Source organism: Delphinapterus leucas, chromosome 4 (genome assembly GCF_059928025.1).
Source record: "Delphinapterus leucas isolate spDelLeu-1000000601 "Yukka" chromosome 4, BTC_Dleu_Yukka2, whole genome shotgun sequence".
In the NCBI taxonomy this organism is placed as follows: domain Eukaryota; kingdom Metazoa; phylum Chordata; class Mammalia; order Artiodactyla; family Monodontidae; genus Delphinapterus; species Delphinapterus leucas.
In genome coordinates this window covers 1,834,050-1,894,997 of record NC_143132.1, presented here as the reverse complement: position 1 = coordinate 1,894,997, position 60,948 = coordinate 1,834,050, and the positions used below count along the sequence as shown (strand labels likewise).

At 55.8% G+C, this 60,948-nt stretch overlaps 2 protein-coding genes and 1 non-coding gene across 4 annotated transcripts in view; all 3 read left to right on the top strand.

The window, feature by feature from the left end:
* The first annotated feature begins 5,688 nt into the window (after nucleotides 1-5,688).
* Nucleotides 5,689-48,802, top strand: TRPM2 (transient receptor potential cation channel subfamily M member 2). Of its 2 annotated transcripts, XM_089910114.1 has the most exons (32): nucleotides 5,690-5,905; nucleotides 6,677-6,765; nucleotides 10,310-10,478; nucleotides 11,697-11,877; nucleotides 12,424-12,590; nucleotides 14,162-14,342; nucleotides 15,376-15,437; nucleotides 16,504-16,704; nucleotides 20,710-20,812; nucleotides 23,166-23,287; nucleotides 23,512-23,850; nucleotides 25,921-26,058; nucleotides 27,514-27,640; nucleotides 27,829-27,974; nucleotides 28,562-28,674; nucleotides 29,092-29,305; nucleotides 30,739-30,857; nucleotides 31,597-31,729; nucleotides 32,168-32,339; nucleotides 36,392-36,575; nucleotides 37,653-37,834; nucleotides 38,069-38,201; nucleotides 38,851-38,938; nucleotides 40,541-40,628; nucleotides 41,275-41,432; nucleotides 42,022-42,098; nucleotides 42,273-42,374; nucleotides 43,610-43,696; nucleotides 44,182-44,287; nucleotides 45,798-45,899; nucleotides 47,084-47,200; nucleotides 47,845-48,802. In XM_089910114.1, exons 1-32 carry the CDS (start codon nucleotides 5,732-5,734, stop codon nucleotides 47,968-47,970), a joined length of 4,500 nt encoding a protein of 1,499 aa, XP_089766240.1. In that variant the 5' UTR covers nucleotides 5,690-5,731; the 3' UTR covers nucleotides 47,971-48,802. The 2 variants fall into 2 exon arrangements, with proteins under 2 accessions (XP_089766239.1, XP_089766240.1); XM_089910113.1 differs by lacking the exon at nucleotides 42,273-42,374 and having other exon boundaries at nucleotides 5,689-5,905.
* Nucleotides 45,765-45,841, top strand: LOC115802369 (Z6 small nucleolar RNA). The gene has a single exon (XR_004022839.1). It is a non-coding gene; the product is annotated as a Z6 small nucleolar RNA (small nucleolar RNA).
* Nucleotides 48,803-59,026: 10,224 nt separating the features above from the next.
* Nucleotides 59,027-60,948, top strand: part of LRRC3 (leucine rich repeat containing 3) — a 7,485-nt gene continuing 5,563 nt past the window's right edge. The window contains exons 1-2 of the mRNA XM_022597073.2: nucleotides 59,027-59,361; nucleotides 60,168-60,948. The exon at nucleotides 60,168-60,948 is cut by the window's right edge and continues 5,563 nt beyond it. Coding sequence (XP_022452781.1) covers nucleotides 60,319-60,948 — 630 coding nt within the window. The 5' untranslated portion in view covers nucleotides 59,027-59,361; nucleotides 60,168-60,318. The remainder of the gene's footprint in view (nucleotides 59,362-60,167) is intronic.

Sequence of the window (60,948 nt, the reverse complement as noted above, 5' to 3'; positions counted from 1 at the left end):
GGGAGGAGGGAGGAGAGGGTCAGGCCAGCATCCCCCCTGCAGCTGGGCATGGGGATGGTTACACACGGCCGGCTCTGTCCTGTGAAGTCTGATGGGGTGGTGGGTGGGAGGAGCGGCGTTTGACACGTTTCCCAGGGACCTGTTGGCAGCTGGGATTGGAGAAAATCCGCACAAGCCCCTGTGGGTGAGCTGAGATGGGCAGCTGTCTGAGAAATGTGAATCTGAGCACACGCACTTGAGTTTCTTAAGACCAAGTCCTTTACTGCTCATCCTTTAGCTCCTTGTCCTGTACAGGGCCGAACCTTGGAGGGGGGTGGGAGCCGCCTCTAGTCCAGGACTGAGCCTTGGAGGGGGGGCGGGAGCCGCCTCTAGTCCAGGACCAAGCCTTGGAGGGGGGGCGGGAGCCGCCTCTAGTCCAGGACCGAGCCTTGGAGGGGGGGCGGGAGCCACCTCTAGTCCAGATCCCCTTACAGACTAGCTGCCCGGCTGTACGCTTTTCAGAGCCTCGTTTTCCTCTTTGGTCACCTGGAACATGTCCTGCTCATCTGCCTCCCTGAGAAGCTGGTCGTGAGGCCAGGTGAGCCGCCATATAGGACTGCAGATGGCCCTGTAAGGGCCACACAGGTATAAGGCCCCTCCGCCATGAGTGCTGTGCCAGGAAACCCTGGAGGGGCTGCAGAGCCAGCGCTGCTTACTGCCGTGTCTCAGTCCATCCAGGCCACTATAACAAAATTCCACGTTCGGTGGTTTATAAACAGCAGGCATTTATTCCTCACAGCTCTGCAGGCTGGAAGTGCAAGATCAAGGTGCCCGCAGGGTTGGTGAGGGCCCCCTTTGGGTTGCAGGGAGCTCTTGGGGGTTTCTTTTATAAGTACCCTGATCCCATTCACGAGGGCTCCACCCTCCTGACCTAACCACCACTCAAATGCCCCATCTCCAAATGCCATCGCATTTCGGGGGCCGGTTTCAACGTAGGAATTTTAGGGGAACACAGTCAGACCATAGCATTCTGACCCCCAAAATTTATGTCCTTCCCACATGCAAAATACATTCACTGCATCCCAACAGCCCCCAAATCTTAACTCATTCCGGCGTCCACTCCAAAGTCTGAGTCCAAAGTCTCCTCTAAATACTACCTAAGTCAGGTGTGGGGGGACTCGAGGTAGATTCATCCCGAGGCAGAGTCCTCTCCGGCTGTGAACCTGGGAAACCAGACAGTGTTACCCAGTGCAAGTTCGTGTGCCCGACGGACGCACAGTGAGGCCAAAACAAACTGAAACGTCAGAGTCTGGAGCAGAGAAAGGTTTATTGCAGGGCTGAGCAAGGAGATGGGTGGCTTGTGCCTCCCAAAACCCCAAACTCCCCAATGGCCTTCAGCAAAGCATTGTTAAAGGCCAAGTGATGGGGGGAGTCACAGGGTCTGTGATCAGCTTGTGCACAGCTCTCTGATTGGCTGATGATAAGGTAACGGGCGGGGTCACAGGGGCTCACATTATCAATGCTCAGGCTCCAGTGGGTCTGGGGGCTACATGCTCAGTCATCAAGTAGTTAGCATCTTCCACTTGGTGGGGGAGGGGGCCGGGTGGTTTCACAGATGTGAAGCGATGCAGGAAATGTACAGCAGAGGATGCGGGGAAGGGGCCTGCCCCCGGAAGGCGCCATAGGGTCCTGCATGCTTACAACAAGCTGTGTGCTTCCAGAACACAGCGGACGGACAGGCGTAGGGAGGACATTCCCATTCCAAAAGGGAGAGGTTGAAAAAAAAGGCAGGGTGACAGGCCCTGAGCAGGTCTAAAGCCTTGAGGCCCACTGGGGGGTGGTCCTGCCCCTCTGCTTTGCTGGGCACCGTCCGCTGTGCACATTCCTGGCCCGGAATCACAGGCCAGGGGCTCCACCAGTCTGGGGCTGCCCTGCCCCACACACTGCCCTCGAGGCAGCCCTCTGCCGGGGCGCGTGCCCTGGGCTCTGGGCGCCTCCATCCTTCAAATCCGGGGGCAGGTAGCCACACCAACCCTGGCCCCCCAGGGCTGTGCGCACTTCCCATCGGCAGAGACAGCATCTTGCAGGCGCTGCCACCCCAGACTGGCTGGGGCCACGCTCCCACTGAGGAGTCCAGGACGGGAGGGGTGCAGGGCAGCTGGCCCCCCTTTGAGATCATTCTGCCCCTCACGCCCTCCCACTCTGGGCCTGTGCTGGGAGGGCAGCCCCGTGAGCTCCAAAATGCCTCGGGGGTCAATCTTCCATTGTCGTGGACATGGGTCCCGGCTTCTGATGAGATGGCTGACCAGTCTCCCCAGCTGGATGAAGACAAACAGGCCACCTACATCCTTATCAGACCTGGCCACACCCTCCATCTTCTGTCCTGAACAAGCTTTCTCATTCCTTTCCTTGTCTATAAGCTGAGAATCTCCCAACTCTCTAAACTCTGAATCCTTTTTGATTAGAAGTCCATCTTTAGGTCATTTCTCTCTCCTCACAATTTGCTATAAGCATTCAAGAGAAGCCTTAGGGCTTCACTGGTGGCGCAGTGGTTGAGAGTCCGCCTGCCAATGCAGGGGACACGGGTTCGTGCCCCAGTCCGGGAAGATCCCACATGCCGCGGAGTGGCTGGGACCATGAGCCGTGGCCGCTGAGCCTGCGCGTCCGGAGCCTGTGCTCCGCAACGGGAGAGGCCACAACAGTGAGAGGCCCGCGTACCGCAGGAAAAAAAAAAAAAAAGAGAGAAGCCTTAGCTGTACTTTCAACACTTTGCCTCGATGCTTCCTCAGCCAGATTTCCAGTTTCATCACTTACAAGTTCTGTCTTCCACAAAACACCAGGAGAGAAGCAGTTCAGCCAAGCTCTTTGCCTCTTTATAACATGATCCCCTCTCCTCCAGTTTCCAATAACATGGTCCTCGTTTCCGTCTGAGACCTCGTCGGAATGGCCTTTACCATCCACGTTTCTACCAGCACCTGCCCATGAGCACTCAGGCTTCTCTAAGGAGGCTGAGGCCCTCTCTCCAGCTGTCCTCTCCTCTGAGCTCCCCTCGCCAAACATGCTCTGTCTGTCCGCAGCGATGGAGGCTTTTTCTAGCGCCCCTCCGAACTCTTCCGTTCTGTGCATTGCTCGGTTCCAGAGCTGCTTTTCCATTTGCAGGTGTTTGTACCAGCAGCCCCTACTCCTGGTACCAATGTTCTGTGTTATCCCGGTGCTTTCACGTGAGGGAGGTTTGACTCCTTCTTCTGAGAAGGTGTGGGCGCCTCTGGGAGTGACCCTGGCCCAGGAGCAAGGGGGACGGGAGCCACCCAGAGGAGGGAATGAGAATGCAGAGGTGAGGGTGGCCTGAGCCCTGCGCGCCAGCGACTGGGTGGCTGAACCCCAAGTGCCCAGTGTTGAGCGGAGCGGCCCCGAAGAGGGTGGGCCGGATGAGGGCTGGATGGGTGCCTCACTCCCTGAAAATCCCCGCCCCTCCCCAGATCACAGTGACCGCATGCTGACGCTGGATGAAGGGTGTCAGGGAGGGGAAACTCCCTCCGCCGCCCCTCTAGGGTTCTTGTGGCTGGACTAACAGTAAAATTTACACAAGAAAGATTAGCAGGAGAGAAAGAAGTTAATTTTAATTCATAGAAATGGCACCTAAGAAGTGACCAAAGCAGGCAGCTTTTATACTTTTTAGTATAAATTTGTAAAGAATTGACAGGACAAAGAAACTCAGGTTTTGGGTGCCCAACGAGTGAAGGATCTGAGCAGAGTTTGGGCGTTAGTCAATGAGAGAAGTCATGAGGTTGGTTTATACAGGCTTCTCGGCCCCGAATTCCCCATCTTTGATGATAAGGGTGTCCTTCGACCTCCAGGTGCAGAGGTGCACCTTTCACATGAGAGACTTATTTCCTGCTCTCAGGGAGACAGAAAGGAGGGTCAGAGTGTCTCTCTTGCATTGGTCGTTTCTTAAGAAACTCTAATTCAAAATAATCAATATGCCTTTGAGGCATATTTGGGGCCACCTACACTGGGCCCCAACAATGGGCAGAGAAAGGCCTGTCCATCAGTGACCGTGACGTGTGGGGGATGGTGATGTGGCCAGAAAGGGCTTCAGGGCAGGAGACGGAGGGAGACCTTGTGACCTGCTCTCTGCCCCAGATGGCCCCCGTTCACACCCTTGGAGCAGCTGGGTGGGGGCTGCCTCCCTGGATGACACCCTGGGGCGATAGGGGGTGACATGATGGGATATCATCATGGGCATCGTGGCTCCAGGGAAGGCCTGTGGGGTTCACACACATTTGTTTTTCCTGTTTGTAAACTGAGGAAAATGATCGGGCTGCTTACGGAGGTCTCAGTGACGGAGACCAGGTCAGAGCTGGAGCAAAGGATTTGAGGAAATGAGATCTGTTCTATTTGGAGGACCTGTGTGATGGAGTGCAGAGCCGTGCCACTCCCTGAAACCAGCTCTGTGGGCAGTGGGGGCTTTTTTCCTTTTTGGAAAACAAAAGAAGTGGATCCTGGGACTTCCCTGGTGGTGCAGTGGTTAAGACTCTGCACTCCCAATGCAGGGGACCCAGGTTCGATCCCTGGTCAGGGAACTAGATCCCACATGCATGCTGAAACTAACGAGCCAGCGAGCCACAACTAAGACCTTGCACAACCAAAACAAACAAAAAAAAAGTGACCCATGTCTGGAAACAGGAGGATGGGACCCCAGCGTGAGCACCACGTGTGATGACTGGGGGGTTTCCTGGGCACCACCGGGCACACAAGGAGTGGTGGCGGGGGGATGGCGCTCTTTCTCTGGCCCTTCCCAGTGACCTGAGGTTATGAGTGGGTGGCTGGGCCCCAGGGATGCGCATGTGCCTCCAGACTGCCCAGGGCCCGATGGGGCTAGAGCTTGGGCAGCCAGGAAAACGTACAGACCGGCGAGCAGATGGGGCCCTGCATGAGGACACATCTGACTCGTTTCCCCCGGTCCACTGCAGCAGCCCCCATGGCCTGCTTCTGACCTCGGGTGGCCGTGGGGTGTGGCAGCTTGAAGCGGGATCTCAGTTCCTTGACTGGGAATTGAACCTGGGCCAAGGTGGTGAGTGTGCCGAGCCCTAACTGCCAGACCACCGGGGGCTAGTGGCTAGTGTCAGAACCCTGGTTCCTGTCTGCTTTGAAGAAGGAACTCAGCAGACAGAAAGTACTGAGAGAAGTAAAGGGCTTATGAAGAACAGAAGATAGACACACGCGTGGGCCCAGAGAGTCACGTGCAATGGGGTGGCTTAGATCCCTTATATGGGGGCCGTTTTCCAGGTCTTTGTTTTCCTCTGGCCAATCAACTTGCTTTGTTCCCATATCTGGTCTGACTCGGGGCCCTTCCCTGTGTGCGCACGCATCTTCTAGCCAAGATGGCTTCCAGTGCGAGGGTCTCTGGGAGGTTGACAGGACATATTAGGGGCTAATGCCCTCTCCCTTTCTGACCCCTGAGGAACTTTTCTGTGCATGTGCGGTTGGGGAGGTCTCCTTGATCTCAAGAACGAAAACCATGGTCGTCTTATCTTTTTACTGCATCAGCGCTTAGCTCCCCTCTGCTTCTGCTGTTAAGTTTTCCTTGAAATGTCTAATGGCTCAGACTGATAAGCTCCAGCTGCTCAGCCTGGGTCCCGTCTACCTCCTACCTCACTTCCAGGCCCCTCAGCCTTGCAGGCTAGAGAAAAGCCCATTCTGAGGGAGCAGGACAGAGCCTGCTCTGCGGAGCCAAGGTGGGGCTGTCAGGATGGAGCCGGCGATGCTGAGGCGTCGGGATGGAGCCGGCTCCAGGCAGGAGGACGGCTTCGGGGTGCAGCCCAGGAGGGTGGCTGACCTGGGCATGGTCCCCAACCTCCGGCAAAGCAACAGCAGCCTCTGCAGGAGCAGGAGGTCGCAGTACCCCTTCGGCAACTGTGAAAAGGTAGGTCTGGGGGTCGCCGGGTCTGCCAGGGCCCTGGTGGGGTACAGTGAACACCCAGGGAGGGCAGAGGCCCAGCTGAGCTGGGGGCTCCAGCCCAGAAAGGCCCTTTAGCGGAGGGGACTTGGAGAGAGCGCTGGGTGGCTGGGTCTGTGCCCGGGGACTGTTCCTGTCCTTGGTCTCCTTGGGAAAGTGTTGGGTAGGCACTAGGGTCCCGGGCCGCCCTCACAGAAAGCCCTCCACCCACATCACTGTGCAGTGACTGCATGTCCTCTCCCAACAGGGAAGGTCCCGGGCTGGCTTCACGGAAAGCCCCGGCAGGCCTGTGTTGGAGACACTTGAATGTCACAGCCCCTGGTCGGGTGGGAGGAGGGTGTCTCACGTCTCAGCCCGCAGTCCCACGACACATAGGCAGGTATCCTGACACTCACTGGCCACCTTTGCACCACATCACGCTGTTCCTGAGGAAGGGCACAACCCGGAAGCACAGTGCTTCCCAGTTTATAGGCAACATTGACCTGTAAACTGTAAAGGGCTGTGAACATTCCCTGGGGCCCAGGAGGAAGCGATTCCTCAGGCTCACTCTTCCCTCCCTGATCTGCTCCTGAGGGCCTCCAGCAGGTGATGGGGAGAACTCGGTCTCCCATCTCTGAAGAAAGACCCCTGAAGTGTGCCAGGGCGCACAGGCGGGTCTGAGTGAGGTGTGGGATGGGGTCTTTGGAAGAGTGTTGATTTGACTGTCTCAGGATCTCAAAGTGCCCTTTTCACCCTCAGCAAGGAAACCTTAGTTCATGGATTCCTGAGAATATCAAGAAGAAAGAATGCATGTACTTTGTGGAAAGCTCCAGACTGTCCGATGCTGGGTGAGTGGCTTGTTCTGTGTTTACGGCCCCTTCCCTGTTGCCACGTGGAATGGCTGATCAGAGCAGGGCCGACCGGGGGGCCTCAGTGGGGGACAGTCCCTGTGTCTGTACCGGCCTGGGATGCTCGGAGTGTTTCCACGTACCCCACAAGCAGGGTTGATTCGTGCTTGCATTTCCCCTCCGGACACACCCTCGTCTGCGCTATGCCACAAATGGGCCTCGCTCTTTCTTACTTCCACTCCTTTGTCACCTGGTGACGCTGCCTCTGCCACGGAGCCCTCCCTGACCACACCCTGGGATGTAACCTCTCTCCCCCACTACACTCCATGTTTCTCTTTTATGCCAGTTGCCGATGGCACTGCAATCGTGTGGCTTTGTGGTCCTCTCTGAGCTCTGACCGTGTCTGAGTTACTTTATTACTTCCCTGCTGGACAGATGGCCAGCATCCAGCTCAGACTGTGAATAGTACAGGGAGGAAGGGTGTCCTCTGCGGGGATGATAGAAGAGGACGATGATCTGGAACCAGACGTGCATGATCACCGACGGTGATGCTGTTCCTGGGGTCCTGGGATGTGCCCAGGGTGTGATCACAAAAAGTGCCCCGTTTGGGAGTTCACTCCGCAGCTTGGCTCCGTTTCAGACGAGAGCCCTCCTTTCTCCCCGGGGGGTGGTAGGGGCGGACCCTCGCGTCAGAGAAAGTGGCCACCGTGCTCCAGATGATGGCCTCAAGGCTGGCAACCTCTAACGTACTTGGTGGTAATCAGAGTTCAAGTTCACACCGATTATCCCGACAGTATGTAGAGAGTGCTTTGCACTGAGGTCTCCAGTTTTAGTTTTTAAAAATAGGTTTCGGGCTTCCCTGGTGGCGCAGTGGTTGAGAGTCTGCCTGCCGATGCAGGGGACACGGGTTCGTGCCCCGGTCCGGGAAGATCCCACATGCCGCGGAGCAGCTGGGCCCGTGAGCCATGGCCGCTGAGCCTGCGCGTCTGGAGCCTGTGCTCCGCAACGGGAGAGGCCACAGCAGTGAGAGGCCTGCATACCGCAAAAAAAAAAAAAAAGAGAGAGGAGGGAAAGGGTCTGTTCTAGGCTAACTGTTAGAACCTATGAGAAAGTTTTGGGTAGCCTTGCGCCAAGCTGGAGCGTGAACTCCCACATGGGGCACTTTTTGTGATCACACCCTGGGCACATCCCAGGACCCCAGGAACAGCGTCACCGTCGGTGATCATGCACGTCTGGTTCCAGATCATCATAAAAGTGGTCCTCGCCCTGACCCTCTTTCCCACCTCGGACCCAGCTCTCTCCTCCGTAAATGGAGGAGCTTACACGAGGTGCTCAGAGAGAGCCCTGTGAGTCTGCGAGTGACTTGAGTCCCTAGGGGTCGTAGAGGAAGGTGTACGGGGCGTGCTGGGAGTTCCTTATGGCTGGCCCTGTGCTCCCAGCCCTGGGGGCCCCGGCCTAAGCAGTGGGACCAGGGGTAGCCAGGGACGTGCCTTGTGGATGGAGAAAGGGCACCCAAGTGAGCCCAGGAGACTGAGGTACAGGGTGGGCCATGGCTGTCTTAACCCGTCCTTGGTTCTCTGCATGGTTAGTTAACCTACACGAATTTTATAAATTATTTCCCATCTAGAACCTCATTTGGCCCTCACAAGTTTTGCAAGCTTGAGGTCAGACAGTGTATTATTTTTCCCATTTAATGATTGAGAAGTTGAGAGTCAGAAGCCCCTACGGACAAGCACTCCATAAGCAGCAGGGAAACTTGTTTTCTCTCTCTGAGTCCAGTTGTGTTTCCCCCATGTCATCGGCTCAGGTTTCACCTGCTTTGGGACTTTTTTGGTTTGCTCTCATCTATATCTAGTCTTCCAGGTCACTTGTTACTAGCAAAAGCAGGACTCTAAAAAAATGTGTAGGTTTCCGATTAAACAAGCTATAAAGAACACGGTTGCTGTCTTCTTTCTCTCCTGCAACCCCAAAGAATAGCCGTAAAGGAATAAAACGATTTCAACCCATGAAGACAAGGCAAGAGAGGAGGTGACAGTTGAAAAGGGGTAGCCGGGCGTTCTCTTTGGGGGACCACGTGTATCGTGCTAGCCCTGTGTCCAGAAGTTTCTGCTTGGAGCCTGCACTGTGTGCTTTTTAAACGTTTTTATTTTGAAATAACTATATATTTATAGGAAGTTGCAAAGATACTACAGGTAGATCCCATGGTTCCACCAGTGGTTACACGGTCACCTCCTCTTCCCCACCATCTGTAACCCCTGGCAACCACTCATCTGCTCTCATCCCTATAACTGCTTCCTTTCCAGAATGTCATATAAATGGAGCCATACACAGTGTGATCTGTTGAGATTGGCTTTTTTCACTCAGCGGGATGCCTTTGACATCCATTCGAGTGGTGTGTGTTGATAGTTGCCTTCTGTCTGCTGCCGAGGAGCAAAGTGGCCACCATCACAATATTTGTAGTGAGGTTTTTGTGGACGGCAAATGTTGGGTCTTATTATTTTTTTTACCTGCTCTGCCAGTCTCTGTTTTTTTTTTGATCAGTGTATTTAGAATGTTACATTTAATGTGACTGTTGATATATTAGGACTTAAATCTGCCACTGTATTTTCTTGTTTACATTTCTCTCTGTTTTTCTTTTCCTGCCTTTCTGTGAGTTACTTGAATCATTCTTAGAGTTCCATTTTGATTTATCTATGCTGTTTTTGACCGTATCTCTTTGCATAGCTGTTTTTTTTTTAGTGGTTGTTCCAGGTATTACGTTATATATCCACAACTCATCGCGTGTTACTGACATCTACTTACCTACTGATGTATCCAAAACTCATCAGAGTGTCCTGGTGTTGACATTTACCAAGTTGAATGAAGTGTAGAAACAGTCCCACCTTGTACAACACGTTGCCCTTCCCCGTTTATAATATAATTATTTACAAAATTTCGTCCGCAGGCACTGAGAATTATGTTAGATCATGGCGCAATTTTTCTCCAACCATCACACGTACTTCAGAAAATTCAAGAGGAGGAAAATGTGCTAGATTCACCCATACTTTTATTCTTTCCATTGCTCTTTCTTCCTTTTTAATATTCCAAAATTCCTTCTTTTAACGTTTTGTTTCTGTTTAGAGACCCTTCTCTAGCCAGCCTTTTTGGGGTAGTTCCCTGGTTTCCTTTCATCTGAGAATGTCCTGACGCCCCTTTCGTATGTGAAGGATAGTTGTGCTGGGTGTAGAATTCTGGGTTGGTAGCTTTTGTCTTTTGAAAAATGTCGTGTCACTTCTTTCTGGCACTTGTTTCTGGCTCTGATTCAAAGTCGGTTGTTGGAATTATTTTCCCCTAATAGGTAAGGTGTCATTTCCAACTTGCAAGATTTTTGTCTTTGTCTTTAGTTTTTAGAAGTTTGACGATTGTGTGTCTCCACCGGCTCTCGGCTGGGGCGCCTTGTTCGCCCTGCTGGGCCGCCAGTCCTGACCCCTCTGGGCCTCCTCTGACACCCGCAGTGGGGCGGGGGCAGGCGCCGGTCACCCCTGGTGACCGAGTGGCTTTGCAGGAAGGTGGTGTGTGAGTGCGGCTACACGCGTGAACAGCACTTGGAGGAGGCCACCAGGCCCCACGCCTTCCAGGGCAAGGAGTGGGACCCGAAAAAGCACGTCCAGGAGATGCCAACAGACGCCTTTGGTGACATCGTCTTCACGGGCTTGGGCCAGAAGGTGGGAAAGGTTGGTTTCCATGGTGACTCCGTTGCTCTTACTGTGGACCAGAGCCCACTGTGGGTGACCGAGGTGGCTGGGACTCCCTGGGGTAGGAGTGGGAGGCTGGCAGAAACCTGGGGCAGAGCCCACCTGCCCAGCACTGAGGGCCGAGTGGGTGGGGCTCGCATGGCGAACGGGAGACACGCGGTGCCCTCAGGGAGCAGGCAGGGCCACTGCTGGTGCTCTGCAGGGTGTGGGCAGGGTGGCCCGGATGGCTTTTGTCACTGCCAGGAGGGAGTGGGCGGGGGGGGGAGGGAGGGCAGTGGGGAGGACCTCGAGGACGGGGTGAGACCCAGGAGCAGAGGCGAGAGTGCTGCTAGCGGGGGGCGGGGTCCCAGGCCCGCCCGGGAGCACGAGGGCAGGGAGGGCGGCAGCAGCCGGAGGCCCAGACCCCGCTGAGCTCCCAGCTGCTGCAGACTCAGAGGGATCGCTGGACCAGCAGTACCTCCAAGCAGAGTTTTGGACCCCACCCCAGACCTGCTGAATCGGAGGCCCAGCCACCCTGGTCTTAAGCAGCCTTCCGGAGGATTCCGTGGCAGCTCTTGGGCCGCACTGTCCTGGAGGGTCTGGTGTAACCACTTATTTCTGTGCTGGGGTTCTGGGACCTTGAACTTCTTGTTAGCCGGGTGTGACCTTTTCCCTCGACGACTCTGAGTCGCTGACGCTGCCCACTTGGCCCAAGAGGCTGAACAAGGAGGGTCGGGCTGGGGTGGGCACCAGCCCCAAGCCCTGCCCCTCGTGAGCCAGTGTCGGTGCAATGCCAGCCCCCCAGGCGCAGCTGGCTTAATCTGAGAGGGGCGTCCTCTGTGGAGCATTGGTGGGAGTGGGGAGGGGGAGGCGGTCTTCTGCAGCATGGGGGTGGGGCAGGTGGGCAGCAGCCGGTCAGACCCTGTGGAGGTGATGGCGGGCGTGGCCTTCCAGGGAGACTGGACTCGGGCATGGGGCTCAGGCCGGGGGTGCTCCCAAAACAGGGGCCAGGGGCTGGTCTCCTCTGGGCAGCCTCCCCCTTCCCTCAATCAGTGTCCTGCTTGGGTGCGGCCACTTTTACTCGCTGGGTCTGGACCCGGGTGTGAGCATCCACCCGCCCAGCTGGGACTCTCCAGACACTGCTGGTGCAGGACGGCTGGGCTCTGGGGCGGGGGTGGACGCTCACTGACCCTCTGGGGTCTTCTGACCTCCCCACAGTACGTCCGCCTGTCCCAGGACACGCCCTCCAGCCTGATTTACCACCTCATGACCCAGCACTGGGGCCTGGACGTCCCCAACCTTCTCATCTCCGTGACGGGCGGGGCCAAGGACTTCAACATGAAGCCCAGGCTGAAGAGCGTCTTCCGAAGAGGCCTGGTCAAGGTGGCCCAGACCACAGGTAGCACCGGGGCTGGAGGGCCCAGGGCCCAGACCACAGGAGGGGCTCAGGCCTGGGAGTGATGGGCGGGAGGGAGCGTCCCTGGGAGGCCACTTCGGGGCCTCGGGGGTCACCGAGGCCAGGCCCGGGCCGGGGGGTGTGTCCAGTCAGACTCACCCCGCCCTGTCCGCTGCTGTGCTTGGCTTGCGTGGCGGCCGATGCAGCTCTGGTTGGCTCTCCACTAGTGATGCTTTGAAATAGACACATTCAGAGGCAGTTCTGAGATGCCGTGCTGCCGAGAGCAGGACAGAGGGACGCAGCAGGGAGGTAGGGAGAGAGGGAAAGGCCTGCATTCAGCGACGGGGGTCCTGTCCTGTCCCCGCGCCCGCCTGAGCAACGCGGGGAACCGCGGCTCCCAGCTGCCGCAGGAGGACGTGATCGTGGCGGGGCTCCCCTGAGGCCCTGGTTTGGGGTAGAGGGTCTGCAGATGTGGGGCAGTAAGCACCGGAGATGCACAGGGCGTAGGCGTCGGACGTGTGCGTGGCAGGGCCCTCTGCTCCTTCCCAGGGGCCTGGATTATCACCGGGGGGTCCCACACGGGCGTGATGAAGCAGGTGGGAGAGGCGGTGCGGGTCTTCAGCCTGAGCAGCAGCTACAACGAAGGGGAAGTGGTCACCATCGGAATCGCCACGTGGGGCACCTTGCACAAGCGGGAGAGCCTTATCCACCCCGCGGTGAGCTGGTGGCTGCTCCCGGGGCGGGCGGGGGCGGGGCGCAGCAGGGAGGCTGAGGGGCGTGTAGGACCCTAGCGGGTGCTCAGCAAACAGGCCACCACCTGGGCAGCAGGGTGAACGCAGTGTGGAGGGGAGTGGCTGGACAGGGACACAGGAGACCCAGGCTCAAGCCCCCACGCCATGGACCCTGGTGACCCCAGGCGAGTAGCTACCTTGGTTGGATTCTGGTTTCCTCCCTTGAGATCATGGGATGGGTCCACACAAGAGTCTCTGGAGCCGCCACTGGTCGGGGGCTCCTCCTGACGCCTCCCTGATGAGAAATGGACTTTGCAGAAGGCGGTAGCTTGGCCGGGAGCACACAGCCAGTGAGCATCTGGGTTGTCAGATCCCAGGGCCTGGCCTTCTAGCCCAAGGATCGACAACACTCTGGTTCCCCTGCTGAAGACAGAGCCTTCCTGCGTCCGTTCACCTGGGTGCAGCCCTGAGAAGCGATTGCTTAAATGTGGGGATGTGAGTGGAAAAGATCATTCAATTCATTCAGTAAGATTTTGGAGGATGGTAGATGTGACATAATGAGCACATGTCCACCTAATTCATGGAGTCAGGAAAGTTTGGGGGAAACACTGGCCCCAAAGACAAGTCTCCTTGACTTGCTGAGGAGACGTTGTTATAACAGCCCGGTGAGGGGTGATTTATGAACAAGCCCTTGCCCTTCCCGGCCGGTGGCAGCATGCCTTCACTTCCTGGGGAAAGCATCCTCTGGAAGGTGATTCCTTGTGTCTGTCACAGACGCTTGTCATCAGGCCAGTCTGCCCCTCGGCCCTTGTCCTTTTGTGTCAGCGTCACAGATGTGCTTAGTGGAAGGGACCGGTTCTGTCTTGAATGCTTGTCATACGGAGTGGAAATCTGAGGCCACGGGAGACGGGCTGACTTCCAAGGTCACTCTGCACTTGTCTCCCCATTTCGAGTTCAGAAGACTTCTTGCGATACCACCTGCCATCCTCTGTGGACACCAGGGGCCGTGTGCGCGGGTCCGGCAGCCACCCCTCCTGGATCTGGGTCCTGGGGCTGCTGGGACAAATGACCACAGAGCTGGTGGCTTAAAGCAACAGAAATGTACTCTCTGACATTTCTGGACACCAGAACTCCAAGACCAGTACCACCCGGCCAAAATCGGGATGTCGGCAGGGCCAGGCTCCCCCAGAGACTGTGGGGGAGGAGCTATTCCCTGCCTCTTCCAGCTGCTGGTTTGTGGCCGCATCACTCCAGTCTCTGCCTCTTGGTCACACGGCCCCCTCCTCCTCCTCTGCACCCTCTTCTAAGGACACCTGTCATGGCATTTAGGACCCACCTGGATGATCCAGGTTAATCTTCCCAGGCTAAGACCCTTAGCCTCATCACATCCGCAAAGACCCTTTCTCCAAATGAGGGAACATTCACAGGTTCCAGGCATTAGAGCCTGATATCTTGCGGGGGTGGGGGGGTCACTTGTCCAGCCTGATGGAGCTCCTGTTCTTGGTGGGAAGGATGTAGAGCTTTCCGTCTGTCCGTGCCCACCTCTCCATCCCCAGGGCGGCTTCCCAGCTGAGTACATCATGGATGAGGACGGCCAAGGGCACTTGACCTGTCTGGACAGCAACCATTCCCACTTCATCCTTGTGGACGACGGGACCCATGGCCGCTACGGTGTCGAGATTCCCCTGAGGACGAAGCTAGAGAAGTTCATATCGGAGCAGACCAAGGAAAGGGGAGGTGAGCGAGGCACGCTTTCGAGGGTGCTCGGGGGGAGAGGGGAGCAGGCTGGTCTAGGTGTCTGGGGCTCTGCTGGCCGTGACCAGGACATTTGGCAGGTGGGGTGCTGGGGGGGCGTGGTCAGAACACACCTGGATGTCTGTACACTTGTTCAGGGGTTCATCTTCTTGCGTCCCTTTTAACCAGCAGAAGGAAAGTTCGGGCAGGCATTGAGGTCATAGCATCCTACCGTCACTTTACATCACAAACACGTCTCAGTTCAGAAATCAGAGCGTGCAGTAGTCAAAGCTTGGACCTTGACATCTCTTCCGTTGTGGGTGGGATGGGATGGATTCTGGGGTGTTGGGAGGTCAAATACACAGGATTTTGCACACGATTTGCAGGTTGGTTGGACACCTTTGAGCCGAGGTTTTCAAGCTTCTTTGCACATCAGGGGTCCCCAGGGTGTGGGTTCACCCCCAGGGTCTCTGATTCACAGGTCTGGGTAGTGAGGACTTTCATCTCCCAGTCCCCGGGGACACGGATGCTGCTGGCCTGGGGACCACACCTGGAGAACTTGTTTTGGCCAAGAGAAGCTGGGTGGGGAGTGTTGGGGGTGTGTGAGTGTGTGGGGACGGCGAGACCATGTGGGCTCTTGGAAAGAATGTTTGCTTCCCAGGGAAAGATGTTTCTAGAATCTTCACAAGCCCTCCTGGTTGCCAGGCTGGATGAAAGGCTGAGGGTGGGGCTGGCTGGCCAGAGGACGGAGTTGTGACGCCGTACTCCCGCGCCATGCGTGGTGCCCGCTGGCTTGACGTGTCCCCAGCCCTGCCCAGATTCGAGGCGCCACGGAAGGGCTGCAGGGAAAAACAGGCTGGTTGCGGTGGCCAGCCGGGCAGAGCGGACCAGCTGGGGGAGCCTTGGGTGCTGAGGCTGGTCTACAGCCCTCGCCTTCCCTCCACCCCAGAAAGGGACAGGAGTGCACTCGGTTAGGCTGCAGCTGGCAGGGGTGGGGGGCCCACGATCCTGAACTGGGCTCTGTGCTTCGTCCTAGGTGTGGCCATCAAAATCCCCATCGTCTGCGTGGTGCTGGAGGGGGGACCCGGCACACTGCACGTGAGTCCTGGCCTGGGGGGGCGGGGGTGTGCTCTTGGGGGTCAAGTCCTGCTGCGGGTGGGACGACTGCCCCAAGTGCTGTCACCAGCCCCGCAGGGGGGTCATCAGCAAGAGGGTACAGGGATCCTGTCCGCTGGGTGGGGGGGTCGGAGCCCCTTGAGTGGCCCTGCCGCAGGAGGGGTGCTCTGGCTTTGGCCCTGGGGCTTGACCTGCACAGAAGAAAGAGGGGATCCAGAGGGGCCTCGGGCAAGGGTGGGGCCCATGCCCCCCCCAGGACCCCCAGGCAGCCCATGGGGGGTTTCTGCAGCTCTGCACCCAGACTGCCGGGCGGGGTTCTCAAAGTACAGCCCTTGGCTGCCCCTCAGCCCTGTGGGACCAGCAGCTAGATGTAAAGCAGGATCCTCAGTGGCTTTGACATGCTGCCGTGGATCTTTGTTCAGAACCCACTCTCTGGCGTGGGATGGGCCTCCCTTGTGGAACGCGGGCCAATTTGACCTCTGCTGTAGTAACACACGACATTACAGCCTGCAGATTTGGGGCAAGAGCATGACGTTCTGTTCATGGGATCATCGAAAGTGTCTGTTGATCCTGGGGTCCCTGGGAGGATGGGATGCATCTGGTCCCCACTCCCACCATGGCTCTCCTGCAGCATCGCCCAGACAGGGCGTCCTTCTTGCTGGGGTAGATCCCCTTCCTCAGGTTGCTCACCCTGGGTCTCTGGGGGTCTCCCTCGATGTCCTGGTTAACGAGGGGGCGGAACTCTGGCAGTGCCCCTCCTTCTGGAGATGGTGCTTCCGTCCACACGTCAAAGGGTGGAAACGTCCAAACCTTCCGTGACAGTGGTGTTGAGTGATAGGCCTGAAGGAGGTGGTGTATCGGGTGTGTATCCCACGTACGTCAGGATTAGCCACTTTCCCCTCCGAGCAGTGGGATGCTACCAAGCAAATGCCTTCTGTAAACTTCGCAGTAGCCAGACATCAACTCTGTTTGAGCATCTCTGTATAAGAAGGTGTCCGTGCGGGTGTGGAGTCAGGTCCCGGGCTCACGGTCAGCCCCTGTGTTGCAGACCATCTACAATGCCATCACCAACGGCACCCCATGCGTGATCGTGGAGGGTTCGGGACGAGTGGCTGACGTCATTGCCCAGGTGGCCAGCCTGCCCATCTCCGAGATCACCATCTCCCTGATTCAGCAGAAGCTGGGCCTGTTCTTCCAGGAGATGTTCGAGACCTTCACCGAAAGCAGGATTGTAGAGTGGACCAAAAAGGTGAGGCACACGGGCGCATCAGTCACCAGGCGTGGACCTGCAGCCAGTAGGTTAGACGCTGTCAGCCTGGTAAGCGGGACCAGGGCACGCCAAAACCAGACACGGAGACCCCAGCGGGCCTGGGGCGGGCACGGGAGTGATCTGCAGAAGGTGGGGGGCTGTGAGCCCGGAAGGCAGTGGGCCCAGGGCAGGTGGGAAGCCCTCGGCTGAGGCAGCAGACTGTCCTCAAGGGAGGACATGCTCAGCCTCTAGCCTGCAGAACTCCGGGCCTGGGCTGGTACCGCAGGGCATGAGGACCCTGCTGCACTGGGCGGGCAGGAGGCTGGTGCTGAGGCCCCGGGGGAGGCAGAGGGGTGGGGAGCCCAGATTCCGGCAGAGGGGCGCTGCCAGGTGACAGCAGTGGGTGGCAGGGTCCGGCCCGGCCTCCAGGCCTGGTGACCTCAACGCCACTGGGGAGATTAATGGAGACCTTCTGGGGTCGGCAAGGTGGGCAGACGTGCCAGATGCGGGCCCATGCGTGGTTCCAGGAACCGTGTGGTGATCTGGGGGCTGCTTCACGTGCACCCTTAGATAGAGGCATCGGTGGCCGGACCCATCCTGGGACCAGTGTTCTGGGGGACCCCCCCCATCTCCAGGGGGTTTGGAGACTTGAGACGTGGGAGGGAGCTAGTTACGCCCAAAACGGGCATCCTTTCTGCCCTGTGGGCAGGAGGTACTGAGTGGAAGCACAGGGAGTTGGGGACATGACCCTGTGGTGACAAGTCCAGAGAGAGACCATCGGAAGGGCGGCCTCAGCTTTACTTCACGTGCCGGCCTGTCCTCTCTCTGTCTTTGTTTTGTAATACTTTTAGATTTGTGGAAAAGCAGCACAGGTAGTGGAGGGTTTCTGTCCGCCCTTCACCCAGCTCTACCGCTGTCAACATTCGATATAAGCCCGGTGCGTTTATCAGAACCTAGAAGTGAACTCTGGTTCATCCCTGTTGACCAAACTCAGGCAGTTCGGATGTCATGTTGATCTACTAGTGGCCTTTTGCTGTGCCGGAATCCGAACCATTAGCTTGGTCTCTTCATTGTCTTTTTTCTTTCTTTCTTTCTTTTGTTTTTTTTTTAAGTGTGACATTTTCTAACTAGCCCACCGGATTCCAAAGATTTTCTGGAACATCACCATATGAACTGGATGAAAGTGGGCTGCTCTGGTTGTGGGCTGGGCTGGGGGCTCTGGGGCCTCGCTTTCTGCCCATCCCGTCAGCTCCTGAGCCGTGAGCCTCGTGGGTGCTACCACCCCCAAGAGCTCTGGTTTGGTCCTTTCTCCTGACCCAGGGAGACCATGGCTGTTACGGCCCAGGACCATAATTGCCCTGCATTTCAGTATTTCTGCTTTAAAGAGCATTGGTATTTGCTCTTTCATAGCATCAGTGGGAGATAACACTGGTTACAGATGGGTGTAGACTTGGCTAGCATCCCTTATAGACGGGGTCCTCGGTGGACCGGGGGGAGAAATAGTGCAGGAACGTGCATACGGAAGTCTCTCCAGGTCCTGAAAAGAAGGAATTTCTCTCTCACATACTCCGAGGCTGTTTGGCTCAGTTGGGTGATCTGGGGCACTTGGAATGGACCTCAGAATTGGCCATCTCCCCAGTCCGGATTTCAGGGGCCCTGGTGAGCTCTGCAGAGGGACCCTAACCCATGGCCATGGCCCCAGCCTCCAAGGGGGGTAGGTGTGAAGGAGAGCGCTGGCTGAGCCCTGATCACCCACGAAGCCCTTGGCCGGCGGAGAACCCCCGCACCTGAGGCCCCTGTGGTCCTGCCAACCCTGCTGTCTGGCCGCACTCTGGGACCCAGGGGCAGGGGCTCACCCGTCCCGAGGTCACCTGACCTCTGTTTCCTGGCAGGATCCTTTGTGGGATGGGGGCAGTCAGTGCCTCTCTGACCCTCAGTTTCCCCAACAAGTTGGGGCTGACAAAGCAGTCAGGGTTTGTGACTTTCATCCAGCTCCGTGGATGCTAAAGCCAGGCTGTAAAAACTCATGGAAATTCAGTTTTAAGTGCCTGACACGTGCTTTTCAGGGCACGTCTGTGGAGCAGCTTAGCTCCCACCGCGTCCAGTTTCAGGCCATGTGGACGGTCTGTGCCCAGCAGCCAAAGACCATGGGGAGGGCTGGGACCCTGGATGGGGGCTGGGGAGGGGGAGGGCAGCGGGCCTGCTCCGAGGGGAACCAGGCGGTTTTTGTAGGCGGCACAGTGACCCTGCTCTTGTCTGTCTTATTGTGGCCTCAGAGGACCTCTTTAGAAGCCAATGTTCTGGGAGATTGTTTTTGCTGTTGGCGTCAGTTCGGCTGCCAACGGACATGGTGGGGATTGGCTGGCCGGCTCTGTGGCCTTTCCTCAGTTAGTCTGTAAATTATTCAGGCAATTCTCAGAAGTGGATCTAACCTGCCAAGGTTTAAAGGGGCCTGTGTTTTCAATCCCTTGCCAAGTAGAGGCCTTAAAGTGGTGTTTCATACACACCAGTCTCAAGCCAGGGGGTTGCCCTCAGTGGTTGTTCTCGTTCAGTGGGGAGAGGACCCCCAGAGCCGTGATTGCTGATTCACTCCACAAACCTCAGGGCTGGTCTGCTCCATGGCAGGTACTTGGGTGTGGCCCTTGGCGGATGTGGACATCTGCCATGGGGGTCTCATTGCCAGCCCGTGGCCAGCACCACATAGCTGGGGTCGGAGGAGTTGCTGGCCCTCTCTCAGCAATCCCATTTTCTTATCTGCAAAATAGGGGTAATTGGTACTTAAACTCAGAGGATGGAACAAGGTCACCTGGGAGAGTGCTAAGTGGTTGGTCGGCACATACACACTGACAGTAGCTACTTCATCCTGTGAATCAAAGCAAGGGTTAAATCCCGGAGCGATTTCAGCTGGAAGATGGAATTGGGGTTGGGGAGAGAGGCCAGGGGTATTTTGGAGTTGACATGAAAGCTGCACCCCGAGGGGTTAGGGAGGTTGGGGTCTTAGAGGTGGAGGTGGGGTGTGCAAGGGGCCCTCTAGGTGGGAGCGGTCTGTACAGAGGCGGGAGCTGCACGGCCAGGCTGCAAAAGGAGGTGGGAAGGCAGGCGGGGCGGCCGGGAGCTGGGGTAAGAGCCTGAAGCTTTGGGGGTGTGGGGAACTAGTGGATGGCTCCCCCCGGTCTCAGGGTGAAGGGTTCAAGGCAGGGCAGCTACTGGTGGCAGACACGGCAGCTGAGAGATGATAGATATGATAGGTGATAGCTAGATAGACAGGTGATAGGCAATAGATGGTAGGTAGATAGATAAAATAGATAATAGAAAGATAGATAATAGATACATAATGGATAGATAGATAGATAGATAGATAGATAGATAGATAGATAGATAGATTGGAAGGGTGGGTAGGTAGCTAGGTGTATAGATAAGTAGGTAGATAGATACATAGGTAGGTGGGGTGACTAGCTAAATAGATACACAGGGTGGGTAGGTAGATATATAGAAGGGTAGGTAGGTAGGTAGGGTAGGTAAGTAGGTAGACAAGTGGGTAGGGTGAACAGATAGGTACATAGATACATACACACACATACCTACCTACATACATGCATACACACACAGACTGATGGATAGCTAGCTAGGTAGGTAGATGATTGGATGGACGAGTGGATGGACGGAAGGACGGACAGGTAGGTGGGTAGGTCCTCCCCGAGGCAGGAGGACCCGGGGAGAAGTCTTCAGTTAAGTGATGCTGAGTGTTGATCAGTGACCGATCAGTGAGGTGAAGATTCTTTACACTTGGGCTGTGTTTTCCACCCCACAGGCCACTCGCAAACACTGTGTTTGGTCCTCATGCATCTTTCATCTTCACCGTCTGGGGTGGGGGCGGCGGGGGGCCCTGGCTACACAAGCAGTTAGGACTCCTGCCTGGGGCTCTGGCTCCGTGCCCAGGGCCTTGGTTCTGAGGGTGCCTTTGGGGAGGCAGGAGGCACCTCACGTGAGGACCGTCTTTTGCAGATCCAAGACATCGTCCGGAGACGGCAGCTGCTCACCGTGTTCCGGGAAGGCAAGGATGGCCAGCAGGACGTGGATGTGGCCATCCTGCAGGCCTTGTTGAAGGGTGAGGGGCAGACAAAGTGGGGACAAGGGGGAGGAGCCGGCTGAGGGTTCAGGACCCTGAGTCCTGGCCTAGAGGAGCCAGAAATGCCACCCGTGGGCAGATGCGCTGGTCAGAGGGCAGCTGGTGGTGGACCTCGTCAGGCCTACCTCATGCTCCCCCGGGCAGGTGGGTGCCCACCACCAGTGTTGGGGAACAGGCTCCTTTCTCAGCTTACCTTCTCCCCTGAAATCTGAGTGCAGCCTGCACTGATTTACCCCTTAGTGGTCATCAGTTTCTCATAAAATTCTAGCATAGAAAGAAAGAACCTTGGAAGTCTGCTCCTGTCTCCCCACCATCTGCCTCATGGTTAACGCCTCTGCCCCCAGCGCAGGGCAGAGTCCAAACGCAGGGGTCCTCAGGACCAATAGAGCTCTCGACCGACTTCTGCTCCGTGGTCTGACCTCTGCCCTCCAGCCTGTCCTCCCCGGGCCCACACTTCACTCTTCCCTCTTCTCCCACTTCTTGTGGGGGAGGGAAGCCAGTGCTACCCTGCCCTTCCCGCCAGTGTTGACATGGCTGAGACATCCCTGGTGCCCAGAAGCCTTTGCTCTGCGCTGAGCAACCCCTCACCCTGGAGGGACACCAGCCCCAGGCCAGCCCTGACGGCAGAGCAGGGGGCTGTCGTAGCAGAGGATCGGCTTTCACTTTTCTGTGCATCCGTCCACATGCCATGGATGCGGGGCTGGGCTCTTCTGCATCCTTGCCAACACTTGGTACTGTCAGTCTTTGAAGCTATAGCCCTCCTGGTGGCCATGAAGGGAGATCTCGGTGTGGTTTGGATTTGCGTCTCCCTGGGCTTCTTGGCCATTTGTATTTCATCTTGGGGAAATGTCAGATCTTTTGTCTGTGTTTATTTGGTTATTTGTCTTCTTATTTTTGAGGTGTATGAGTTCTTGATATATTCTCATACAAATCCTGTGTCAGATATATGTGTTGGGTATATTTTCTCTTGGTTCATGGTCTGTTTTTTTTTTTGTTTTTTGTTTTTTTTTTGCGGTACGCGGGCCTCTCACTGTTGTGGCCTCTCCCGTTGCGGAGCACAGGCTCCGGACGCGCAGGCTCAGAGGCCATGGCTCACGGGCCCAGCCGCTCTGCGGCATGTGGGATCTTCCCATACCGGGGCATGAACCCGTGTCCCCTGCATCGGCAGGCGGACTCTCAACCACTGTGCCACCAGGGAAGCCCTGCTTTTTTTTCAATAAATTTATTTATTTTATTATTTTTGGCTGCGTTGGATCTTTGTTGCCGCGTGCGGGCTTTCTCTAGTTGCGGCGAGCGGAGGCGAGCGGAGACTACTCTTTCTTGCGGTGCACGGGCTTCTCATTGTGGTGGCTTCTCTTGTGGTGGAGCATGGGCTCTAGGTACGTGGGCTTCAGTAGTTGCGGCATGTGGGCTCGGTAGTTGTGGCTCTCGGGCTCTAGAGCACAGGCTCAGTAGTTGTGGCATACGGGCTTAGTTGCACTGCGACATGTGGGATCTTCCCGGACCAGGGCTCGAATCCATGTCCCCTGCATTGGCAGGCGGATTCTTAACCACTGCGCCACCAGGGAAGCCCCTCATGGTCTGCTTTTATAGGTCCTTTGAGGTGTCTTTGCAGAGCAGAAGGCTTATATTTTAACACATTTTAGTTTACTAATTTTTTTCTTTATGATTCATGTTCTTTGCATCCCAAGAAATCTTTTCCTTTCCCCCAGTTGCACATATTTTCATCTGTTTCATTGTGGAAGCTCTATAGCCACAGCTTTTATATTTAGGTTTATGATCTGCCTCAGGTTACTTTTTCTGTGTGGTGTGAGGCAAGGGTCAAAGTTCTTTTTTCTTTTTCCCCAAATAACAACCCATGTTTTAAAATGTTAACCCAGCAAGGGCAGAAACTGGTTGGGCAAAATACTTGCGCTGAGAACCTGGGTGAGGTGGTGGTTTTGCAAACAGGGCAAAGGAAGGAAATGTGATGGTCTTTGTGGTCCAACTTTTGAGTGTGGATCTGAAATGCCTGCCTTTCAGAGACCCGTGTCTAGTTTAAACTTAGGGTGGGGGCTTGACCAGGAGCTGGGGACAGAGTGGAGGGCTGGGGTGAGTGGAAGTGGTGACAGAAACCCAGAGATTCTCTGATTCTACCACTGAAAGGAAAAGGGATTTTATAAGGGTGCGTGCAGGGGAAGGGTGGGGGATGGCAGTGATTTGTGACCTTATCTATTCAATTAAAATGATGGAGACGGGTTGGTGACACACCCCTCCCTCTCTGACTTTGTTAGGTGGGGAGTGGCTTGGAGGCCCAGAGCAAAGCCCCTGATGCGTGTGCTTTTACCTGCAGCCTCTCGGAGCCACGACCACTTTGGACACGAGAACTGGGACCACCAGCTGAAGTTAGCAGTGGCGTGGAACCGCGTGGACATCGCCCGGAGCGAGATCTTCACAGATGAGCGTCAGTGGAAGGTGAGGCTGCAGGGGGTGCCCTGGGGAAGGGCTTGCTGGGCCTCGGAGCAAGGGCAGGCCCTGAGGTGGCCTCGTCCAGACCCCAGCTCTGCCCTCAGTGAGGGCGGCTGGCACGTCTCCTCCTCCCGAATCGGGAGACGCCGGCATCCCCGTCTCGGGGGCACTGAGATAAGGGTTATGCGGGGCGATGACCACATGCACGGCCCCCCACGGCCCGCTCTCAGCCCTCAGAACTGTACCCCATGATGACGGCTGCCCTCATCGCCAACAAGCCCGAGTTCGTGAAGCTCTTCCTGGAGAACGGGGTGCGGCTGAAGGAGTTCGTCACGTGGGACACGCTGCTCTACCTGTACGAGAACCTGGAGCCCACCTGCCTGTTCCACTACAAGCTGCAAAAGGTGCTGGCCGAGGAGCCTGAGCGCCCGGCGCCCCGTGTGCAGCTGCACCACGTGGCCCAGGTGCTGCGGGAGCTCCTGGGGGACTCCACGCAGCCGCTGTACCCCCGGCCCCGCTCCAGCGACCGCCCGCGCCTCCTGCTCGCGGTGCCCAACATCAAGGTCAGTGTGAGTGCTGGCCGTGTGCCGCGCGCACCGCTGTGTCCTCGGACCTTTGAAACACGGGCTTTATTTTCACTGGGAAAGTCAGCTTTGGCTGCCGTAACACAGACGGGGTGGCTTACACAGCAGGCGTCTTTTTCTCCTTGCCCTGGAGCCTGGAGTCAAGGTCAATGTGTCGGCAGTGGGCTTCTGGTGAGGTCTCTCCTCCTGGCCTGCAGGGGACCAACCATCTTCTTACCCTGTCCTCACACGGCCTGTCCTCAGTGTGTCTGGTATCGTTGCCTCTTCTCCAAGGAACACCGGTCCTGTTGGATGAGCACTCCACTCTCATGACCTCATTTAACCTTGATCACATGCTTGAAAGCCCATCTCCAAATACAGTCACATTAGGGGATGGGGCTTCAACATATGAAATTTGGGGGACACAGTTCAGTCCATAACTCTCCCTTTCTGAAGACCTCCAACGGTACCAAAAGTTATGTGGGGAAAATCCTCTCCCCTGTGCCCTGTACCCCGAGCCCTGCTCACAGGTGTAATCGGTGTCTGTGTAGCCAGGTCAGCATGTCCCACGCGTATCTGTGTGAGATGCATGTGTGTTGCAACAATAGGACGGGGGCTTTTCTAGTCTGCATCCTTATTTGATGGGAATCCCGCAGCCTCTCAACATGAAGTACAACGCTGGCGTTTGTGTGTGTATTTATGTGAGGGAGCCTCTTCTTCCAACTTATTAAGTTTTTACAAATGAAGCCTCAGTGCCGATCTTTGTCAGATGCCTTTTGAGGAGTTGAACTGCTCTTCTTTGACCTATGAATTTGGTGAATTATAGGTCGTTATTATTTTTTGATTCCTGTTTTGAACCTCAACTCGACTGCAGGGTAACATGTATTCAATATGGTGTTGGATTCCCAGTATTTTCAGGGTTTTGCATCAGAATGTTTAAGTCTTTAATTGTAGTTTTATTTCGGGGGGGTTATATTTGTCAGGTTCTGGTATCAATTTTATGTTAGCTTTGTAAAAACATTGGGAAGCCTTTCTTCTTTCTCTGTCCTGGAACAGTTTATGTGGCCGGAGTTCACTGCTTCTTACAAGCTTGGCAGACTCCCCTAGGAGTCCATCAGGGCCTGGTGCCTTTTTGGGTAGTAACTGATAACTTTCTCATTTTCTTTCCTGATGGTCCCGATGTTTAGGTTTTCTTTCTGTTCTAAGATCATATTTGATTTTGTTTTTTTCTTGCTAGAAAATTATCCACTTCCTTCAGGTTTGCAAATCTGTCCATTGTCCTGTGTGAGCTATTCCTGACCCCTGAGAATGATGTGACTGTGGCTTGGTTTTATATATTTACAGTTCTGCTTTTCTTGATTCCACTGTGTTTAAGATGTCCAGTTGGAATGTGCTCAAGTGGAAGCTCACACAGACCCATGTCTGTAATTTAAGAAGATGAACTGATTTTTCTTTTTTTTTAAAGATGAGTCTTCAGGCGATTTCTAAAATCACTTAAGGAAAGTGCAGTTTTGTGTGTGATGTGGGAAGTGTGTTGTTTGCTTCTGGGAATTGTTTCCAGACTGTCTGAGGATGTGTTTATTTACTGATGGGCCAGGAAGCCTGGGTTCTCATTATCACTTGGGGTCAGGGCCTTTCCACTCACACATGGCTTTGTCTGTCTGGTGTTTTTTGCTGACCTTCTCTGCAGGAGACATGGTATAGGTTCCCTTGAGGAACTCACAGCATGAATCTATTAACAGACTCTGTGTTAGAATTTAACTTCATAGAAAAAGGCTTTGATGCCAGCAGATAAGAGTAGGAAACATTGGGGTGCCTGGCTAGCAACAAGGGTCTACAAATATTGGTGTGGGAGGTAACTGGGTATTGCACTTTTTGGGTGTGTCTTCACGTCTCCAGAATGATGCTTTAAGAACCCCAGTGTGCATGAGAAAGATTTGGGTGTTGTTGGAAATGCAGTTTGAAGGGCTCATGCTCCAGGGACGGTGAGGCTGAGCTCAGGACCCTCAATAGGCCCCGGGGTTCTGATGCTCGTGGGGCCCTAGGTGAGGGCTCTAACTGTCCGCTGCTCACCAGGTGCAGGGAGTGAGTCTCCGGTCCCTGTACAAGCGTTCATCAGGCCACGTTGCCTTCACCGTGGACCCTGTCCGTGATCTTCTCATTTGGGCCATCATCCAGAACCGCCGGGAGCTGGCAGAAATCATCTGGGCTCAGGTACCCAGACCCGCTTCCTGGCATGCACGGCTATGGGTGGACCAGTGACAGGACTCTAGCTGGGGCTCCTGGCCAGAGAGCCAACCGCAAGGGGTTGGTCAGTAGCACAGGGCCATGCAGGGAGGGCAGTGGGTGTCCACAACACCAGAAGGAACTCAGGGTGTCCAGGGTTGGAGGGCAGAGAGCTTGGCCCTAGGCCCTAGGCAAGAAGAGAATTTTTAGAAAGGAGTGCCACACAGTCTCCCCCTGTGGTCTGTCTGGACCAAGGCCCACCTGGCACACACACCAAGCAGGCCGCCCTCTGTGACCCACACGTTCTGGTGGTCAGCGCACATGCTGTGCCCCCCACCCTGCCCCCCCCGGTCTGTAGACTCTGCAGGCAAATTCCATCCCCGGAGGGGCAGCCTCTCTTTCCATTGATGGTTGGGGGTCTTAGACACAATCTGTTACTGAGAGGAGCGCTTCCCAGGTGCTGCTGCCCTGAGCTGTTGGCGGGCCGCCTGGGAACGCCTGCCGGCTGGCCTGCCAAGTCCTAGTCCCTGGGCCTGTGTGCGGCCTCGTCACCCGCTGCGGGGGACTTGCCGGGGAGCTCCCTGAGAAACAGGGCACCGCAGGCCCAAGTCTTCCTGTGTGGCTTTCCTTTAGTTCGAGCTGACTCTCCTCGTAACGGGAAAGTAAAGTTCTGTCATTTTTTCTCAGAGAGGCCCCGCTTCTAGGTGCTGGCATTTCCAGGCTGCTCTCAAGAGCCTGCTCCCCCCAGGGTCCCAGCAGAGGCTCTGGTGGCTCCCCGCTTGTCCGTAGTTCTGGGAGGTTTGCCCTCGCGCAAGGTGCTTGGGGGAGCGGTCGGCGACAGAGCCGGGCCTGACTGTGGCCTCACGTGTGCCCCTTGGGGCTCAGGGGGCAGAAAAGCCAAACCCGGGTTTCCAGGCTCTGACACCAACCCCTCACCTGGGCTGACACTGCCCTCAGACCCAGTGCCTCCGGGCTGAGCTTTGAGACCCTCCATGAGATCTTCCTGGCCCCCACTCCGGTGCCTGGGACTGGCAGTGCCACCGAGGCAGGGCACCCTGGCTTTGGACAGGGACGTGCGAGGGCCTGGTCCCCGCCTCTACCCTTCAGGGTGCTCCATGCATGAGGTTAGCCAGACCCCCGGGGAGCTGTGGGTCTCGTGCTGGCAGGGCTGTGCTAGCACCAGTGTCCAGTCCACGTTCTGGGGAGGCAACTGGGCTGCCTGGTAAGCGGACCACTCCCACCAGCCCGTGCAGGAAACTGGCCACCAGCAGGGCTTACCTGTGATCTGCGTGAGCCCAGTGGTTTATATGGAAGGAGCCACAAGTACTTGCCCCACAGCCTGTGCTGTCTCGGGGCCTCTGCCCTCATCACCCTGGGTGGTGTGTTGGGGGCTCCCGGGGCTGGGCCATCCAGGTCCTCACGGTGGCTTCCCCTGGTGCCCAGAGCCAGGACTGCATCGCTGCGGCCTTGGCCTGCAGCAAGATCCTGAAGGAGCTGTCCAAGGAGGAGGACACGGACAGCTTGGAGGAGATGCTGCTGCTTGCTGACGAGTTTGAGCAGAGAGCCATCGGTGAGTTCCTGGGGCCACGGCCTTGGGCCTGGGCTCAGCTCCTCATGGGTCCCCCTGGGGTCCTCGCCCCGAGGCTCAGCACCATCCGTGTTCAGGCTGTGTCACCTGGAGAGGCCCTGCTCTGACACTGTCCTCGGCTGTCACTGCTGGGGACCCGGCTGCTGTGATGCGGGCTTCCTCCCATCCAGGGGTCTTCACCGAGTGCTACCGCAAAGATGAAGAGAGAGCTCAGAAGCTGCTGGTCCGCGTGTCGGAGGCCTGGGGCAAGACCACCTGCCTGCAGCTGGCCCTGGAGGCCAAGGACATGAAGTTCGTGTCTCACGGGGGCATCCAGGTGACCTTCCAGAAACACCTGCCGCGCTGCTGCAGGGGCAGACGCGGCCTCCCACTCACACAGACGGCACAGGAGGGCCCTATGTGGGAGCCCCCAGCAGGCCCCCAGGAGGTCCCAGGGACAGGACTCAGACGCCCACCCCCTCTACCTGGGGCCTCGCGAGGGGTACGTGGGGGGCGGGGCATCCTCCTGGAGCACCGAGTGCAGGGTGCTCTGGTGTTTCCTTGGTGACATGGCGCGCGTGGCACACAGTGGGTGTCCCTCGGAACCCTGGCGCTTCCTTGGAGCACAGCCTCCTGCTGTCACCACGTCCACAGCACTGTCGTGTGCCAGCCGTGCTGGATCCCAGGGACGTGGCGGGGAGGGGGTCCTGTCCACACCCCCCGACCCCCAGAGAGAGCTCAGAGGGGCCAGCTGGTGGGAGACGGGGGGACGGAAGTCCTGGGCTTGAGCCCTGCTCTCCGCCCCTTCTGTCTGGGAGAGCTGGCCCCGCCCTGCCCACAGGGAGCCTCTTCCTCGGCCTCAGGGAGCACGGGGTCGGGGGTGGGGGCCGCCCGTCGCGCTGACACCGGCACCCATGTCCGCAGGCCTTCCTGACCAAGGTGTGGTGGGGTCAGCTCTGCGTGGACAACGGGCTCTGGCAGCTGGCCCTGTGTATGCTGGCCTTCCCGCTGCTCTACACGGGCCTCATCTCCTTCAGGTGCCGGCCTGGCTGCGGTGGGGGCCGGGGGCTGGGGGCCCGGGGGTCCGGACCTTCCATCCCAAGCACCCTCTCTCGGGGGTCCTCACCACTGCCACTGATTCCAGGACGGAGGGGAATCACGCTTGGGGGAGGGCCCCCCAGGGCTGAGACCTGCTGTCCCCCAGTACCCACGGGGGGCCGAGCGCCGCCCTGTCCGCACTATCCACCGTGGCCTGAGTATTTTGTTACAGCCCGGAAGGAACCCGAGGGCCATTTGGGGACCCCTCCGTGGGGCCGTCTGGCTGAGCCCCCGCTGAAGCCATGCGTGCAGGGGCAGCAGCCGCATGCGGGTCCTGGGCCTCCCTTCTCTGCGCTGTGGCCTGTGTCGCCGTCAGGTGCCTCACGGCCGCGGCCCCACCCCGTGTCTGCCCCCAGGGACAGGCGGCTGCAGGCCGAGGGGGGCCTGGCCCGCATCCGCGCCTTCTTCAGCGCGCCCGTGGTCGTCTTCCACCTGAACATCCTGTCCTACTTCGCCTTCCTCTGCCTCTTCGCCTACGTGCTCATGGTGGACTTCCAGCCCAGGCCCTCGGGCTGCGAGTGCCTCATCTACCTCTGGCTCTGCTCCCTGGTGTGCGAGGAGCTGCGGCAGGTAGGGCCCTGCCCAGCCCCAGCCCCACCCACTGACCCTCCCGCCCCCGGGCAGCTCCCTGGGCTCGGGCACTTTCTCCCGGTGGCCCTTGGCCCAGTGCCATCCCCGGCGAGACTCATGGGGCCTCTGAGAGCGGGCAGTGCCCCTTGGAAAGGGCGGCCTGCGGTCCAGCAGCCACACCGGCCCTTGCCCCTCCTCCACCTGGCCACCCCTCCCCAAGCGCTGCTTTTTGCTTGAAACCCTCCCTGATCACCCCGAACGGGGTGCCCTCACCACGTGGCCTCCTGGACTTGGGGGGCGTGTGTGACCCCGGCCGCGCTGTGAAGGGCACTGCAAACTGTGGGGTCCCGAGACTACTCTTGGGTTTGGGAATTCTCCAGAAGCGCCCCCAGCGCCCTGAGCCGGCACACGAAGCCACAGCTTAACATCGGCCGAGGGTCGAGGTGCACGGCAGCGTCCGTCCAAGGATTCTAGACACAGAGCTCCTGTTGCCCCCTCCCCTCGGTGGGCAGGGTGTTTCCCGGGGGTCGGTCAGGTGCTGAGGGGTGGCCCACCACAGTGTCCAGCCCCCCTGGAGGCCAAGCTGGCCCTGCGTGGTCCAGGCCCCATCCTGAGTCCCGCTGTGAGACGACCTGGTGAACAAAGACCCCTTCCGGGCTTGGAGGCCTCCTCGGGGGCCCGGGGCAGAGGGAAAGGCTGATCCTCACGGCTTGTCTGCCCCCCCAACCCCATTCCCACACTGTCCCCACCTGCCAGTACCTGGAGGCAGCCAGCGAACATGACCCTCAGCTGGTGTGGGGAGGGGCCGGCCCGCTGAGAGACGCCCGCTCAGACTCGCCCCTGCTCTCTGAACTTGGCAGCCACGAGCCCCAAGATAAAGCCAGCTTAGCTCACATGCGTCAACACCACCGCCTGCGGGGGACCCTAAGGCACCATCAGGGTCCCCAGGAAGGAGGTGCAGGGTGGGCAGCCAGGCCTGGGGCCGCGCTGGCTCTGCGGGCCTCGCCTCGTCCCGCACGGCCTCCTGCAGCAGAAGCCCCTGGTCCCTGGGCCCCGGCCTCACCGCGGGCAGCCCCAGGACAGAGGGCAGGCCCTTCTCCCGGTGTCTGCCCAGCGGTGCCGGGGAGGGGACCCGGTTGCTTCTATGGGGCCGCCTGCCCCGCGTACCCAGCTGCTGGGGTCTGGGGTGGGGACTCCCGCGGGGCAGGCCAAGCAGGGCCGCGGTCCCTCTGCCGTCTCTCCCTCCTCTGGGGGCCGCTGCAGGGGGGGGGAGCACGCCCCGTGGGAGGGGAGCTGGCCCCTGACACCTTCGCTTGAGGCTGGGGCGAGCGGAGGCCACGTGTCCTGCCCGCGGCCCCTCCCCAGGAAGCCGTGGTTTGCTGGTTGCCGCCATGAGCGGGATAAGGCACCGGTCCCGCTGTGTCCCCTCCCAGCTCTTCTACGACCCGGACGAGTGTGGGCTGATGAAGATGGCGCTCCTGTACTTCAGCGATTTCTGGAACAAGCTGGACATCTGTGCTATCCTGCTCTTCATGGCAGGGCTGACCTGCCGGTGAGCAGCCTCCCTGTGTGGCGCCCGGTCCGTCCGTCCCGTCTGAGGCAGCCGCCCCACAGGGCCGGCTCCGGATGAGGCCACAGGCCAGGGCCCCCCCGCGGGGCTCAGCTCCTCTCTGGACACATCTGTCCCGAGGGTGCCCTGCCCCCGCCTGGGGATGGTGAGGGAACCAGGGCAGAGACTCGGGGCTCTGTCACTGCGGGTGGCTGCCGCGTGTGTGCGCCTGCATCCCAGCCTGGGGCTCTGACCTCTCCACTGCCCGTCAAGGCTGTGCGTGTCTGCCCTGCCATGACCCGCTTTCTCCACCAGGCGAGACTGCCTGGCCCAGCCTCTGGTTCTCGGGATGCCCATGCGGCCTGTGGCTTCCCTGCCCGTGGCTGGGCTTCTAGACCCTCCTGGAGGCGCTGCCCCTGAGCTCACACCCAGCTTTAGTGCTTTGGGGTCCCGGGGTTGCCCCTGGACTGGGGCAGGTGAGCAGGAGGCCGGGGCCAGGCCCTTGGGGCGGCCAGCTGAGGCCCCTGCTTCTGCCCAGCCAGGCTCATCCCCTCGCTGCTGTACCCCGGGCGCATCGTCCTCTCCCTGGACTGGGCCAGGCCCTGGGGGCGGCCGGCTGAGGCCCTGCTTCTGCCCGGCCAGGCTCATCCCCTCGCTGCTGTACCCCGGGCGCATCGTCCTCTCCCTGGACTGGGCCAGGCCCTGGGGGCGGCCGGCTGAGGCCCTGCTTCTACCCGGCCAGGCTCATCCCCTCGCTGCTGTACCCCGGGCGCATCGTCCTCTCCCTGGACTTCATCATGTTCTGCCTGCGTCTGATGCACATCTTCACCATCAGCAAGACGCTGGGGCCCAAGATCATCATCGTGAAGCGGATGGTAAGGGGACGAGGGGCCCCTGACGCCAGTTCCAAGTGAGGCGCCCCAGGGCTTCGGCACACCCCGTAAGATCCCCAGTCCCAGCCTTGCCCCTTGGGCTCCCACCCCCGGGCACGCCCGTCTCGGGTCTTTGCCTGTATGTTGCCTCCTCCAGGCAACCTTGCCTGATCTCCACAGCTCATTCCTGATCCCGGTTACAGCTCCTATCACTCCCCTCCTGGGTCATGGTCACGTTGGACCCTTCCTGCACTTCAGGGGGTGCCCAGCGCACCTTTGAGGTGTTGGGGAAGCCCCAGGGCTGTTCCCCCGGAGCTCCTGGCTCTAGACATCCATGCCGTGGGCGTCGATGGAATCCCCCTCCACTGCAGGGCACACAGGAGCCCACCTGTGGGCAGTGAGGGTGTGGGGCTGCAGCCTGGTGTCTCCCTGTCCCCGCAGATGAAGGATGTCTTCTTTTTCCTCTTCCTGTTGGCCGTGTGGGTCGTGTCCTTCGGGGTGGCCAAGCAGGCCATCCTCATCCACAATGAGAGGCGGGTGGAGTGGATCTTCCGGGGGGTCGTCTACCACTCGTATCTCACCATCTTCGGGCAGATCCCGGCCTACATCGACGGTACGATGGGCCCTGACAGCCTTGGGAAAGGAGGGGCCAGCCCAGCGGGGGTCCTGCAAGCTCACGGAAGTGGGGCAGGGAGGGCCCGGGGGCCGTGGCTCCTGCAGTGCCTGTGGCCAAAAGAGACAGGTGCACGCTGGGTCCAGCTGAGCAGGGAGGGTGCCAGCTGGCGGAGCCTGAGCCGTACCTCGCAGCTTCGGGGAGATGGGGCCCTGGGGCATCGGCTGACCCCCACCCCCCAGCATTAGATGCTGTCCTATTCCTTCTGTTCCTCCCACTGCAGGCAGAGATAAGTCCTCCTTCTCTGGACGCAGAGAACTCGCTCTGCGTACTGAGCTTGTTCTCCTGAAGAGCCTCATTGAGATTTAATTCACATTACCGTAAAGCTCAGTGGCATAAAGTGTCCGCTGCACTTCTGTATATTTACAGAATCTAATTTTAGAACATTTGCATCACCCCAAAGAGACACCCAGTGCCCATTAGTAGTCACTCCCCTTCCCCCTTCCCCTCAACCATAGGTGACCTCTAATCGACGTTCTGTCTCTATAGAACTTGCCTTTTCTGGACATTTCATATAAAGTGGATCATGTAATACATAGTCTTTTGTGTCTTGGTTTTTTTACTTAGCATAATGTTTTCAAGAGTCGTCCGTATAGTAGTCTGTATCAGCATTTAATTCCTTTTTGTTGCCAAATAATAGTCCATTGGTTGGATTTGCCATGTTCTGTTTATCCATCCATAGGTTGGTGAACATTTGAGTGGTTTCTACTTTTTGGCTCTTATGACTAATGTGACTACGTTTTCTATAAATTTTTGTGTGGACACGTTGTCATTTCTTTTGGACGTATACCTGGGAGTGGAATGGCTGGGTCACATGGTAATTCTGTGTTTAACTTTTTGAGAAGCTGCCAGACTGTTTCCCACAGCAACTGCACCAGCAATGTATGAGGTTCCAATCTCTCCACATTCTCGCCAACGCTTGTTATTATCTGTCTTTTTTGATTCTAGCCACCCTACTGGGCGGGAAGTGTATCTCACTGTGGTTTGATTTGCACTTCCCTGATGGCCAATGATGTCGAGCATCTCCTCATGCGATTACTGAGCCATCTTCTTTGGAAAAATATCTGTTTCTATCCTTTGCCCATTTTTCAAGTGGGTATTGGTCTTTTCATCGAGTTGTAAGAGTTCCTTACATATGGTTACCAGTCCCTTATCATATATATGATGTGCAAGTTATTCGCCATTCTGTGGGTTGTCTTTTCACTTTCTTTATGTTGTCCTTTGAAACACAAAAGTTTTCAGTTTTGTTGAAGCTCACCTTGTCAATCTCTTTGATCATTTGTGCTTTTGGTGTCATATCTAAGAACACACTGCCCAAGCCAAGGTCAGGAAGACTTATGCCTATGGTGTTATTCTAAAAGTTTTATAGCTTTAGCACCTACTCTTGGCCTTTGATCTGTTTAGATTAATTTTGTATACAATGTAAGAGGCATTCTTTTACAGGAAGTATTCAGTTGTTCCAGCACCCTTTGTTGAAAAGACTATTCATTGAATTGTCTGGGCACCCTTGTCAAAAATCAATTGACCATGAATGAAAGCGTTTATCTGTAGGCTTTAAGTTCTATTCCGTTGATCTATGTGTCTACCCTTGTACCAATACCACAGTCCTGGCTAGTATAGCTTTGTAGTAAGTTTTAAAATCAGGAAGCATGAGTCTTTCAACTTTGTTCTTTTTTTCAAGATTGTCTTGGCCTCTGGGTCCTTGGGTCCACATGAACTTTTGGGTCATCTTATCAATTTTTCCAAAAAGAGCATCTAGGATTTTGATTGTAAACATGTGATGTCTTCCACTTATTTAAATCTTTCATTTTTTTCCATAATATTTTTTTATTTTTCAGTGTGTAAGTTGCACTTCTTCTGTTAAATTTATTCCTAAGCGTTTTATTCTTTTTCATGCTGCTGTAAGTAGAATTGTTTTATTAATTGGATTGTTTACTGCTTGTGTATAGAAATACACTATATTTTGTATATTGAACTTGTATCCTGAAACCTTGCTGAACTTCTTTATTAGTTCTAATAGCTTTTAAGTGCATTTTTTGGAGATTTGTTGTGATCATGTCATCTGCAAATAGAGATACTTTTACTTGTTCCTTTCCAGTCTGGATGTCTTTTATTTCTTTTTCCTGCCTAATTGTCCTGGTTAGAACCTCTGGTACAGTGTTGAAACGTATCAAGAACCAATGTCTTTATCCTGTCCGTGATCGTAGGGGAAAGCTTTCAGTCCTTCACTACTAAGTGCAATGTGAGCTATGGGTTTTTGTAAATATCCTTCATCAGGTTGACGAAGTTCCCCTCTATTCCTAGTTTCTTGAGTGTGTGTATTGTGAAAGGGTGTTAGGTTTGTCAGATGCTTTTCCTGCATCAATTGAAATGTTCATATGGTTTATTTTCTTTATATTATTAATATGGTGTATTATATTAATTGATCTTCAGGTGTTAAACGGACTTTGCATTCCTGGGATATATTTCACTTAGTCACGGTGTGTAAATCTTTTTATATGTTGCAGGATTCAGTTTGCTAGCATTTTGTTGAGGATTTTTGCATCTATATTCTTAAAGGGTGTTGGTCTGTAGTTTTCTTTTCTTGTAATGTTTTTGTCTGGTTCTGGTATGAGAGTAATACTGGCCTCATAGAATCACTTAGAAAGTAGTCCCTCCTCTTTTATATTTTGGAAAAGCTTATGAAGGATTGGTCTTCATTATTCTTTAAATATTTGGTAGAATTCACCAGAGAAGCCATCTAGGCCTGGACTTTTCTTTGTGTGAAGTCTTAAAATTACACATTCAATATCTTTACTTGTTATAGGTCTATTTATATTTTCTACTTCTTTTTCAGTCACTTTTGGTAGTTTGTGTCTTTCTAGGAATTTTTCCATTTTTTATAAGTTATCTAATTTGTTAGCATACAATTTTTTGGTAATATTTCCTTATAGTTTTTTCTGTTTTTGTAAGGTTGGTTGCAATGTCCTCTCTTTCAGCTATGATTTAGTCTTTTGAGTCTTTTTTTTTTTCTGCATCAGTCTAGCTAAAAGGTTGTAATTCTGTTAACCTTTTCCAAGAACCAGATTTTGGTTGTGTTGATTTTCTTTATTGTTTTTGTCTCTATTTCATTTATTTGCATTCTGCTCTTTATTATTCCCTTCCTTCTGCTTGCTCTGGGTTTACTTTACTAAAATGGAAGGTTATTTTCTTGATTTGATCTCTTTTTTAAAAAATTATAGGTATTTCTAGCTATTATAATGAGTTTCTATCTTAGAAAATTAGTAGCACTGTCAAAAATATATTTGATTACAGAACAGTGCATACTCATTGCTAAAAAAATTTTAAATTCAAGTTAAGTATAAAGAAGAATGTTCATAATCCCACCTCCCAGAGCTAACCATTATTAACTGAGTATATTTTCTCAGATATTTTTAAATGCACAAACAGAATATATATTTATGTTTTGTAATATTATATTACAAATATTATAATAAAGGATAAATATTATCCTTTACTTGTCTGCAATTGTGTGGCTATATTTTGTTTTGTAATCGCTCGTTCCACATATAGGAATGCTGCCTCTGCAGCGTTTTTCCTTTCTTGTGTCTCCCTTCTCTTTTTGATGGTTGTTAATTTCCTCTTTGAATTCTTTCCCACCGCAATTTGCTCCCCAGGGTTGGGACCTGTGTCTTATGATGACACAGCCCCTCCTGGTGCTGCCCCCCCTGGGGCCCAGAAAGTGCCCTGGTGGGATGGCTGGATCCGGACAGGGGCACGTGCCCACCTGAAGTACAGGTCTGGCTCCTGGGCTTCCCTTGGCAGCCTCACTTCCTGCCCGCGAGGATGCTTGGGTGTAGATGGATGCCCCTCTTTGGGCTGCCCTCACGCCTGAGCTGACAGCTGAGGTCACCCAGATGTGGGGGTGTCCAGGTCTGCGGGGTCATCGCCCGAGGACCCTTGTGCTTCCACTCGGCTTTCCTGGTTCACCTGCCCCCTCACTCCCGACGCAGGCGTGAACTTCAACTTGGACCAGTGCAGCCCCAATGGCACCGACCCCTACAAGCCCAAATGCCCCGAGATCGACGCAGCCCAGCGGGAGCCCGCCTTCCCCGAGTGGCTGACGGTCACCCTGCTGTGCCTCTATCTTCTCTTCACCAACATCTTGCTGCTTAACCTCCTCATCGCCATGTTCAAGTAAGCGCCCTGTGCCAGCCTGGCCGGGTGCACGCCCCTTGCCCTCCCCCCATCCCCCTGGGGCGCGGGCGGGGTGGAGCCCGGGACCCGGGACCTGGCTCATCCCAGGTGGACCGTGTGCGGCCACGCTCTCTGGTCACCGCCGAGTCCGTCAAGGCACTGCTGCTGCGGGACCAGTGCACGGGCCACGTGCCCGGAGGCCGCGGGCTGGGGCACGTGGACGTCTCGCTCCTCCCACCCTGGAGGGAGGGGGTGCAGGGCAGTGACCTGGCTGAGCCCGACTCTAGATGTGGAGGTGCGTGTCACACTTATTGAAAATCAGACGATGCAGGATGACCTGTATTTGCTTTCCATGGCTCAGGGCATCGCCAGCCCCTCAGCGCCCCTCCCGGCCTCTGCAGAAGGGCCCCTGGGACCCGTGGTGACCCTGGTGAAAATCCCTTAATTCCTGGTTTGGGCACCGTTTCTCTTCCCTTTCATCAGCTAGCGTGATGAGGTCGCCACTTTCTGATTTACCACGTGTTTTGAACAGTGAGAGACCCTGACCTGTGCTGGGCTGTGACAGAGACAGAGAGGTCAGAAGGCCGGCGGGCAGGGGCTGCATCGCGGCCCTGCCTGGCCTCCCTCCCTCCCTCCGAGGGCCTCTCTCTGGCAAGGATTTGGGTCAGTTGACGTCCATCCACAAGACACACATGTTGCAGAGAATAAATGTGTCAGCCTGTTGAAGACACCGTCCCTTCTGTTTGTCAGATCCAAGGGACGAGCCCCTCTTAGAGTCCAGTGCAGGACACTGTCCCTCTCCCAACACATGCAGCTCTGTTTTACTCTCTAACGAGGTTTGTAGAACCTAAACTCTAGGTCTTCTTTCTTCCTTCTCCCCTTGGCTCCCAGGAAGCTCAGAATTCTGGGGCTGGCCGTTCAGCTGCCTTTCCCTGCATCTGGAGTTGCGCCCCTTGGTGATGTGTGTGCTCTTCATGGGCCGTCACGGCAGACACGCCGGGCAGGGACACGGGTGTTTTCGTAACCGTGTTTGGGTGGCCCGTGCTCCCCTGTAACCAGTGCTTCCTGCCCCTGCAGCTACACGTTCCAGCAGGTCCAGGAGCGCACGGACCAGATCTGGAAGTTCCAGCGCCACGACCTGATCGAGGAGTACCAGGGCAGGCCCCCTGCGCCGCCCCCCTTCATCCTTCTCAACCACCTGCATCTCTTCATCAAGAGGGTCATCCTGAAGATCCCCGCCAAGCGACACAAGCAGCTCAGTAAGCTCCCATCTCCCTCATCCCAGAGCTGCGTCTGCGGCGGAGCCGGGGTGGGGTGGGGGCAGCAGCTCCTTGGAGAGTTCTGGAAGCTCGGTGGGCGTGCAGACCGCTCAGGCCACTGACTTCCCACCCTGCCCACTGGGGGCAGGTGCGGACTGGCTCCTCCGGCCCCTCAGGGTCCCGGCCCCTCCCTGCGGGGCCCCGAGTGGATCAGAGGCTCCCCTCCCCCGACAGAGAACAAGCTAGAGAAGAACGAGGAGGCGGCCCTCCTGTCCTGGGAGATCTACCTGAAGGAGAACTACCTGCAGGACCAGCAGATCCAGCAGAAGCAGAGGCCGGAGCAGAAGATCCAGGACATCAGTGACAAGTACGGGACCAGGGTGGTCCCCTCGGGGTTCCTGAAACGTTTGCTCTTTGTCACACAGCACACGCGGCACCGGGCGGGGGGCGGGGGGGAAGACAGCTCAGGAACCCCCCGCGCAAAAGACAAAAGCGTTTGGAAGTATTTTTCATATAAAAACAGAGGCCGCCTTGGGTGCAATTCCTATGTTGTAGCAAAAGAAGACAGAGACCAAACAATTATTCCCCAGACAACGGTGCTGCATCCTCCTCCTTCCAAAGTCCCCAGTGGTGCCCAGCGGTAGCTTTCCCCATTGTGACTCGGCTGTGGAACTCGTGGCAAATCGAGGCAAGGAGCCAGGCGTGTGCGCGTCTGCACACCTGCGCCTCTCGCCCCAGCCATGCTCCCTGCAAAGCCCGGGGCTGTTGGGGCAGCCCTGTGAGCCGGGGGCATCCGTTGGCTGCGAGAACTTCCCCTTGGGCCACTAGGCGGTGCTCATTCTATACGGAAACGTATGGTATAAATACTTTCAAATTAAGAGGAAGATGCATGAAATTAAGGCCAACGGAGCCTGGGCTGCTGGATCTGACAGGTCACCCACCTGCAAAGAGGCACCAGGCTTCCTTCACATCCCACCCCTAGCTGGCCTGCGGGGCTCAGCTGTGTCCTCTTGCAGGGTGGACACCATGGTGGACCTGCTGGAAATGGCACATCTGAAGCAGTCGAGCTCCATGGAGCAGAGACTGGCCTCTCTAGAGGAGCAGGTGGGTTCCGAGCTGGGACCTCTGTTTCTGGGCACAGCTCTGAAGGACCTGGAAGGTCGCTCTGTGGTGTGGTGGCTTTGAGAGTGCACATACTGGGAAACCACCCAGGAGAAGGGGGCAGTGACATCAGGGCCATTGCTCCCAACTGGCAGGGGCACCTTCTCCGTCCTCTAGAGAATTCCACCAAACGCTCCCCTGCCTGAGCTCTGCCACACCGCACTGTGTGGCGGCCACATCAGGGGCTGGTCTGAGGGAACAAACTCTTGACCTTCCCCTGGCCTCCTTGGAACTGTCCTCTGAGATGCCGCTGTCTCCAGACTCTGCACCTGGAACCTGGGAGGGGGCTGTGGAAATTACTAACAGCCCTTGGCTGCTTTCTCAGGCTGCCAGCTATGCTGGGAGGGAGGGAGGCCATGGGGCCAGCAAGGATGCGTATGGATGTCCGTGTGGACAACTGGACTGAGGGGCAGCATCAGAAAGCAGCATGTGGGTGTCTCAGAGCAGCTCCAGATGAGAGAGCGGTGGCCGGTGGGCAACAGGAGAGCAGCCTCCCCCCGCCCCTCCCCCCTCAATGTCCACTGACAGCCCCCCCATCAGCTGGGCAGCCCTGAGTGGCCTCACATCCAAGAGTCATTGCCTCATAGGCCAGCTGGGCTCAGGTGCCTGAGTGATGCTGAGGGACAGTAATGTGTTTTAGTTCATCCATCCATCCATCCATCCAACCATCCATTGATCCATCTGCCCATCCATCCATCCGTCCGTCCGTCTATCCATTCTTCCATCCATCCATTCATTCATCCATCCATCTATCCATTTATCTGTCCAGCCATCCATCTGTCCATCCATCTATTCATCCATCCATTCATGCATCCAATCCATTCAGTCATCCATCCATCCATCCAACCATCCATCTGCCCCCCCATCCATCCAACCATCCATTGATCCATCTGCCCATCCATCTATCCATCCATCCATCCATTCATTCATCCATCCATCCATCCTTCCAGTCATTCATCCATCTATCCATTTATCTGTCCATCCATCTGTCCATCCATCCATTCATGCATCCAATCCATTCAGTCATCCATCCAGTCATTCATCCATTCATCTATCCATTTAACTGTCCATCCATCCATCCATCCATCCATCCATCCATCCATCCATCCCACGTTTCCTGTGTGCCTCCTCCGTGCCTGTCCAAAGCTGGCCTTGAGAATGTCGGGGTGGCAGGCATTATCTCATCCTTGAGGATTCCCAGTCAGGGGGAGGCACAGACATAAAGGTTCGTTGTCACAATGTACTTCAATAGGCACAGTGAAGGAGGTGGATGCAGGGGCTTTGGTCAGGGAGGCCTTGGGACCTCAGGACAAGGAGGGGTGGACAGGCAGAGGCCAGGTCCCCGCCCCTCCGTGCCCCTCCTGCTGTGCCTTGACCCTGTGCCCCCCAACCCCGTGGGCCTGCCCTGGGTTCCCCTCCTCACTCTGGGTGCTCTGGCCCCAGGGCCTGTGCCTTGCGACACAGTGGAACAGGGTGGGTGGGAGCTGGGCATTCCGTGTGGGGGGGCAGGTGTTGACCAAATCTTGTTTGGGACGTGCCTTCCAGGTGGCCCAGACGGCCAGAGCGCTGCACTGGATCATGAAAGCCCTGAGGGACAGCGGCTTTGGCTCGGAGGAGGGCGTCCCCACCCTGGGTGAGTGGGTGGCTGTACCAGCTGCTGGTCTCTACCACCTGTGCTCTTTTGCGTCCGGCGGTCTGTGGGGAGGAGATGCAGCAGGCCCAGTGCCTCGGGGAGCATGGTCCACCCCACAGATACATGTGCAGAGTGTGGCCAAGTCCCCTGCTTGACCAGGCTGGGGACTTCCAGAGGTCGCCTGGCCCACAGCCCCATCCTCCTGTGCATCAAGCTACAAAGTGGGGGCAGCTCCAGCAGATGCCCGAGGCCCAGTCACGTTGACTGGGTGACAGAAAGCAAGGCTTTGTTCCTACATTTGCAGTCGGCCAAGAAATGGGCATGAGTAACCCTCCTGGGGTGTTGCTGGCCCGGAAGGAGCAGTGAGCTCTCCTCAGCTGGACAAGCTTCTGTAAGGGCCTGTGCGTCCAGCTAAGTACTGAGAGCTCTGCTGGGAGCTGTCCAGGGTGGTGGTTGCCTGACCCCAGGTCTCTGTCCTCCTGGGCCACAGTGCTGGGAGCTGGCATTCAATCCGGGCTGGGGGAGGTAGAGGCAGCCCAGAAGTTTGGGGGAAAGGACCATAGAGGATGGCCCTGTCCTGCGCGCCTGGAACCCAAGTCCGGGCCCAGCTTTGCCCACAGCTCCGTGGGGCTGTTCCCATTCCCAGCACCCCAGAAGGCCTCGGTGGGGCGGGACCCTGAGCTGGACGGCGGGCTGAAGGTGGAGGACCCGGGCGACGCCTACCACGTGGATGCCAGGCACCTCCTCTACCCCAACTGCCCCGTCCAGCGTTTCCCAGTGCCCAACGAGAAGGTGCCCTGGGAGGTGAGTGCCTGTTCTGCCGCATCCACCAGGCTGCAGGGGCCCGGTGTCCTGGGGGCGAGCAGTCCAGCCCCCTGGGCTGGATGAGCCCGCTGCGGCCTCACAGGGACATGACAACAGATGAGAAAACGGAGGCATGTGGCCAGAGGGGATGGAGCTGGGGTTTGAGCCAGGATGCTGGTGCGCCTCCATCCACACACAGCCGACTGCCCTGCTTTTCCGACCCCCTGTCCCCAGTGAACGGTCCCTGCCCTGTTTCTGAGTGCCGGGGAGGCTGGAGGTGGAGAGAGAGAGAGATGGTTGAGGCATGTCGGTACCCCCCCGGTCTTCTCTCTAGTTTTCCTTGGAACATTCCAGGCTGTTACTCTTCCCCAGTCTCTGCCAGTGGGACCCCTTCTCCCCTCTAGAGCCCAGCCTAGCCCCTCACCCCCATCCTGGGGGCTGGGCCGGGTGTGTGCGTGCTCAGGTCTGCTGAGCTCGGGCTCCCAGGCCCTTTGGGCCGTCCCAGGGTCTTGGGCTCTGAGGTCAGCCATCCTGGGTGCCAGCTGACCTGGGGTGGTGACCGACTGAGGGGAGCCCCCGTGTCGTGCAGACGGAGTTCCTTATCTACAGCCCGCCCTTCTACACGGCCGACAGGAAAAACAAGGACCTGGTGGACCCTGTGGGAGAGTGAGTGCCCTGCTTCCTGCCTGGACGGGTGGCCCATCCTCCCTGGGGGCTGGGCCATGCTGGGAGGGCTGCGGCCAGGGAGGGGTCCTCGTGGTGGACCCCCTGAAGGGTCACCGCGGCCGCTCTGCATCCCGCCATCTTTGTCGGGCACGCGACCTCTCCTCTCGCTCCCAGCGCCCTGGAGCCTCTGTCCAGGATCAGCTACAACGCGGTGGATGGATGCCTGGACCGGCGCAGCTTCCACGGGGTCTACGCTGTGCAGGATGGGCTCCCTCTGTGAGTGCAGCCTGGCCCTTCTCTGCGGCCTCTGGGGGTTTCCTTCTGGGGTCAGGTTTCCTCTCCGGCAATGTGGGTGCTTTTCTGATAAAAACAAACAAAATACGGAAGAAAAGAAACACCCACATAAGGCGTTTCCTTCGTGGGGAGGCGGGGGCCGTGGGCCGGTCCCGCTGGCCTGGGCGCTGTGCCCTCGTCCCCCGATGTAACCTTTATGGCTTCCGTTTCTGTGGTGTGGAAATGGGGTAAGACGTGGACCGCCCGGCTGCCAGCCGCACCGATCGTGAGAGCTGTTAAAGGGCCCCTGGGGTTACGTGTAGGGGACGGAGATGTTTCCAGGTCTGTTCTCTGTAGGGATGGGCACTGAGCCCCACTGTACAGGTGAAGAATCAACATAAAGATGTCAGGTGACCCATGGCGTCAGGCCCAGCAAGCACTTAGTGGACGCCTACTGTGTGCCAGCCTGGGGTTTGGAGGTCAGAGGGCCTCCTCTGATGGGGTTTGCTGGGGAAGCAGCACCACAGGGCGGAGGCCGAGGAAGGGGCAGTCAGCTTCTGTGGAGGGACCACAGATGGCCGGGACGTGTGGGCTCCATGGAGCAGGTGGTCGTTGAGGGCACCTGGGGGAGGAGGTGTGTGGTGGGCCTCTGGGGAAGGTTCTGGAACAGGGAGTAGAGGCTGTGGGAGGAGGTGGTAGGAGACGGGTGGGGCAGGAGAACAGACGTGACCAGGAGCGTCTCCAGCCCTAGACAGGGGAGGGGACTAGGGGGACGTGGTGTTCAGGACGAGAGCAGGACGGAGTGTCATGGCGGGCCAGGGGGGACCGTCGGGTGCCAGGTCACAGGCCGGCCGAGGCCCTCGGACACAGCACGATGGTCGGTCAGGCACTCTCTGGGGGGGGGTCTGCGGCGGGGCTGTGCTTCTGCTCCCAAGGAGACCCCTTTCCTTTCCAACTCATGCCAAGGTGACCTGAAGCCTTGGAGTCCCCCAAGGACAGGATTCGGGGTGGACAGCCCCAGTGGGTGATGCAGAGTCGGCCAGACCGGTCAAGGGGCCCGTGGGTGTCGGGGGTCCTCTCCAGGGCTCCATACGGTGGCCTCTTCCCTGCTCCCGTCCATCCTGGGCCGGGGCAGGTGTGGGCGGAACCGGCACGTGCCCCATCAGAGGCCCCGCCTGCTGCCCCGGCCTGGCTCTCCAGCTGCAGGCGGCAGGCTGAGCAGACCCCTGTCCGCCCAGGAACCCCATGGGCCGCACAGGGCTGCGCGGGCGCGGGGACCTCAGCTGCTTTGGCCCCAACCACACCCTGCAGCCCGTGGTCACCCGGTGAGTAGCCCCGGATGAGCACACAGCGTGCGCCACGCGCCCTGCCCCGTAGCGGCCTGGCTAAGCGCGGGCGCGCCCCAAAACACAGGGCAGGAGCATCTGTGCCCCTAGGAAAGCCCAGGCCCTTCCTGCCCCCAGGCTACCCTCATTTCCCTGTGGGTCCCCCTCCCTCAGAGGCCCCTTGGGGGAGGGACAAAGCCAGGGCCAGGGCTCACTACGCAGACAAAATGAAAATCCATATCCATCTACCCGTCATTTCCAAAGAGTCCCAGAGGTGGAAGGGCTGGGTCCAGGGCACGTGCCTCGTTAAGGCTTTTGATAGAAAAGTACTCTCCCAAAAGACCTACCCATTCTAGTCAGACCAGCAGTCATGGGAGCGGTGGTTACTATCTCTGTGCCCCTGGAGCAGGTGCTCAGGAGTGGGGGGGTGCCTTGGCCTCCTCTGCAGCGGGGGAGGGGCTGACATCAGACCATCCCTCCTGCAGCTGGAGGCGGAGCCAGGACGGTGCCATCTGCAGGAAGGGCATAAAGAAGGTGCTGGAGGTGCTGGTGGTGAAGCGTTCCATCTCAGAGCACTGGGTTCTGCCCGGGGTGAGCCCGCGCCCGCCGTCCCGGGGCCCTGCGCGCCTTTGTGCACTCCACCCGGCAAAGGAGCACCACCCGCCTGTGGTCGCTGCCCTGCACAGCTCAGACTCTATCCTTGGTTCTGAACGACAGAGGCCGGTCCTTGCCTTTTAGAGGGAATTCTCCCTCCTAGTACCTTGTTTTGCGGTTGTGAAAACGGGTTCAGGGGCTCTTCGGAGTGTAAGCACTAATTGAGCACGTACTGCATCCTGGGGGGCACCAGGCCCAGGGCTGGGGCTGCCTCGGAGGCTAGACTGGGTCTCCCTGCAGACCTCAGGGGTTGGGGTCAGACACGGCTCCCAGGTGGGTGTCTCAGGCGCGCACCTGCCCCTAGCCCTGGGCCCCGAGCTGAGCCTGGGGCTGGGGACGGGAGTGCACAGGACCTCAGCTCAAGGGCGGCAGCTCCTTGCAGGACCGAAGGCCGGTGTGCACCCCAGAGGCCTTGTGGTGACAGAATTGGGGTGTGGAAGGCCCTGGGCCTGTCCTAGCCAAGCAGGCCCAACCGCTCAGATTCTGAGCCGTCAATCTGCCCTCTGCCCCCCACGACCCTGTCACTGCTCTGGGGTTGGAGTAGGCTGACCCTGGCAGGAGGACCGTGTCGCCCACCAGGCCCCCGTCTGGTCTCTGGGTGCAGCTCTGTCCGGGGTCCCCTCCTCTGAGCCTGTACCCGGGAGTCCGTGATTCGCGCAGCTCAGCAAGAGGCCGTCGGGTTTCCCCACCACCCACCCGGTGGCCCAGCAGCTGCTCTGCTGTGACAGCAAGTTAATGGGTGTGTGGGGGGCAGTGGTGCCACTGAGGGTCTTCAGACCCCAACCAGGATTCCAGGGTGGCTCTCGTTCCTGCAGCCATAACCCCTGTGCCCTCTAGCTGAGGGAGCGCGGCTCTGAGCCCAGGTCCGGCCCTCTCCTCCCGTGGGTTCTCTGGCACCATTCAGCCTCCCTCTCTGGCACTTCGGTCTCTCCTGCCGACGGGCATCTTCTGAGCTGTGTCCCTGTGTCCCTGAGAGCCAGCCCCCCCCAGCGAGGGGCTAGGGCGTCTCCAGGGCCTACGTGGATGGACGTGATGTGGACTGAGAGAGTCCCCTAGATGGATGGAGAGGGGAGTGCAGGTGCAGGCCCGTGTCTGGGGTGTCGGGAGTGGCCGGGAGCCTGGTGTGCGAGAGCAGAGGCTGGACACGGGGACAGGGATGCACACAGACAGGACACAGCCCGGCTGGTGCTCAGGGTGGTGGAGGTCAGGGGGCTGCCTCCCCACAATGCCCTGCGCGCCTCAAGGCTGGGCCACCCTCCTGCCCCGCGGGCTGACGTGGACTCTGGGCTCTGGGCAATGTCACTCCAGCCCCGAGGCAGCTGCTCTCAGACACTCGTCCGCCTGTGGCTCCAGGGGGCTGGCCCGCTGCCCACGCTGGGCAGGTGGCCAGAGGAAGCAGGTCCCCAGACAGCCGTGCTGACCCGCCCCTTCCTCCCTCTCTGCTCAGGGCTCCCGGGAACCAGGAGAGATGCTGCCCCGGAAGCTGAAGCAGGTCCTCCGGAGAGAGTTCTGGCCTTCCTTCGAGAGCCTGCTGACGCAGGGCATGGAGGTGAGGTCATCTTTCTGCTCTGCTCGCACCTGTGCCTCTGGGGCCCCAAGTTGCGGGTCGTGACAGCTGCAGGGCGGGCCGCGTGGAGCTGGGGAGCCTCCTGGAGAGACCCATGTGGCCACGGCTCTGGGCCCCTCGCCTTCTCTCTCTGTCTGGGTTTGCTCCTCCCGAGATCAAGTCGGGGGCCACGGCCTCTGCCGCCCTGGGGCCGGGGCACGCCTGGTGTCCGGCCCACACTCCCTCTTGCCCTGAGCACAGCTGGGCACAAAGACGTAACTCGCTTTTCAGTGAATTTGCAAAGGCCATATTTTTAGGTCCACGTTTCCGAATCCACCTCGCTCTTTTTCAGGACCACATAATATTTTGTGCCGTGATCTCTTTAAACAGTCCTCCAGGTGGGCGTCCGAGTCGTTGCTGGTTCTGTCTCTGCAGCGTCTCAGGATGAAATAGGCAATGGCTGATGTCTACAGTTTTGCCCTGCAAACCAAGCAGTTTCACACGGCTTATCCCCTGCAGCCCCACAGGGAGCACTGCCATCTCTCTTTTCTCTGCTTTGTAAAAATAAACTTCTTTATTTGTTGAGGTAAAATCCAAACAGCATAAAAAGAACCGCTTTGAAGTGAGCAGTTCAGTGGTATTTAGTACGCAGACGGCGTGGGTGGCCACCACCTCTGTCTGGTTCCAGAACATCCCATCACCCCGAAAGGAAGCCCATACCCATTGGCAGCCACTCCCTTCCCTCCCCCAGCCCCAGGCACCCACGAGGCTGCTTTCGGTCTCTGTGGATTTGCCTGCTCTGGACGGTTATTATAGGTGGAATCACACAGCGTGCGGCCTCTGGTGTCTGGCTTCTTTCACTTTGCGTAATGTTTTGAGGTCCACTGGCCCTTTTTAATCCTCCCAAGGACAGTCGAGGCAGGTCTGGGTAGCAGGCCAGAGGCCAGAAGGGAGATGAGTGAGGCTGTGGGTCCCCACGATGTGTCAGTCAAGCTGAAGGTGGTGTTGGGGGCAGGTGGACGGGGTGGGGGAGAGCCAGGAGGGGCTTGGGTGCAGTGGACAGCTGTGTTGAGCATCCCAGACCCGGACTGGTTGCAGAGAAAGCATGGGGCCCCTTCCTCTGGGAGAAAGCCGGGGGGCTCAGGGGTCCATCAGGCGAAACAGCTCACACCTGTGCTGCCTCCCAGGTGTACAAAGGGTACGTGGATGACCCAAGGAACACGGACAACGCCTGGATCGAGACGGTGGCCGTGAGCGTCCACTTTCCAGACCAGAGCGACGTGGAGCTGAAGAGGCTGAACTCTGTATGTGGCCTGGGTCTCAGGCTCTGAGGAATGGGGGGACCGGGGGCACCAGTGCTCCAGAGAGCCTCGGGGTCTATAGGGAGGGGTCTGAGGGGTTCCAGGGCCTGGGGCCAGAGCTGGCCAGGACCAGAGAGTGGGAGCTGCGTGGGTCAGAGTTGTGCCCAGAGGGTACCAAGGGGGCATCCGGGAGAGGCCAGAGGGCAGCAGAAGGAGGCTGGGGCGCAGTCGGGGCTGGCTAGGAACCCTGGGGGCCTCCAGGCTCGCACCCAGGGGAAGCTGGTTCCAGCACTTATGTGGGGTTGCCGTCCCCTGTACTTAGATCAGTCCTACGTATCCTTAATCCAGAACTGGGACCAGGAAGTCCCAGGGAACAAAACCCGGGCTGTGTCTGCAGACAGAAAACCCCAGAACAAGGCTGCACCTCTTCTCTCTCCTCCTTCAAGGGTTTTTAAGGCTTTGTGGGCATTTTCTGATTCGTGCCTGTGCAGAAGGATAAAGCAAGCGGCCATTGGCCAGGCCTGTGGCAGGGCCAGGAGCCAGGTCGTGGGGTCCCCGTCACCCCCTGACGTCTGTAGTCTCGGGGTGTCTGGGTGGGGGCAGGGCCGGCTCAGGAGGGAGTCAGGATCTTACCCCTGTCCTTGCAGCACCTATACTCCTGCGATGCGGGGGTGTCCATCCGGTGGCAGGTGGTGGACGAGCGCATCCCGCTGTACGCCAACCACAAGGCCATCCTCCAGAAGGTGGCCGCCTTGTTCGGGGCCTACTACTAACCTGGGGACGCAGCCCAGGCAGCTCTGCAGGGGCCGGCAGAGCTGCTCCATCCACGGCCCGCCCAGATCAGCAGCCCCTCTTGCCCAGCTGTTGAACTGGGAGGCTTCGGGGTGCCCTGGGAGGAGAGCTGAGCAGGAAGCAGGTGGGCTCCGGCCACGAGGCAGGGCCTCAGGGTTGAGGTGGCCACGGGGACTCCATCAGCCAACACTGCTTCTCCCGAGCCTGCTGGCGGCCAGTGGACACCCTCCTGGCCACATCCTGTGAGAAGCATGTCCACCATCAGAGGCGTCTCCACCCAAGGCTGGCACTTCCTGGAGAGTTGGGGTTCCCCTATGGCCTCCTCCTCAGGCCCACACCCCCGAGAGGGCCTCCACCGTGACCTAACTCAGCCCCTTGCCTGGCCTGGGGCGGGGCACCATGGGACCCATTTCCCTTGGCTGTCAGGGCTGAGCCCCTTAGCAGGGCAGAAGGCGCAGGCAAGCTCCGGCCTCCTCCCGAAATGCACAGGTCTCTACCCGTGTGCTGCCCCGGGACCCAGGCGGGGAGGACGCAGACGCCCCGTGTGGGCGGGGGCTCTCCTGCACATGGTGCCCCCAACCGTCACCCTGAGAGCCCGGGAGGAGCGGGCGGTAGGTGTGGACTGAGGGGCTACCCAGTTCAGCATCAGCGACTCATAGGCCATCAGGAGCCATGGAATGTTGTGAAAAACCCACATTAAATCCGCTTTCCTACACCAGCCTCACCCGCCTCTTCTGTGCTTTCCTCAAATAAAGTTATAGACACAAGCAGTGGTCAAGGGGCTGTGTCTGGGTCACCTCATCCAGCCCACAACCAAGCTTCCTGGGGCCTGAGGGGGTCTCCTGCGGACAGCCTGCAGCCCCTCCAGTCCAAACTCATGATTTCTCCTCCAATCAACACCCCCCCAACACACACACACACACACACACACACACACACACACACACACACAAACTCTTCCTCATTTCCTAGACCCTGGCTCTGGCCCCCAGCTTGGGACTCAGCCCCTTGCGCCTCCCCCCTGGCCCCCTACCCTGCAGGCGCTCAGCCACTGTGGGGGCCTTGGTTTTTTATCTAGAATCTCATATCCAGCCAAACTAGTGTTCACGTGGCAGCACCAAAAACCTTTTAGAAGCATAAGGACCCAGAAAGTATGTTCCTCATGCACCCTTTCTGAAAGAATTTCACAAAGATGAATTACAGAAAAGCAAAACACACTGTCTTAGTCAGCTTGGGCTGCAGAACAAGGCACCACAGATGGAACATTCACTTTCTCACAGTTCTGGAGGCTGGGAGTGGGGGGTCAAGGTGTGGGCAGGGTGGTTCCTGGTGAGGGCTCTCCCCTGCTTGGCCACAGCCACCTTGAACTCTGTCCTCAGGTGACCTTTCCTTGGAGTGTGCAGGAGACAGGTGGGGAGCTCTGGTTCTTCTCTTATAGGGGCACTAATTCTATCAAGTCAGGGCCCCACCCTTATGACCTCATTTAACCCTACTTCCTTAGAGGTCCTCCCTCCAAATACAGTCACACTGGGGATTATGGCTTCAACGTAGGAATTTTGGGGAGGGACACAAACATTTAGTCCAACACACACACACACACACACACACACACACACGTGCGCATGCACAGACTGAGCTCTGTGGAAGCAAAGGAACCAGTAAATGTAGGGCCAAGTCCTGCCATTGTTGAGGCATAATATAAAAAGAAAATTTAATGATAGCTTCTTGTTGAAACCCCAGCTGGTCTCCCTGGGAGCCGGCAGAAGAACAAACGCAGAGAATCCAAGTGCAGCGCAGGTCTCCTCCTGCTCATGAGGAAGAAATAGATGCTGACCGGGCATAGCGCTGGGAGAGAAACGCAGGGGGTGGGACCTGTAAGTGTATCTATCACAGGCCCAGGGTGACCTCCAGAGGATAGAAAGAGAGGAATAATGTCAAACCACCAGAGGAAACAAAAGGAACGACCAAATCAAGGAAAGAAAAAATATCAATAGAAGATGGTTCACATGAAATAAAATGGCAGGTAGCAATTATGGCACACACAAATTGTGAGTCATATTGGGATAAAAAATAAATTAACAAAAAATTTCTCTTCTTTTCTATATGTTTTTCTCTATCACCCCAAAGAGACATGTACTAGATGACAACACAAGGGATTCATCCTAGCAAACGCTCTCAAAAGGAAAACTGGGGAGACAGGTCCAGCAGAGGACAGAACCCAAGGCTCGAGTTTGTCCTTTTAAGGACAAAGGGGAATATTTGAGTGGGAAAAGGTATAAGTCCTTTAAGAAGGTAGCACTTTTGTGAACTGCTATCCACCTAGAACAATACCTTTTTAAATATATAATGCAAAATTGATAGAAATTCATGGAGAAAAGGGCAAATTCACAGTAATGTTTGAGACTTTTCTCTCAGAAATCAAGGAATCAAGGAGCAAAAGAAAAATAGGGCGGAATTTGAATAACGCAGTCAACAGGATTGAGGTCATTCTGTGTGGTGTGTGTGTGCATGTTTAGCTACATATTATGCGTGTGTGTATTTCTCTATAAACACATATTATATATTATACATATATATTATGCATAACTTACACATACATGTGTTTATGTGTAACTCATGTGCAATATGTTTCTTTAGGTACAATATGTGTAATATATATGTATATTGGTAGAGTAAATGATGTGTAATGTGTGCATATATGTACGCACAGTCGATGGCGTGTGTGTGATTCTGTACCCACCACAACAACATGGCCCGGAAGAGACACATGGTTCTCAGACAGGAACATCCACAGAAGTGGGCGTGCATCACGCCAAGTGTGTGGATCTCAGCAAGTCTCCAAGGGAGCTCCATCACTGAGGCCATGCTTGGCTCACAGCTTCCGGAGCGTAATGTTCGAATGCAGCTGTGCCCCAGAAGAGGACAGAAGATACATCAGTGGTTCCACGTGGTTCCAGGTGCCTTCACGGGACGTGAGTGACCAGTCCCCTGACCACTGGAAGGGAGCTGAGGCGGTGTCGAGCACAGGCCACTGCGGCGCCCCACCCTCTGCCCTCCCTGGTGGGGTGCTTCCGCCCTCACTCTGGAGCCTCTAGTTTCAGGGCAGGAGGACCGATGGGGAGCGGCAGTGTCTCTGTGGGGAGAGCGGTTGCTGTCCCCGAGCCTGTGGTCGGCAGTAGGTCCAGGGCCACCCCTGCTGCTCGGGATTTGGGGCAAGTGAGGCCTGCGGGCTGGGTGTTGCATGTGCCTCCACGCCCTCCACCTCCCGCCCGAGATCTGCACCCTCCTGGGGAGCGGCCAGAGCCAGACAGTGAGAGTCCCAGGTCCCAGCCCAGGGCTGGGGCTGAAAGTCTCGGGAAGGAACAGCTAGGACCCTAAATGCACTTATCTGAAAATGAAAAGAGTGAAAGTAGGGCTTCCCCGGTGGCGCAGTGGTTGAGAGTCCGCCTGCCGATGCAGGGGACGCGGGTTCATGCCCCCGTCTGGGAGGATCCCACATGCCGCGGAGCGGCTGGACCCGTGAGCCATGGCCGCTGAGCCTGCGCGTCCGGAGCCTGTGCTCCGCAACAGGAGAGGCCACAACAGTGAGAGGCCCCCGTACTGAAAAAAAAAAAAAAAAAAGAGTGAAAGTAAATTATCTGAGGTTATGACTCAAGAAGCTCAAAAAATAGCTACAGCATCAACCCAGGGGCTCAGGCAAGGACCAAGTCAGCATTTAATGAGCGGGAAAAAGTAAGAACTGGCATGTGGTGAATATATTCAGAACTCAGCTCCTGAAAAAGGGCAACAAAGTGGACAAAACTTAGAGAAGAGGAAGAGTGAGAGACCTGGGAGGGGGGCTGTGTGCTGGGGTGGGGCGCGAGGGAGACTGCCCTGGAAAACCCAGAACTACTAGATAAGGTGCAGGTGGCCTCCACTTCCCTGGGAAATGGGCCGCCCTCTGCTCCCACACTGAATCCTGGCGCCGGCCCAGAGCCTGAGGCCCTTTGGTTCCGAGGGGCTTCGGGAAGGGCGCAGGGGGCTGGGCCCTAGCTGCTCAGGCCCAGTGCTCGGGAAGCCCTCGAGGGGAACCAACGTCAGGGCTTTTCGATCCAGGAATTCCGGGAGATCCAGGGATTCAGGGAGTGTAGGAGGAGGCCGAGTCTGTCCCAAGCTGCTGAGGGTAACGTTGCCCAAGGCAATCCATCCATCGAGGCTCTTTGGCGAGCTCAGGCCCTGCTTTTGTGGTGCTGGGCAGCAGGCGGGCTCTGTCAGGTGCTCTGGGTCCAGTCCCTACCCATGAGCTGGCTGCAGTCAGCAGAGCCTGGCCGGCCTGGGATTCTGTCTGAGGGTCCCCACGGCTGCATGAGGGCAGGAGGCGGGGTGGCTGAGGGCCACGCTGCTGACTGTGGACGGGCAGGTGGGGGAGCAGGGCGGTGAGCACACAGCTAGACGGCCGGCCACGCCGCAAGGAGGGGCCGGTCCCAGGCTTCTCTGAGGTGTCTTTGTGGGCAGGCAAGGTTTCGGCCTTGCCAGGATGTTTTATTCATCCCCACCATAGTGGCTGCAGCAGGCTCTGCTCCCTCCCACCCCCTCCCCAGGGAGGTGCATGCAGACCTTGCTACCAAAACAGCCTGCCTGATGGGAAGCAATTAACCAGCTGGAGCATCGTGCTTTCTCCCTGGAGTCAGAAGGCCTGGATTCTAGGTGGATAAATGGGTGATGCAATCAGCGTGGAGCCCAGGCACATCTATAAGGGCAGCTGCAGTGGGCAGACCACGTGGCCAGGATGGCATTAGAAGGTTTCTGGTATTTCTGAGAGCAGGCTCGTGGTCTGGAGTAGACAGTGAGCCAGGCTCTTGCGTGGCCCTGCGGCCTGGACCCGGCCGGCTGCCAGCACCTTCTGTGGAGACTCCGACGTCATCATCTAGTGAGGCCACGGACCAGTGAGGCGCAGGAGGGCAACACTGCACCCTGAACGGACCCATCCGTCATTCTATTCATCTCCTACACGCGTAACCACCTGTGAACGCACGCGTGGCCAGCACACCATTGTTTCCTTCTATTGAGGAGTTACACGCCCTCAGTCGCCCGCCCACATCGGAAGTGTGAGCAGCTTGGTGGGTTTTTTACTTATGTTGACGACCAGCACCCAGATCAAGACGCAGAACGTGCAGCCCCAGAAGCCCCCTCGCACCTCCTCCCCGTCCCTGCCTCCACCACCTGATCTTGAACTGTCCATAAATAGAAGCCACAGCGTGAACTCTGAGTGTCTGGTCCCTCACTGCATAATGTCTGGGCGCACCTGCATCCACACTGTACTTTTGGGTGGTGACCACATTCATGTGTTTAACTTAAATATTAAAAATATTCCATAATTTGGGGCTCCCCTCTTCAATATACTCTACAATAACATAGCGGCAGCTGCACGGCTCATCTTATTTATATCGCTTTAAAAGACTGTTGATGGTAAGATTGGAGGGGCTCCTACCCACGTGGATGTCCACTGCACGGCCGGGGACGGGCACACCCTGCAGGGCTCCCACCCTACGCGGCAGGTGGTCTGATGTGACCCGACGCGGTCTGTGATGAGAAGTGACAGCTGACACCACCCCCTAAAGTGGCCACTGACATAGCAGTGAAGAGTCCCAGCTAGGAGTCAACTAGAGGGAGAAAATGGGCTCAAAAAGGACTCAGTCCGGAAGAAGGCAGGAAAAGAGGAAAAGGAAACAGAGCAGAGGGACAAATGGGGCAGAAACAGAGGACAGATGGGAGCTCACAGTTCCCGTCACCCTGTGGATGTGGGTTACCAAGCCATCACCTGCACTGCCAGCCTTATCGTGCGCCCCGTTTCCGCACTGTGCCCGGGGATATTCCAGGATCCCACATCCCATTCAGTTGCCATTTCTTGTCTTTTATGATCTCTCCACTTTGGAAGCGTGCTTCAGTCCCTCTGTAAAAAGTGCCTCAATGTGGGTACGTCTGACGTGTTCCCATGATTGGAAAGAGATTGTGCGTTTTTGGCAAGAATACCATGGCAGTGATGCCGTGTCTTTCTCAGTCCGTGGTGTCAAGGGCTACATGATGTCAGTCTGTCTTATTACTGATGATATTAACCTTGGTCACACATGTAAGGTAGTTTCTGCTGGGTTTCTTCACTGTAAAGCTATTATTTTTCCCTTTGCAGTTAATATATGGAGGATGAAACTCTGATGCTATGGAAATCCTGAAGGAAACTAAATATAAAGACATAGGAGGGGGGAGGGGTAAACTGGGAGATTGGGACTGACATATACACACTACTATATATAAAACAGGTAACTAATCACTAATAAGAACCTGCTCTGGGCTTCCCTGGTGGCACAGTGGTTGAGAATCTGCCTGCTAATTCAGGGGACACGGGTTCGAGCCCTGGTCTGGGAAGATCCCATATGCCCTAGGCCCCCGCGAGCCACAACTACTGAGCCTGCGCGTCTGGAGCCTGTGCTCCGCAACAAGAGAGTCCGAGATAGTGAGAGGCCCGCGCACCGCGATGAAGAGTGGCCCCCGCTTGCCACAACTAGAGAAATCCCTCGCACAGAAACGAAGACCAAACACAGCCAAAAATAAATAAATAAACAAACGTGGGGTTTAAAAAAAAAAAGAAAAAGAAAGAAAAAAGAATATTATTAGAAAAAAAGAAAAAAAGAACCTGTTCTATAGCACAGGGAACTCTACTCAATACTCTGTAATGCCCTACATGGGAAAAGATTTGATACATGTCTATGTATAACTGATTCACTTTGCTGTACACCTGAAACTAACACAACATTGTAGATCAACTATACTCCAATAAAAATATTTTTAAAAAAGACATAGGAGGTTAAAAGCAAAAGGATGGAGGAAGATATCCCATATCTTATCCCATAATGCTAACCCATCAGAACAGAGAGCTGGAGTGGCTGTTAGTGTCAGAAAAGTAGAATTCAAGGCAAAGAATCTGGGGATAAGGAGGCTCTTTTCATAATGATAAAGTGGTTGATTAATCAAGAGGACATACTAATTTGAATATAAGCCTTCAAAATGCGTGAAACAAAAAATGATAGAACTGCAAGGAGTAACAGACAGATCTCAGGAACCTCAACACAGCTCTGTCGATAATTAAGAAGCAAGTAGATGGAAAATCAGTAATCATACCATCAGCAGACTTGACTTCACCAATATTTATAGAATATTCTTCTGAGCAATAGAACACATATTTAAGTACACACATAACAATTTTTAACTTGGGCCATATTCTGGTCCTTAAAATGAGTCTAAATAAGTGTAAAAGGATTTGATACATACAGTATATGTTCTCTAACAACAATGGATCTAAATTAATAATCAAATGCAGAATAATCTCTGCAAAATCCTCAAATATCTGGAAATGAAATAACGTACTTCCAAACCCATGGGTCAAAAAGAAATCAAAAGGTGTATTTGCAAATATCTCAAAATTAATGAATATGAAAATACAGCATAGAGTTTTTGGGACACAGCTAGAGCAAGACTTGGCAATTTATATGCCGACGCGGGCATATCTCGTCGTCTCGTGCTTTGCTTTATTGCACTTTGCAGATACTGTGTCTTTTACAAATTGAAGGTTTGTGGCAACCCTGAGTCGAGCAAGTCTATTGGCACCATTTTTTCCAACAGCATTTGTTCACTTCGTATCTCTCTGTAACATTTTGGTAATTCTTTTGATATTTCAAACTTTTTCATTGTTATTACACCTGTTATGGTGATCAGCGATCAGTAATCTTTGGTGCTACTACTAGATGATGGTTAACTTTTTTTTAGCAATAAAACATTTTAAAATTAAGTTATATAAATTTTTTTAGACAGAATGCTATTGCACACTTCATAGACTACAGTATAGTGTAAACATAAGTTTTATATGTACTGGGAAACCAAAAATTTAAGCGAGTCGTTTTATCTTGATATTCACTTTATTGCAGTAGTCTGGACCGGAACCTGCAATATCTCCAAGATATGCCTATACTAGAGAATAAGAAAGGTCTCAAATCAGTGAGCTCGTCTTCCTCCTTAAGATACTAGAAAAAGAAAAGAAAATTAATGTAAGTAAAAGATTAGAGTAGAAGTCAATGGAAAAAAGAAAAGGAAAAAAATAGAGAAATCTATGAAACTAAGAACTGGTTCTTTGAGATTATCAATAAAATTGACACACTTCCATACTGACTGGTCAGTAAAAGGAAAGAGAGAAGACACAAAGCACCAACATCAGGAATGAAAGAGGTGACATCACTTCATACTCTATATTGAAAGGATGAACAATTTTATGCTGATAAATTCAACAGATTTGATGAAATGGGCAATTCCTTGAGAGATGCAAGCTATAACATTCAGTCAAAGAAAAAAATAACCTCAGCAACTCTGTATCTATTAAATAATTCCACAGGATGTAAAAATAATAATACATCATGAGCCAGTGAGATTTATTTCAAGGACACAAGGTTGATTTAACACTTGAAAGTCAATCAGTATAATCCGTCATATTAATAGACTAATAAAAATATTCTTCATAGATGTAGAAAAAAAGTTGGACAAATCCAACATCCATTCCTGTTAAAAACTCTCAGCAAACTAGTAATCGAAGGAAGCTTTCTTATACTGATAAGGACAGCTACAAAACCCTACAGTCAACATTATTCTTAATGTGAAAGACTGAATGTTTCCCCTTAAGGTCAAGAGGAACAAGGTTATCTGCTCTCACTCCTCCTATTCGGTATTGAACTAGGGCTCTAGCCAGCACAGTTAGGTATGAAAATGAAGTAAAAGACATTCAGACTGGAAGAAAGCAGTAATACTCTTTTTATTTGCAGATAACGTGATTGTATATGTAGAAAATCCTAAGGCTTCTATTAAAAAGTTACTAGAACTAATAAGTGAGTTTAGCAAAGTTCAGATCAATATATAAAAATCTATTTTATTTCTATATATTAGCATTTAACAAAGATAAATTGAACTTAAAATACCATTTACAATAGCATTAAAAAATCAGAGATAAATCTGACAAAAGATGTGTGAGATCTGTAAACCAAAAACTACAAAACACCAATGAAAGAAATAAAAGAAGCTCTAAATAAATGAGAAGATATACCATGTTCATGGATTGGAATACTCAATATTGTCAAGATGTTAATTCTCTTAAACTGATCTGTAGATTCAATGCAATCCCACACAAAAGCCCACTAGGCTTTTTTGTTTTTGTTTTTAATTTTTGGCTGCACCCCGAGGCATGTGGGATCTTAGCTCCCCGACCAGGTATTGAACCCACACACCCTGCATTGGAAGGCATAGTCTTAAACGTTGGACTGCTGGGGAAGTCCCCACTAGGCTTTTTGGGTAGAAGTTGTCAAGCTGATTCTAAAATTCATGAGGAAATACAAAGAATCTTGGATGACCAGAAGAACTTTATAGAAAAACAAAGTTGGAAGAATCGTACCTCACACTGTACACCAAAACTAACTCAAAATGGATAATAGACCCAAATGCAAAATATAAGTGCAATATGTAAGATTTCTTACATATGACACCAGAAGAATGATCCATAAAATATAAAACACTGATAAATTGGACTTCATCAAAATTAAAAATTTCTCTTTGAAAAACTTTAAAGAGAATGAAAAGACAATCCACAGAATCAGAGAAAATATATACATATCACATATCTGATACAAATGCCAAGGAATTCTCAAAACTCAAAATAAGAAAACAACTCAATTAAAAGTGGGTAAAAGATTTGAACAGAACACTTCCTTAAAGATAGACAGAGAGCAAATAAACAGATGAAAAGACACTTAAGTCATGAGTGAAGTACAAATTAAAACCACAATGAGATATACCCTTACACACCTATTAGAATATGTAAAATTAAAAAGAGTGACCATACCAAGTGCTGGTGAAGATGTGCAGCATACACAGCACAGGAATGTAAAATCGTATCACTTGGGCAGTTTCTTAGAAGTTAAAAATAAGCTACTGTATGATCCAGTCATTCCACTCCTAGATATTTACCTAAGAGAAATGAGTATTTCTCCAAACAAAGATTGTACACAATTTTCATATCAGCTCTATTTGTAATAGCCAACAACTGGAAACAACCCAAATCTCCATGAGCAGGTGAGTGGATATACAAATGGTGGAACATTCCTGCAATGTCTCATTACTCAGCCCCAAAAGGAATAACCATTGATAAACGCATCAGCACCTGGTGAACCAAAATGAATTATGCTGAGTGCGAGAAGCTAGACAAAACATACACACCCACGATTCCATTTATATAAATTACAGGAAATGCAAACTGATCTAGTGATAGAGCAGATGAGTGCTTGCCTGGTGATGGGGATCAGAGGGGATGGATTGCAAACGGGAAACTCTGGGGTATTTACTATCAATACTTTGAGGTGGTGATGGTTTCACGGGTGTATACAAATGTCAAAATGTATCAAATTTGAATATGTGGTTTACTGTATATCAATTACACCACAGTAAAGCTGTTATAAAAACCCTAAGGATGGCTCAATCCCCACATTGCCTACGCGCCTTGGACGCCCATCCATGGACCCTAAGACGCGAGGTGGAGGAGTGGGGGTGGGGATATGGGGGGGTGGGCAGGAAGAGACCCAGGTGGGCGGAGACCTAACTCCATTAACGCTTTGGCAGCCACTGGCACCATACCTGAGACAGACGCTCTGGGGCTTCGCTCTGACCCGAGGGTCTCCAACTTCCCCGCCCCCGCCCCCGCCTCCCACATCCTGGAGCCAGAGCCAGGGGCGGGGCTGGACACGGGAAGGGGCGGGGCTCTGGGGTTCCCCCCCCCACGACCCCGCCCACAGCCCATGACACACACTCCTGTCTAAAATCCTGATCCCAGGCCCGACCCACGCCTTCCCACAAGCTAGGCTCCCAGGCCCCGCCCCGTGTAGCCTCTACGGCCCCGCCCAAGGCCACACCCTTCGTCCTCAGGACCCCCTCCCCCCATCGTCCAGGCCCCGCCCCACTCAAGACTCCGGCCATACCTCGCCCTGGCCCCATCGCCCATCTTTAGGCCCCGCGATGTCCTGGCCGCGTCCTGCCACACAAGCTCCGCCCATGCCCCGCCCCTAATTCTCAGGTCCTGCTGTCGTTCAGGCCCCGTCCCGCACCGGACTCCGCCCCGCCCCACAGCTCCGCCCCAGACTCCGCCCAGGCCCCGCCCCGGGAGCGCAGGCCGAGCCGCATGTGTACCCAGCGGCCGCGGACTTGGGCGTAGGCCTTCGGGTCGCCGCCGCCCTCCAGGCGTGGCGCCGGCTCGGACTCCGAGCGGCAGAGAGCCTCATGCACAGCAGCCTCCGGACGCGGCCGCGCAGGTAAAGCTCCCCTCTCATCCCGGAGCGTGGACACCCCCGCCCCCGTCCATCCCCCAGCCGGGAGTCCCGGGGGTCCTTAGGGTCCGGAGCCTGGGGATCCCGAGGTCCGAGGTCTGGGGTCCCCCCGGGGCCCGAACCCCGCCCGCCCAGGCCCCGCGCGGCCCCGCCACTCCACGCCCAGCGCGGGCCGCGCGCCCAGGGCTTGGCTTTTCTCTTTTCTCGTTTCCCTTTTTCAAACATAATTGAAATAAAAGGCGCCGACCGCGATGCCGGTGCGGGTGGCTGTTCCCATTAGGGCCGACAGAGAAGAGCTTTAATGTTATAATTGTCAAAGGGATTGTCACAATTAGCAAAGCGCTGAGCTTCTGACAGCAGCCTAGCCCCGCGGGGATGAGGGTGCCGGCTCGGTTCCCAGCGGTGGCCGGCGGTCGCCCTTGCATTCCAGTTTCTTATGAAAACCCTGCAGCCCAGTCTTCCTGCTTTCCAGCCCTGAGTAGCTAGGAGGGGTGGACTCCCATCACCCCGTGCTGTCCAAGCCCCTGACCCCCAAGGTGTGCAGTGGGTGTGTCCAGGGCAGGGTGGCAGTGTTCTCGGTCGGCTTTGCTGGGCACAACCCCCAGCCAGCAGTCAGCACAGCCTTACTCTTGCGGGTGGCAGTGGGAATATCCAGGAGTAAGTCACAGAGACCGCCCCCCCCCCCGGTCAAGTGTGTCCGTTTGGCTGTGACATCTCCCCCAAAGTCAAAGTGTGCCCCCGGCTCCCCAGCCAGGCCACGGCCTGCGACGCTGACTGCTCCTCTCTTTTAGGACCGAAAGAGAACACCGTTCTTCCTGGCACGTGAGGAAGCAGAGTTTCTGTCTGTGTGGGATGGTCCCTTCCGCAGCGGCACCGGGGAGCGGGGAAGGGTGTAGACCGCAGCACTGAGAGCAGCGTGCCATCTGTCTGCAGGTGGTCAGGATGGGCCCCATGGGCAAACAGGGCCCGTCCTCCCTGCCGGTCCCCACGGGAGGCTCTTGCCTCCTGCTTCTCTTCTGCCTGCGGTTGGGCGCCTCTTGCCCGCAGAGCTGCCAGTGCCCTGACCATGCCGGGGCCGTGGCCGTCCATTGCAGCGGGAGGGGCCTGCAGGAGATCCCCAAGGACATCCCCACTGACGCTGTGCTCCTGAAGCTTGATGCCAACAAGATCGCCCGCATCCCCAACGGAGCCTTCCAGCACCTGAACCAGCTGAGAGAGCTGGACTTGTCTCAGAACGCCATCGAGACCATCGGCCCCGCCGCCTTCTTGGGCCTGGCCGGGGGCCTGCGGCTGCTGGACCTGTCTCACAATCACATCCGCAGGATTCCTAAGGACGCGCTGGGCAAGCTCAGCGCCAAGATACGCCTGTCCCACAACCCCCTGCACTGCGAGTGCGCCCTGCAGGAGGCCCTGTGGGAGCTGAAGCTGGACCCTGACTCGGTGGACGAGATCGCCTGCCACACCTCGGTGCGGGAGGAATACGTGGGGAAGCCGCTGGTCCAGGCTCTCGACTCTGGCGCCAGCTTCTGCCGCGTCCGCCACAGGACCACCGACGTGGCCATGCTGCTCACC

Coding starts and splice junctions, on each gene's coding strand:
- TRPM2 (XM_089910114.1), top strand. CDS start 5,732: ATGGAGCCGGCGATGCTGAGGCGTCGGGATGGAGCCGGCTCCAGGCAG. Junction 14,343..15,375: donor GCAGACCAAGGAAAGGGGAG/GTGAGCGAGGCA, acceptor GCTTCGTCCTAG/GTGTGGCCATCAAAATCCCC. Junction 20,813..23,165: donor CCTGCAGGCCTTGTTGAAGG/GTGAGGGGCAGA, acceptor TTTTACCTGCAG/CCTCTCGGAGCCACGACCAC.